The sequence below is a fragment of the Mustelus asterias genome, chromosome 25, assembly GCF_964213995.1.
Source record: "Mustelus asterias chromosome 25, sMusAst1.hap1.1, whole genome shotgun sequence".
Lineage (NCBI taxonomy): Eukaryota > Metazoa > Chordata > Chondrichthyes > Carcharhiniformes > Triakidae > Mustelus > Mustelus asterias.
The window spans coordinates 14,654,232-14,720,517 of NC_135825.1; the positions used below are offsets into that span (position 1 = coordinate 14,654,232).

At 44.8% G+C, this 66,286-nt stretch overlaps 2 protein-coding genes across 2 annotated transcripts; both read left to right on the forward strand.

Annotated features, from left to right (window-relative positions):
- Positions 1–7,305: 7,305 nt before the first annotated feature.
- Positions 7,306–24,977, forward strand: LOC144511820 (pepsin A-like). The gene is made up of 9 exons (XM_078242173.1): positions 7,306–7,361; positions 9,024–9,186; positions 11,573–11,690; positions 14,409–14,527; positions 18,089–18,288; positions 20,496–20,615; positions 22,637–22,781; positions 23,017–23,108; positions 24,824–24,977. Exons 1-9 carry the CDS (start codon positions 7,306–7,308, stop codon positions 24,975–24,977), a joined length of 1,167 nt encoding a protein of 388 aa, XP_078098299.1.
- Positions 24,978–49,173: 24,196 nt separating this feature from the next.
- On the forward strand, positions 49,174–61,843 carry LOC144511715 (gastricsin-like). The gene is made up of 9 exons (XM_078241940.1): positions 49,174–49,229; positions 51,496–51,661; positions 53,474–53,591; positions 53,707–53,825; positions 55,229–55,428; positions 56,168–56,290; positions 57,903–58,047; positions 59,621–59,719; positions 61,679–61,843. Exons 1-9 carry the CDS (start codon positions 49,174–49,176, stop codon positions 61,841–61,843), a joined length of 1,191 nt encoding a protein of 396 aa, XP_078098066.1.
- The last annotated feature ends 4,443 nt before the right edge of the window (positions 61,844–66,286 follow it).

The following is a 66,286-nucleotide window of genomic DNA, read 5'->3' on the forward strand; positions in this document are numbered from 1 at the left end:
CATCTGGACTCGAAATGTCAGCTCTTTTTTCTCCTTACAGATGCTGCCAGACCTGCTGAGATTTTCCAGTATTTTCTCTCTTGGTTTCAGATTCCAACATCTGCAGTAATTTGCTTTTTTACGACATATTTTCCCGAGTTCCATAGCTTCCAAGGAACTTCAAGGCAATGGGTCACAGGACAGTCCGTGTAAAGATTGTAATGTTTCTTTCCATGTGGTCTTTGTTGTAAATATTTACAAATAAATAGTTTTTAAAAAACGTAATACAGCCTATGTCCTGGTTATTCACAGTGTAAGAGGGATCTGATTGAACCTGAAACCAAGACAGAACATAGGATCAAACCATAGGACCAAATAGGACCAAACTGTGTGGCCAAATTCCCCTCCAACTCGATTTCAAGGTTTGCTGATGACACCACCATAGGGGGTCAGATCTCAAACAATGATGAGATAGAGTACAGGAATGAGATAGAGAATCTGGTGAACTGGTGCGGCAACAATCATCTCTCCCTCAATGTCAACAAAATGAAGGAGATTGTAATCGACTTCAGGAGGCGTAGAGGAGAACATGCACCTGTCTACAGCAATGGGGATGAAGTAGAAAGGGTCGAGAACTTCAAGTTTTTAGATGTCCAGATCACCAACAACCTGTCCTGGTCCCCCCATGCCAACACTATAGTTAGGAAAGCCCACCAACGTCCCTACTTTCTCAGAAGACTAAGGAAATTTGGCATGTCAGCTACGACTCTCATCAACTTTTACAGATGCACCATAGAAAGTATTCTTTCTGGTTGTATCACAGCTTGGTGTGGCTCCTGCTCTGCCCAAGACCGCAAGAAACTACAAAAGGTCGTGAATGTAGCCCAATCCATCACGCAAACCAGCCTCCCATCCATTAACTCTGTCTACACTTCCCATTGTCTTGGCAAAGCAGCCAGCATAATGAAGGACCCCACACACTCTGGACATTCTCTCTTCCACCTTCTTCCGTCGGGAAAGAGATACAAAAGGCTGAGGTCACTTAACAACCGACTCAAGAACAGTTTCTTGCCTGCTGCCATCAGACTTCTGTCCTTATGCATGATTGGCTGTCCTTGTGCATGAATCACAAAAAATTGGTTTGCAGGTGTAGCAGGTAATTAAGAAGGCAAATGGAATTTTTTCCTCATTGCCAGAGGGATGGAGTTTAAAAATAGTGAGGTTATGTTGCAGCTGTATAAGGTGCTGGTGAGGCCACATTTGGAGTACCATGTACAGTTCTGACCTCCTTACTTGAGAAAGGGTATACTGGCACTGGAGGGGGTGCAGAGGAGATTCACGAGGTTGATTCTGGAGTTGAGAGGGTTGGCTTATGAGGAGAGACTAAGTAGACTGGGGCTATATTCATTGGAATTCAGAAGAATGAGGGGAGATCTTATAGAAACAAATAAGATTATGAAGGGAATAGATAAGATAGAAGCAGGGAAGTTGTTTCCACTGGCAGGTGAAACTAGAACTGGGGGCATGGCCTTAAAGTAGCGGGGAGCAGATTTAGGACTCAGTTGAGGAGGAACTTCTTCACACAAAGGGTTATGAATCTGTGGAATTCCCTGCTCAGTGAAGCAGTTGAGGCTACCTCATTGGATGTTTTTAAGGCAAGGATAGATAAATTTTTGAACAGTAAAGGAATTAAGGGTTATAATGAGTGGGCGGGTAAGTGGAGCTGAGTCCATAAAAGATCAGCCAAAATCTTATTGAATGGTGGAGCAGGCTCGAGGGGCCAGATGCTGCTCCTAGTTCTTATTTTCTTATGAATGGACCTACCTTGCATTAAGTTGATCTTTCTCTACACTCCAGCTGTAACTATAACAGTACATTCTGCACTCTCTCATTTCCTTCTCTACGAACAGTAAGTAGTCTCACAACACCAAGTTAAAGTCCAACAGGTTAATTTGGTAGCACAAGCTTTTGGACCACCGCTCCTTCATCAGGTGAGAGTGAATCTCACCTGATGAAGGAGCGGTGCTCCGAAAGCTCGTGCTACCAAATAAACTTGTTGGACTTTAACCTGGCGTTGTGAAACTACTTACTGTGCCTACCCCAGTCCAACACTGGCAACTCCACATCATTCTCTATGAATGGTATGCTTTGTCTGCATAGCACACAAGAAACAATACTTTTCACTGTATGCTACTACATGTGACAATAATAAATCAAATCAAGGACAATGATCCAAACCAACCAAGAGGATCTTTCCATTTGTGGGAGCAACTAGAACTGGGGACATGTTTTAAGAATAAGAGGTCTATCTTTTGAGACTGAGACAAGGAAAATCTTTCTCTCAGAGGGTTGTTTGTATGTGGATCTCTTCCCCAGAAAGCAGTAGAGGCTGAAACATTAGACACATTCAGGGCAGAGTTAGACAGATTTTTGATAGACAGGGGGTTCAAAGTTGATGGGACGCTGAAAGGAAAGTGAATTCAGACCATAGCAAGATCAGCCATGATCTTATTGAATGGGGATAAGGCATGAAGGGCTGAGTGGCCTACTCCTGCTTCTAACTCCTGTGCCCCTATGTTCCTATAGAATTGTGGATTTGTTTTGTAGACAGTGGTGAGGAGCTGTACCATGATACTAATGTTGCCCACTGTTAGATTCAACAATTCGCTGACACCCCATGGTAAATCGTAAGAGTTTATTAGGAATTCAATCAAGATGTACACCAGCTTTTCAGTATTGCTTGCCCTCTCTCTCTCTCTCTCTTCCACACATTGTCTCCAGTCACTCTTCCAGTCTTTCTCTGCCTTTCTATTGTTCTTGCACAATGTTATTAGTCATTACTCCAGTGAACACCCATTTACATTCCTTGGTTAATTAAACACGACTGCAAGGGGTGGCCGACACTAATTGGTTCTGACCTCTGATCATGCATTGTGTACGAGTTAAAGGTGTGCTAAGGTTAGCTGATTCACACACTGTGAGTAGTGACAAGCAACAACATTGTCACATGATCCAGCACAAGTGAAACTCTCAGCAGGATCTCTCCTATGTGACACCCAAAGCTTCAACAGGGTTTCTCCCATGTGAAAATGTCAACAACAATATACTGTAGAAAATGTTGTACAAATATTAGACCTAAAAAAAAGTAAAGTAAGGGTAAAATACAACAGTGGCTTCCCACACCACAAAGATCTAGTGAGCTCTGTGGGGTCGACCTCCTCCATTATGATGTCAGTTTCATTTGGACGCCAACTGGGGGCGGCACGGTAGCACAGTGGTTAGCACTGCTGCTTCACAGCTCCAGGGTCCCGGGTTCGATTCCCAGCTCGGGTCACTGTCTGTGTGGAGTTTGCACATTCTCCTCGTGTCTGCGTGGGTTTCCTCCGGGTGCTCCGGTTTCCTCCCACAGTCCAAAGATGTGCGGGTTAGGTTGATTGGCCAGGTTAAAAAAATTGCCCCTTAGAGTCTGGGATGCGTAGGTTAGAGGGATTAGCGGGTAAAATATGTGGGGGTAGGGCCTGGGTGGGATTGTGGTCGGTGCAGGCTCGATGGGCCGAATGGCCTCCTTCTGCACTGTAGGGTTTCTATGTTTCTATGATTTCTATGAACTCTAACAGACTTAGAAGCCAATCAGATTGAAGTATTGCCACTGGCAGAAAACCAGGAAGTAAAAAGCAATTATCCTTCACTCTTTAATCATTTTACAGTGAGTAAAACAAACACTGGGACATCACATGGGATTAATGTATTGGTGGAAACATCAGAAATAAATGCCTTTTAAACAATAATTATCTTGAAAATCTATGGAAGTTTTATCATGAAATGAAGGGGACAATCCAATTCTTGACTCACCTGCAATTCACTTGTTGAAGGCACTGTGAGCCAGAGAGATCCAAGATTTTGACATGGCGACAATGAAGGAAAAGCAATACATGTCCAATCCAATTTGGTTTTGACTTGGTGAGGAACTTGCAGGTGGTGGCGTTCCCATTTATCTCTTTCCCTTGTTCTTCTAGGTGGTAGAGGTTGGTAGATACCATCGAAAAAATCTTGATGAGTTGCTGCAGTGCATCTTGTTTTTGTGAAGGGGAGGTCGTGTCTCATGAACTTAATCGAATTTTTCGAGGAAGTGACGAAGATGATTGATGAGGGGAGGGCAGTGGATGTTGTCTACATGGACTTCAGTAAGGCCTTTGACAAGTTCCCTCATGACAGACTGGTGCAGAAGGTGAAGTCACATGGGATCAGAGGTGAACTGGCAAGGTGGATACAAAACTGGCTCAGTCAAAGAAGACAGAGGGTAGCAGTGGAAGGGTGCGTTTCTGAATGGAGGGCTGTGACAAGTGGCGTTCCTCAGGGATCAGTGCTGGGACATTTGCTGTTTGTAATATATATAAATGATTTGGAGGAAAATGTAACTGGTTTGATTAGTAAGTTTGCGGACAACACAAAGGTTGGCGGATTTGAGGATAGCGATGAGGACCATCAGAGGATACAGCAGGATATAGATCAGTTGGAGACTTGGGCCGAGAGATGGTGGATGGAGTTTAATCCAGACAAATGTGAGGTAATGCATTTTGGAAGGTCTAATACAGATAGGAAATATACAGTAAATGGCAGAACCCTGAAGAGAATTGATGGGCAAAGGGATCTGGGTGTACAGGTACACAGGTCACTGAAAGTGGCAACACAGGTGAAGAAGGCAGTCAAGAAGGCATACGGCATGCTTGCCTTCATCAGCCAGGGCATTGAGTTTAAAAATTGGCAAGTCATGTTGCAGCTTTATAGAACCTTAGTTAGGCTGCACTTGGAATATAGTGTTCAATTCTGGTCGCCACACTACCAGAAGGATATGGAGGCTTTGGAGAGAGTACAGAAAAGATTTACCAGGATGTTGCCTGGTATGGAGGGCATGAGCTATGAGGAGAGGTTGGAGAAACTTAATTTTCTCACTGGAACGATGGAGGTTGAGGGGCAACCTGATAGAAGTCTTCAAGATTATGAGAGGCATGGACAGAGTGGATAGTCAGAAGCTTTTTCCCAGGGTGGAAGAGTCAATTACTAGGGAGCACAGGTTTAAGGTGTGAGGGGCAAGGTTTAAAGGAGATGTACGAGGCAGATTTTTTACACAGAGGGTAGTGGGTGCCTGGAACCCATTGCCGGGGGAGGTAGTGGAAGCAGATACAGTATTGACTTTTAAGGGGCGTCTTGTCAAGTACATGAATAGGATGGGAATAGAGGGATATGGTGCCCGGAAGGGTAGGGGGTTTTAGTTAAGTCGGGCAGCATGTTCGGTGCAGGCTTGGAGGGCCGAAGGGCCTGTTCCTGTGCTGTAATTTTCTTTGTTCATTGTAGATAGTACATAACATAGGCATAGTTCACAGGTGGTGGAGACTGTGTCTACCATGGTGTTTGGCATTTCTGTTCATCACATCAGTGGCTTTGCATAATGCGTATCAACTCAATACAATCCTTCAAACAGAACTGCGGTGATAAAAGACAACAAACTAATTTCAGTGTTGCAGCAATCTTCGCAGCTACCCTTTGTCTTTCTGACCCTGACATAACGGATAATGGGTATCTGAAACTTTGGGACCAATCTTACCATCACGCCCCATTGGCCAATGGTGGGCTGAGCCAGTGAGATCGCGAGAGAGCCGATAAATCAGGTTCGTGCCGAGTGTGGGGAGGAGGAGGGGGGCTCAATCTGGGGGAACGGGAGTAACGAGGGGGGTGGATATTTCCGGGCAGAGTGGGCTGCGGACTCCTACGGTAAAAGTTTATTTATTTATTCGTCACAAGTAGGCTGACATTAACACTACAATGTAGCGAAAGTCCCCTAGTCGCCACACTCCGGTGCCTGTTCGGGTACACTGAGGGAGAAGTTAGCATGGCCAGTGTACCTAACCAGAACGCCTTTCGGACTGTGCGAAGAAACCGGAGCACCTGGAGGAAACTCACACCGACATGGGGAGAGCGCGCGGAGTCCGCACAGACAGTAACCCAAGTCAGGAGTCGAATCCGAGTCCCTGGCGCTGTGAGGCAGCAGTGCTAACCATGGCGCCACCATGACAGAGTGTCTCTGTGCTGCTTAGAGGAGTGAGACCTGCACATGCACAATTGTGCTATCCACTGCTATCAGCCGGTTTTCAGGCAATTTAAGCCCTGTGTCCCGTCCCCCCCACCCCCCGAGTGGCGAGAAACAGATGTTGAGGTTTATTTTCTGCTCTAAGTGCATAAGATACCAAATCTGGACTTGCCAAAAAAAACAGATCGGAAACGCTCTCGTTTTCACGCTCATTCGGGACTTAGAATTTATTTCATAAGATCACCACACTCCTCCCCCTCCAACCCATGTGTGATCCAAGCCAATACATGACTCACAAATTTTAAGCAACTATTGGTTACAGATTGTGAACTTTTTTATGTCATTCTGGTGTCATCTACATTCTATGCATTTTGGACAGCTGCCAATTCAATGGGCAATTTACAGAGCAGCCATAAGAACATAAGACGTAGGAGCAGAATTAGGCCACTCATCCCATCGAATCAGCTCTGCCATTTAATCATGGTTGATATTTTTCTCATTCACATTCTCCTGCCTTTTCCCCATAACCCCTGACCCCATTATTAATCAGGAACCTATCTATCTCTGTCTTAAAGACACTCAATGACCTGGCCTCCACAGCCTTCTGCGGCAAAGAGTTCCACAGATTCACCACTCTCTGGCTGAAGAAATTCCTCCTCATCTCTGTTTTAAAGGATCGCCCTTTTAGTCTGAGGTTGTGCCCTCTGGTTCTAGTTTTTCCTACTAATGGAAACATCCTCTCCACATCCACTCTATCCAGGCCTCGCAGTATCCTGTAAGTTTCAATAAGAGCCCCTCCCCCACCCCCCGCCCCCGCATCCTTCTAAACAACCAACCCACAATATACAAATAAGCTCACAAAGTCATCAAGATATTAATTCATTGCTTATCAGTCTCTGAGGCTATTCTCAAATTGCAGCACCCCAAGTAATTAAACAAATCATGTTTAATGGCACTGTAAATAAGGTTCTAATTTCTTTATCAGTTGCCATTGCATTAATAAGTGTTGCTGACATTTAATCATGTGACAAATTGCAATAGTTTGGCATTACATAAATTGGAAACAATATCTATTTTTATCGGCAAGGACATTGGAAAAGCTTTTAATTGTCTGATCTGTTATCCAAATCGGAATGGTTTGATCCTGATCACTATAAAAGCAGCAACAACGAGAACCCATTTGCAGGAGCATCTGACATTTCCTTTCAGGTGTCATTCTACGAAAGCAAGGGACAAAGATGAAGTGGTTGCTCATTGCATTCGCTTGCATCCAGCTCTCTGAGTGTTTAGTCAGGTAAGAACATTCGATCGTAGTCTTGGTTTTAAAGTTGCGATATGCTTTGACTGTTTCCTCACAGAAGACGATAATGTCATCAAGATCTTTTGAGTTTTCTTCGAACATTTCAATTCTGAAGGGGGAATATTCCGGTTTTGGGGCGAGCGTGGCCAGAGGATACCGCCCTGAAACTCTCCTCTGCCAATAGGAACAAAGGAACAAGGGTGGGCCCCTCGAGTTTGTTCTTCCAATCAATGAGAATGTGGATGATCTCCATACACCTGACTTATATCCCTTAATATCTTTGGAAAATAAAAATCTATCAATCTCAGCTTTAAAGTTTACAATTGATCGAGCACCAATTGCCATTTGTGGAAAAGAGTTCCAAATTTTTACCATCCTTTGTGTGTACAAGTGTTACCCAAGTTCACTCCTGAATGGTTTGGTTCTAATCTTTAAACTAGTCCCCCCTAGTCCTTGACTCCTCAAACAACAGAAATAGTTTCTTTCTATTTACTCTATCTTTTCTCCTCAAAATCCTGAAAACTTTGATCAATTTGTCTCTTAATCTTTTAAATTTGAGGGAATATAACCTTGGTTTGTGCACTGTCCTCTCAATAGCATCTACCAAACTGGCAACCTCAGTGTGCACTTTAACCTTTGGAATGGAGGTACCATTCTGGTGAATCTATGAAGGACACCATCCAAGACTAATATATCTCTCACAGAATCCCTACAGTGCAGCAGGAGGCCATTCGGCCCATCGACTCTCCACCGACCACAATCCCACCCCAGGCCCTATCCCCGTAACCCCACATATTTACCCCCCCGAGTCCCCTGACACTCGGGTCAATTTAGCATAGCCAATCAACCTAACCTGCACATCTTTGGGCTGTGGGAGGAAACCGGAGCACCCGGAGGAAACCCACGCAGGCACGGGGAGAGTGTGCAAACTCCACACAGACAGTGACCCGAGGCCAGAATTGAACCCGGGTCCCTGGCGCTGTGAGGCAGCAGTGCTAACCACTGTGCTACCGTGCCCCCCTTCTAAAGGTGTGGTGCGTATAGTGCTGAGCGATTGGTATAGTTGAAGCATGACTTCTACATCTGTGTTGTAATTCAGCTTTTAATTTAAACACCTTCCAAGCATTCCAGTTTAATGAGACAAACAAGGGCAGGAGTCGACTCTTAGTTAATCCAACATCACTCTCTTTGTTTTACACTTTAGATACCAAGTATCTAAAGTGTTAAACAGTGGCAACTCTCTAACTCTCCAACTGAAATTTAACTCTTAACTGAACATTAATTTTAATTATTTAACTGAAAATAGGTGAATGCATCAAGAACCTATCCATCTCTGGTTTAAGTACACGCAATGACCGGGCCTCCAGAGCCTTCTTTGGCAATGAATCTCACAGATTCATCGCCCTCTGGCTAAAGAAATTTGTTCTCATCTCGAATCTAAAGGGTCGTCCCTTTACTCTGAGGCTGTGCCCTCCGATCCTAGTCTCTCCCACTAATGGAAGCATCTTCCCCACATCCACTGTATCCAGGCCTTTAAGCATTCTGTGAGTTTCAATGAGATACGTGATACTGAAAGGTGCATAAAAAGATATTTGACTTAATTCGGAAGGACGTATCAGCCTGACTGTTGACCCATTCTCACTCCTATCCTTTCAGAGTGAGACTATTTAAGGGTAAATCTGTCCGCCAAGTCTTGGACGAACGTGGTTTACTTGAGGATTTTCTGAGCAAATACCATGACAAACTATATTCAAAATACCTTCGAGCAGCCCAGGAGGATGCACAGGTTTCATCAGAGCCACTGATAAACTACCTGGATGTAAGTAATCTGTTATGTTTCTAAGGAAGAACAGCAAACGGAATACAATTGAAGCAGTCACAGCGCGGTTAACTTGATTACATCCTGCCCTTTATTAACAAAGAACAAAGAACAATACAGCACAGGAACAGGCCCTTCGGCCCGCCAAGCCCGCACCCTGGTCCAAACTAGACCATTCTTTTGTATCCCTCCATTCCCACTCCATTCATGTGGCTATCTAGATAAGTCTTAAATGTTCCCAGTGTGTCTGCCTCCACCACCTTGCCCGGCAACGCATTCCTGACCCCCACCACCCTCTGCGTAAAATACGTCCTTCTGATATCCGTGTTAAACCTCCCCCCCTCACCTTGAACCTATGACCCCTCGTGAACGTCACCACCGACCTGGGAAAAAGCTTCCCACCGTTCACCCTATCTATGCCTTTCATAATTTTATACACCTCTATTAGGTCACCCCTCATCCTCCGTCTTTCCAGCGAGAACAACCCCAGTTTACCCAATCTCTCCTCATAACTAAGCCCTTCCATACCAGGCAACATCCTGGTAAACCTCCTCTGTACTCCCTCTAAAGCCTCCGCGTCCTTCTGGTAGTGTGGCGACCAGAACTGGGCGCAGTATTCCAAATGTGGCCAAACCAACGTTCTATACAACTGCAACATCAGACCCTAACTTTCATACTCTATGCCCCGTCCTATAAAGGCAAGCATGCCATATGCCTTATTCACTACCTTCTCCACCTGTGACGTCACCTTCAAGGATCTGTGGGCTTGCACACCCAGGTCCATCTGCGTATCTACACCCTTTATGGTTCTGCCATTTATCATATAGCTCCCCCCTACGTTAGTTCTACCAAAATGCATCACTTCGCATTTATCAGGATTGAACTCCATCTGCCATTTCTTTGCCCAAATTTCCAGCCTATCTCTACCCTTCTGTAGCCTCTGACAATGCTCCTCACTATCTGCAAGTTCAGCCATTTTCGTGTCGTCCGCAAACTTACTGATCACCCCAGTTACACCTTCTTCCAGATCGTTTATATAAATCACAAACAGCAGAGGTCTCAATACACCTGCCACGTGTATCTGGAACCCAAAAATGCAACAAGTATCGCAGTCAGTTATTTTGCAATGGATATGCTTTAGCAGAGCACTAAGGAAGTGTTGCATTGTCAGGGATGCGCTCTGCTGGATGAGATGGCAAACCAAGATCATGGGGGCAAACTTACCAGAATTTGGCAAAGTGTCAGGTTCGGAGTGAAAATCGGTGTGTTTCTCTCCAGAGAAAAAGATCAGGTTTCTCTCCAGGTCTTCTGACACTTTGTCAAAAAGATGCATTTCACGCCGTCACCTCGAGGGCTGAGGCCTGGACACGCTGGTAAAGCCATTTTTAAAGGGCGCCCCGGTCAGAGGAAAAACATAACCTCCCCCAGCCCCCACAGCATCACAGAGACCCTCCTCCCCCCACCGCTCCCACCACTCTCCTGCATGATCAGCGATGGTATTCATCCCTCCCCCCAGTCAATGCCGGCACTCCCCTCCACCCCCCCCAAACATCACGGGCAAGGACCCCTTCCCCCCAGCATCCCAGCCAAACAGCCATAGTCGGCATCCGCAGATCCCAAGCCCGTTCCCCCACACCACCACAAATAAATGAAAGCCTTGAGGCTCCCACGAGGGTCTGCCTCTGGCACTGCTCCCCTGCCACTGCCTCCGGCACAGGTTGGCACTGCCAGATTGACATTGTGCCAACCTGGCTGTGCCAACATGTGCCAGGGCCATTACCATGGGCACTGCCTGGCCAAGTCCCCCTCTCCCGGGGAATCTACTCACCTTTGCACCTCCAGGTAGGGGGGAATCCCTACATCTGTGTGAACCTGTTGTAAACCTCACTGAGATTACGCCACATTGGCATGGTATGAATATATGCATGGGGGGGAATATATCGCTTAGTTATATTCAAATACATGTTAATGTGTTAAAACTGATTACATCACTGCTGAGGTGTGGCGAAAATCGGGAATTGCAAATCTCGCCGTCGATCCCATGCACAGAGAGAGTGGGCTCAAGATCCCACCCAGACGGATGTAAAAGAGTCCAAACCAGCTTTTGATGCAGAACCAGTGATGTGGTAAACTACTGTTAGCTTATTGCCTGTGTGTGTGCCCTTTATAAATGTGAATTTTGAGAAATGAAGGAATTGGTTTGAATTGAACTCTGGGGACAGTAAAATGCAGCTGGCTGGAAAAACGGGGAAGAACATTGTTCCCATTGTGATTGGGTTCAATGCACTTCCTAAATTATTCCAAAGGCTTAAACACATCTGACCTGTAACACATCTCCACTGTACTTTGCTATAATTGGACATATCACCTTTTAATTTCCTGACAGCTGTCATACTATGGAACAATCAGCGTTGGCACTCCACCTCAGAGTTTCGTTGTCGTCTTTGACACTGGCTCTGCAAACCTTTGGGTCCCATCAGATTACTGCAACAGCCCAGCATGCGGTAAGTAATGGAAAAAATTCTCATAATGGCACATTTTGGTTTTCTTGAACAGATCAAGATATACGGAAGATTGAAAGTGATAGTCATTCTTCTTTTAACTCAAATTGTTAAGCACTAAATCCCTATTTGGCTCCGCATGCAATTTCAGTGATTGGCTAATTCAATTCTTTAGCCTTTGAATTATCTGGAATAGATTGTATCCAAAAGAAGCTGACCGACCACTGAATTGATTAGGATCCAACTCCGTATACCTTAAATCTCCAGGTCATTAAAGTTAATGTTTATTTATTAGTCACAAGTAAGGCTTATATTAACACTGTAATTAAGTTACTGTGAAATTCCCCTAGTCGCCGCACTCCAGCGCCTGTTCGGGTCAATGCACCAAACCAGCATGCCTTTCAGACTATGGGAGGAAACTGGAACACCTGGAGGGAACCCACGCAGACACAGGGAGAACGTGCAAACTCCATACAGATTCCCAAGCCGGGAATCGAACCAGGGTCCCTGATGCTGTGCCCCCATGCCATCATTAAGCTAAAGCAAAATAGTGGTGGGCAACCTGCTTCCTGGCAGGTGACACATGCAACTGACCCACTTGGGTTCTGAGTGCAGCCCATGAGACGTCGGGCGAAATTTTCCAGCCGCGCTCGCCCCAAGGCTGGAAAATCCCGGCGGAGATCAAAGGACCTTTGCATGCTCCATGTCCAGCATGGTACAATTACCGTGGTGGGTGGGATGGGAAAATTCCACCCATTGTGTTGAACGTTGCCAATTTCCACTGATTTCCATCCAGGTAGATGTTTCCCTGCCGGTGTGACTGAAGTGACTTACACATAAAGCAAGGGAAAGTGAAGTGAGGTACATGCTGATTGCTCACAACATTGACTGTGAGAGCCGTACGCTCCCTTTGCGTCCAAAGTGGAAATATTTTTCTTTTTACCATATGAAGTTGATGATAGTTCCATTTAATATATGAATGATTAAGCACTTTCTATACCTCGTTATGAAATATTGGGTGTGTATTAAATGTATTGAATCATATTCATGGGTTTGCGGTTTGGGAACAAGCCTGATTTTAACCTTGCGGCCTAATGAGATGAAGGAGGACCAGTCGTGCGGTCCACTCACTAGCCCAGATTGTCCGTCACTGGTCTAACAGGGAGCCCTCAGTCTCTTACTTCCCAGGCAATTCATAGAACAATAGAATACTTACAGTGCAGAATGAAGCCATTCAGCCAATCGAGTCTCTGACAGAGTGTCTTTCCCAGGTTCTTTCCCCCACCCTATCTCCGTAACCCTATACATTTTACCGTGGCTAATCCATCTAACCTGCACAACTTGGGACACCTAAGGGGCAAGTTAGCACCTAACCTGCATATCTTTGGTTTGTGGGAGGAAGCCGGAGCACCCGGAGGAAACCCACGCAGACATGGAGAGAACATGGAAACTCCATGCAGACACAGTCACCCAAGGCCGGAATTGATCCGGGGTTCCTGGTGCTATGAGGCAGCAGTGCTAACCACTGTGCCACCCCAATTGTATTCATCAGCTACTGGATCAGTTAGCAATGCCATGCCCAATGAAAGAGATACAGTGAGATATTAGCAGAATGTAAATAAATTCCACAGATCATTAGATTTTCAAATCAATGAAATTTGACAAGTAAAAAGGTCGCACTATGAGAACCGCCTCTTGAAATGACCTGGAAGTGGCAGACCAAATTTATACACCAGAATTCTACCACCTCGCCTGCCAGTAAAGTAAGGTAAAGTTTATTTATTAGTCACAAATAGGCCGACATTCAAACTGCAATGAAGTTACTGTGAAAATCCCCTAGTCACCATACTCAGGCGGCTGTTTGGGTACACTGAGGGAGAATTTAGCATGGCCAATCCACCTAACCTGCACATCTTTGGATTGTGGGAGGAAACCCACGCAGACACTGGGAGAACGTGTAAATCGAGCCCAGGTCCCTGGCGCTGAAAGGCAGCAGTGCTAACCACTGTGCCACCGTGCTGTCCCACAGAATTGGAGTGGGCGAGGGGCGGACAATGGAAATGTCCGTTGACCTGGGGCGAGAATTTCCGGTCTTGCTCGAGCGAAGCTGTAAAATCCCGCCCATATTGTCTGCTGGAGTATTAATGTTGAAACAGGGAGGGGAAAATGGGTTCTCCTGACAATCCAGTAGTTTTATAGTCATAGAGTCATTGAGGTTTACAGCCTGGAAACAGGCCCTTCGGCCCAAGTTGTCCATGCCGCCCTTTTTTTTCAAACCCCGAAGCTAGTCCCAATTGCTCGCATTTGGTCTATATCCCTCTATAGCCATCTTACCCATGTAACTGTCTAAACACTTTTTAAAAGACAAAATTGTACCCACCTCTACTACTACCTCTGGCAGCTTGTTCCAGACACTCACTACCCTCTGTGAAAAAATTGCCCTTCTGCTCCCTTTTGTATCTCTCCCCTCTCACCTTAAACCTATGCCCTCTAGTTTTAGACTTCCCTACCTTTGGGAAAATATATTAACTATCTAGTCACCACTATCAATGCTAGCTTTTTATTCCATATTTATTTTTAATTAATTGAATTTAAATTCCCCAGATGCTCTGGTGGGATTTGACCATTTCCCCACACCAAGTCCTGGTCAACTTGTTGTTATATTGAAATTAATTATATAATCTGATGAAACTGGCTGTATAAAATATGCTTTTCCTGCAGATGATCATCGCAAGTTTAATCCACAAACCTCCTCAACATTTAAGATGGGCAACAGATATGTAGACATCCAATACGGAACAGGCAGAATGACTGGCGTACTGGGATATGATACTGTCAGAGTAAGTCAAACTAGCTGATCATCCATATTTGAGATGCTCCAAGTGAAGCCAGTGTCACAGGGATCTTAGAGCCTCCTCTGACCCGGGACCAGAAAATCCCACCCAAGGTCAACGGACCTTCCCATTGTCCGCGCCTTGCCCACTCCTGGTGGGGTGGTAGAATTCTGGCGGGTATGTTTTCTAATTCTGTCACAGGACGTGGATGTCACGGGCTAGGCCCGTTCTTCTGTCCAAAGTGGATGACCTCACGCATATCCACAATGAGCCTTGTGCATTCACTCATTCTGTTAATGTTCCTTTGCAACAAGGACCTGCACTCTGCGCTACTAAGTATCCCTTAGTATCGGAGCAACTGAGATAAACCCATGTAGACAAGGGGAGAACGTATAAACTCCACCTGAGGTCGGAATTGAACCCGGGTCCCTGGCGCTGTGAGGCAGGAATGTTCACCACTGTGCCACTGTGCTGCCCAACTTATCCAATAACTTTTGATGTCCTGATGAACAATGTCCATAGACCACCCCTTATCTACCTTATGGGTGACCTCCTCAAAAGGTTTGTCTGGCTTAGACAGACATACCTTGTCTTTAATAAAATTGCATTGGTTCTGTTTGGTCAGTTCATATCTGTTTAAGTTCTGGGTCACTCTCCCCTTAGTGACAGGTCCAAATAATATCTGGGTTCGTGAAATAAGTAGAAGTTTCCTCTTCGTTCTTTAGTTTACAAACACTGTCAGGTCCACAATTGTTGGGGAAGTGGTGTAGTGGTATTGTCACTGCACTAATGGTCCAGAGACCCAGGGTAATGCTCTGGGGACCCAGGTTCAAATCCCACCACGGCAGATGTTGAAATTTGAATTCAGTAAAAATTTGGAATTGAAAGCCTAATGGTGAGCACAAAAGCATTGTTGTAAAAGCCCATTTGGTTCACTAATGTCCTTTAGGGAATCTGCCATCCTTACCTGGCCTGCTCTGCGTGTGACTCCAGATCCACCATCTGCAGGCGCCCCTTTAGGCCACTCACCATCCTGACTTGGAAATGCATTACCGTTCCTTCACAGTCGCTGGGTCAAAATTCTGGTATTCCATCCCTAACGGCATTGTGGGTCAGCCCACCGCACGCGGACTGCAGCGATTCAAGAAGGCAGCTCACCACCACCTTCTCAAGGGCAACTAGGAATGGGCAATAAATGCTGGCCAGCCAGCGACACCCATGTTCCATGAATGATTTTTCTTTAAATTCTCACAGTCAAGCAAGCTAATGGAAAAGTAGGGAATGTTATAAAAAACAAAAACAGCTCAGGCCGATCGGCGACTGTAAGTGCGTCGCTAACAAAACACATCTTGAATAACAGGCTAGGTGTGTGAGCTAAAGGTAATGGAAAAATTCAGCAAAAGAAACAGCTTTCAGAAATATAACTCGCTTCAGAACTCAAAATAATTGTACTAACTCTTTATTTCCCACATTACACATCTTCCTCAGCTCCCGGAAGAAGATGTGGTGTTCTGGAATATGATTTGTTTCCTCAGTGGCTTGGACCACTGGCGTCCACATCTGTCCATTCAGAGACTGCAGTGCCTCAACTCACTATACATAAAGTTTATTTATTAGTCACAAGCAGACGTACATTCACACTGCAATGAAGTTACTGTGAAAATCCCCCAGCCGCCACATTCCGGCACCTGTTCGGGTGCACTGAAGGAGAATTTAGCATGGCCTATTCACCTAACTTGCACGTCTTTTGGACTGTGGGAGGAAACCAGAGCGGGCCCCACGGCCGGAAACCCACGCAGACACAGGGAGAATGTGCAAACTCCACACAGACAATCACCTGAGGTCGGAATTGAACTCGGGTCCCTGGCGCTGTGAGGCAGGAGTGCTCACCACTGTGCCGCCCAACTTATCCAATAACTTTTGATGTCCTGATGAACAATGTCCATAGACCACCCCTTATCTATGACCCAAGCCGGGAATCAAACCCGGGTCCCTGACATTGTGAGGCAGTAGTGTTAACCACTGTGCTACCATACCGCCCCATATTGGTGTCCATTGGCTGAGATATTGGAGTAGGGACTTCTAATGCAGGGAGTCTGTGGGCCCGATTTTACAATTTCGAGTCTAAGTGCCGAATCTGGGCGTCAAATAGATCCGAGCCCGGAATCCTCTTTCCAGCGCTCCCATACGCTTTTTGCCGGCTCCGATCCGATTCGCGCTGTGGGCGGGGCTTAGCGCTGCCGGACCGATCGGAGCTCTGGACTGCGCATGCGCAGTTCAAAAAAAAATCCGAAGCAGCGCGCCTGGGCGGGGAGAAAAAAGCAGAGAGAGCGGCTCTCTGACCCAGATCATCTGGGGTAGGGGTGGGAGGAGGAGAGGGGGCAGGACCCAGATCACCCTCTTGGGGGGGTGGGGGGGGAGATGGGAGGAGGAGGGGGGGGCGAGACCCTGATCGCCCTCTGGTGGCGGTTGGGGGGGGGGGGAGGTTGGGAGGAGGAGAGGGGGTGTGACGGGTCCATCTGGCTCACCAAGTCAGTGACAATACTACGTTCAGCATCTACTGAACCATCTTGGGTACAAAGGAAAATGGCATTCGGGTTCTGCATGTAAGCCTTGCTTATGCTAAAAATTATATCCCTGGTGTCGGCAGCCACTCCTGATGTTTCAGTACTGATAACACCAGGAAGATCGACCAGTACCATTCATTATCCTTTGTATCCAAGATGCTTCAGTAGATGCTGAACGCAGTATTGTAACTGACTTGGGTGAGCCAGATGGACCCACAAGGCAGAAGGACCATCTTTGTGTTGAGCAAAGTGGATCTAGCTGAGGAACATACAGCTTATTTTGCTGACGGAAGGATGGTGGAGGGAGACCAGCGATCGAGGTAGGTTGGGGGTGTGCTCTGCCGAGGGGGGCCTGCCTCCCGGGGGGTCTGATCCCGGGAGAGGGGGGTCTGCCGGGGGTCCTGCCTCCCGGGGGGTCTGATCCCGGGAGGGGGGGGGGGTCTGCGAAGGATGGTCGAGGAGGATGGTGACTTCACAAGGGCAGAGAGGGCTTCGGAGGTTTCCCTGCAGAATAGAAATCCGCTTCAGATTTTTATTCAGCATGTCGCTAAAAGTGCGGATGTGGAACGGGCTAGAAGACGGTAAAGTGGGATTTGCCGGTAGAGTTGGGCGAGCGGTTCATTAAGTCGATTTAAATGCATGCTAATGCATTTAAATCGTCAGGCCGCCCGATTCGGGCATCGTCCGGACCCACACCCGAATCGGGTGTCGGTAAAGCCGCGATCTGCTCGAAATTGGGTGCAGATCGCGGTATAGGCCCAACGCCCAACTTTACCGCGGTTTTGCGCCAGTTTTGGTAAAATTGGGCCCTATATCTCTATCTTCACACTCCCAAAGACATTGACCTAGTAAGGAGCAGCAGGACGTTCTGTGTCTTTCAAAGGCAATTTGAAACATCAGAGACCAAGAAACTGGCAGAACCCCAATGTGTCCATGTGTTACTTGACTTTCTCAGAGGTTGACCTACTGTAAATATTTACACCGTCTTCTTTTCGATTAGGTGTCCGGCATTGATATCATCCAGCAAGAATTTGGTTTAAGTCTCAATGAGCCTAGCACTTTCCTTTACTATGCTACTTTCGATGGAATTCTGGGATTGGCCTATCCACTTGAGGCTGTTTCCCATGCCACAACTGTTTTCGATAACATGATGACCCAACATCTGGTGGAGCAGCCTCTCTTTGCTTTTTACATCACCAGGTGAAGTATCTTTGATATTCACTAATTAATCTCTTCGGACAAATGTGAGGTAATGCAATTTGGAAGGTCGAATAAAGATAGGAAGTATACAGTAAATGGCAGAACCCCGAAAAGTATTGATAGGCAGAGGGATCCGGGTGTACAGGTACACAGGTCACTGAAAGTGGCAATGCAGGTGGAGAAGGTAGTCAAGAGGGCATACGGCATGCTTGCCTTCATTGGCTGGGGCATTGAGTATAAAAATTGGCAAGTCATGTTGCAGCTTTATAGACCCTTACTTAGGCCACACTTGGAATATAGTGTTCAATTCTGGTCGCCACACCACCAGAAGGATATGGAGGCTTTGGGGAGGGTACAGAAAAGATTTACCAGGATGTTACCTGATATGGAGGGCATTAGCTATGAGGAGAGGTTGGAGAAACTTGATTCGTTCTCACTGGAACAACGGATGTTGAGGGGCGACCTGATAGAAGTCTACAAGATTATGAGAGGCATGGACAGAGTGGACAGTCAGTAGTTTTTTCCCAGGGTGGAAGAGTCAATTACTAGGGGGCATAGGTTTAATGTGCAAGGGGCAAGGTTTAAAGGAGATGTATGAGGCTAATTCTTTTACACAGAGAGTGGTGGGTGCCTGGAACTCGCTGCCAGGGGAAGTCATCATGTTATCGAAAACAGTTGTGGCATGGGAAACAGCCTCAAGTGGATAGGCCAATCCCAGAATTCCATCGAAAGTAGCATAGTAAAGGAAAGTGCTAGGCTCATTGAGACTTAAACCAAATTCTTGCTGGATGATATCAATGCCGGACACCTAATCGAAAAGAAGACGGTGTAAATAAAGAAGCTACGATAGTGAATTTTAAGGGGCATCTGGACAAATACATGAATAGAATGGGAATAGAGGGATACGGTCCCCGGAAGGGTAAGAGATTTTAGTTCAGTCAGGCAGCATGGTCGGTGCAGGCTTGGAGGGCCGATGGGCCAATTCCTGTGCTGTAATTTTCTTTGTTCTTTGTTCATGAAGAACATCCAACAAAATATACACAACCTACCCTTTCTTTCAACCTCTCTTTATCAACACCTGGATTCTTCTCTGGCATAATTCAATAGGTGATACAGCATTGGGAAATTAAGCAGAGAAAGGATGGGAGGCCTTTAGTCAGATCTCCATCTCCATCTGCACTGGAGCAAAATTTCTTCAAGCCTCCCACCCCATCAGGCAGGAATCTTGGCCACCTAGCTGTTGGCCACCATCTGTTCTGCTTCGACTAAGATATGGCCTCAGTACATCATGGGACAGAAGCAAGAAACATCTAAAAGCTCTATTGGGAGTGCAAGGGCTCGCGGTGGTCATCCCTACATCCCTTTGGGCTCATCATTTCTCCTGGAGAGCCCATAGCTCAAGGAAGACCTCACTTATGTCTTTGAATTGCTTATGCCCCTTCAAGAATCCTCTTCCATTCTGTTTCAATGTACCTACCTGGCTTGCTCTGACAAAGATTCTTGGAGTGGAGATGCCGGCGTTGGACTGGGGTGAACACGGTAAGAAGTCTCACAACACCGGGTTAAAGTCCAACAGGTTTATTTGGTAGCAAATACCATGAGCTTTCGGAGCTCTGCTCCTTCGTCAGATGGAATGACGAAGGAGCAGTGCTCCGAAAGCTTATGGTATTTGCTACCAAATAAACCTGTTGGACTTTAACCTGGTGTTGTGAGACTTCTTACCAAGATTCTTGGAGCCATTCCTTGATACCTTTAGACTCCAATGAATAGAATCATAGACTGCATAGAGAGAGGCCATTCGACCCATTGTGCTTGTGCCAACTCTTTGAAGGAACTATCTAGTTAGTCTGCCTCCTCTGCTCTTTCCCCATAACCCTTTTTCCAACGTATGTCCAATTCCCTTTGGCAAGTTACTCTTGAACCCACTTCTATCTTCTGTTCATGCTATTCACTTCCAATCGGAACAACAAATAAAATAAACCTGACTAGATCAGGATACAAACATTTAAAACTCTATAGATTTACACACTGCTATTGTAGGATTTAGTTGCATTCTCCTCTATGGTTGTTAAATTCTCTAGACTTTACAGCAAGCTTTCCAGCATGTTGACAACTACATTCTGACACATACTTGACAAAAGGCCAATATGATATAATCTTAGCTGCACACTTCCAGATCTAATTTCTTATTAACCTTTGCCTTACAGAAAGAATGGTGCAACTGGAAGTGAAGTTGTATTTGGTGGAACTGATCCAAACCACTACACCGGTAACATTAACTGGGTTCCCGTCTCTTGGAAAGCATACTGGCAAATCCGCATGGACAGGTAAGTGAATGTCCATTATCAAAGGTTATATTTTCTAGAACAGAATTCAACTGCAAAGAAGTGTGTTGTGCCGAAATATTTCATAATGATTAACGGGTTAAATTTTGCACAGCTTTTACTGGGCAGTTTAACATTACAGCTGTGTTAAAGAGAAATATCAGGAATCTGCTGGGAAATGCATTATCCAGAATTATTCAGATTCAAAGCAAGAAAGGCTCACTTGGCCTACACTCCCTGTTTCATCGTGCTCTCATTGACTTCTACCCCATACCCCCTAATAATTCTCTACATCTTCCCTATCCACCTGATTAGAAGATCACGCAGTACAATCAATACGTCTATAACCCCCCAACCCCCCCACTCAACCGGTATTGATCCCACTCCTTATAAAGACAACATCCCGGCATGGTGGCACAGTGGTTAGCACAGCTGCCTCACAGCGCCAGGGACCCGGGTTTGATTCCCGGCTTGGGTCACTGTCTGTGTGGAGTTTGCACGTTGTCTGCATGGGTTTCCTCCCACACTCCAAAAACGTGCAGGTTAGATGCATTGGCCATGCCAAATTCTCCTCAGGTACCCGAACAGGTGCCAGAGTGTGGCAACTTGGGGATTTTTACAGCAGCTTCAATGCAGTGTTAATGAAAGCCTAATTGTGACTAATAAATAAACTTTGACTTTATCCCCTCTTAATGTTGGAGCTGCTTAAATGCAAGCCAACCACAACCACATTCACAGAGCACTTCTCCCATACTGCTACATCATGAGGCATTCTGAAAGTTAGTGCACAGGTACAGCAGGCAGTAAAGAAGGCAAATGGTATGTTGGCCTTCATTGCAAGAGGAATTGAGTATCGGAATCGAAATGTTTTACTGCAGTTGTACAGGGCACACCTGGAATATTCTGTGCAGTTTTGGTGTCCTTATCTGAGGAAGGATGTCCTTGCTATAGAGGGAGTGCAGCGAAGGTTTACCAGGCTGATTCCCGGGATGGCAGGTCTGTCCTATGAGGAGACACTAGGTCAGTCAGGATTATATTCATTTGAGTTTAAAAGAGTGAGAGGGGATCTCATAGAAACTTATAAAATTCTGACAGGATAGATTCAGAAAGAATGATCCCGATGGTGGGGGAGTCCAGGACTAGGAGTCATAGTTTGAGGATAAGGGGTAAACCTCTTAGAACTGAAGTGAGGAGAAATTTCTTCACCCACAGAGTGGTGAATGTGTGGAATTTACTACCACAGAAAGTAGCTGAAGCCAAAACATTGCATGATTTCAAGAAGAAATTAGATTTAGCTCTTGGTGCCAAAGGAAGCAAGGCGGGATCAGGATATTGAATTTGATGATCAGCCATGATCAAACTGAATGGTGGAGCAGGCTCAATGGGCTGAATGGCCAAATCTTGCTTCTAGTTTCTATGTTTCTATGCAAAGGTTGAACAGTGGATGAGGCGGGGAGTGATTAGAGGAATATAACTGAAAGCATAGTTAAGGAATTGAGTTTTGAGGAGATCTTTGAGATTAAGGAAGGTTTTGAACCAGAATTTTCAGCAAAACAAAACCTCCAGAGACCGGCATCATAGAAGAGCAAGCCAAGGATGCACAATCAATGGGGGATGGAGCTGATGGCACGTGCTGTTATATAATGTTGATGAAGATCACATTGATGGAGGCAGGCAAGGCAGTGGAGGAAGATGAACATGAAGAGGGAGGTTTTGAAGCCAATACATTGGGTAACAGAGAGTCAAATGCAAACCAGAAAAGTGAGAATCAACAGACATGCACCTGGCAAAACATTGCAAGACCAAAATCATTAACAGCTGACAGAATGCTGAAAAGGGAGCAGCCATATTGAGAGATTCAAAAAGCATAATCTCAGTGTGTCATATATTTACTGAAGGTATGACGGCCAAATTAATTTTGGAAACCATCTTGATGCACAATGCATACATTAATCTCCATAAACAAGTGTCAATTAGATTTCCTCAACAGGTCACGTAACTATGAGTGTTCTTTTATTTCCTAGTGTGAAAATCAATGGCCAGGTGGTGGGTTGCAAAGGTGGTTGTCGGGCCATTGTCGATACTGGCACCTCTCTGATCGTTGGCCCTACCGCACCCATTCAGAATATTCAGCGTGCCATCGGTGCACATAAATCATCTTATCAATGGGTAACCTGCATTGTATTTTATCATGGCAAGGAGATGGTTTCATCTCAACTCTTAAAGTACACAAGTTTCTCATATTAAAAGAGGCTCAGATGCATTCATAACAATATTTTTCACTTATGCTAACGTTAAGGGAAGTCTCAGAGCTAACTCTTGGTCAATAATTCAGTTTAAACATTGATAAGCCCTATCCTCTCAGATTATGCCAATGTTAACCTCGTCTTTCTCTGTTCTACAGACTTATGTGGACTGTAATTCCCTGTCCAGCATGCCTGACGTGACATTTACCATCAATGGAGTTGAATACACGATTTCTTCCTCTGATTACGTGCTCCATGTATGTATTAACCCTTCGGCTACCAGAATCTCCTCAGCATTGTTCACCATCTCAGATTGACTGGTTTTTGCACAGATTACAGTGCAGCAGCTGTCCCTCAATTTTTATAGTGAGCCTGAACATCAGCCTACTCTGCTGGTAATGTTTCGGAACAGCGTGGTTGCACATTCAGCGTGGAATATGGGTGGCACAGTGGTTAGCGCTGCCGCCTCACAGCGCCACGCACTCGGGTTCGATCCCTAGCTTGGGTCGCTGTCTGTGCAGATTCTGCACGTTCTCCCCGTGTCTGCGTGGGTTTCCTCCGGGGTGCTCCGGTTTCGTCCCACAGTCCAAAAGCATGCTGGTTAGGTGCTTCAGCCATGCTAAATTCTCCCTCAGTGTGCCCGAACAGGCACCAGAGTGTGACGACTAGGGGATTTTCACAGTAACTTCTTTGCAGCGTTAATGTAAGCCTACTTGTGACACTAATAAATAAACTTTAAAACTTCAAACTTAAACAAATCTGAATCTGACTCCAGAGCCACAATAATGTGGTTGATTCTCAACTACCATCTGGCAACTAGGGATGGGCAATAAAATGCTGGCCAGCCAGCGATGCCCATGTCCCAAGAATGAATAAAAGAAAATGCTTAATCCATCCATAACCAAAAATTCTTTATTGACCCTCCAAGAAACTGAAGTTTTGTTTACATGGAATCTTTATTTATAATTTCTTCCACCTCACATTCTCTCAGAAACTCTTGTTGAAGTACAAGTGCATGACTGGTTGAATGGCTTTCCCCTGTGTTGTAAGACTGCTTTCTATAAATACAGTGATGTGGATACCTGCTGTCCCCAGTACATGTTCAAATGGCCTTCCTTAACATATAAGCCAGGCAGCAAGTTTAAGTGAGTTATTCAATAGTCTACCACAGTTAAGGCCAATTCTGCTTTAACCTGTGCATGCACATTACAGCATGCTAACCAGGAGTGGGAGCTCAGGGTGCTTGGTTCTCCCTTTATAACAAGGGGGAGTTCCGACTGAAACTTTTCCCCAAATCACTAACAATTGTGCCCTGAGAATGAAAGTCCCCTCCTGTTCTTGTTTAAATAGAGTCCTGGCCCATGGCACTGTCCGTGTGGAGTTCGCACGTTCTCCCCATGTCTGCGTGGGTTTCCTCTGGGTGCTCCTTCTGTTTCCTCCCACACTCCAAAGATGTGCGGGTTAGGCTGATTGGCTATGGTAAATTCCTCCTTAGTGTCAGGGGGACTAGCAGGGAAAATATGTGGGGTTACGGGGATAGGACCTGGGTGGGATTGTGGTCAGTGCAGGCTCGATGGGCCGAATGGCCTCCTCCTGCACTGTAGGGATTCTATGTCTCCTTCTATGAAACAGCATCACCAACAAAATGATGAACTGTTCATTCATCCACTTGCCAAACGTGCAATCTAATCTCTCAAACGATTTCTGCGTTATTTGCCCGTCTTCACCGCAGTGACTTTTGTTTCAAGGGAATTCATCGCGCAAAGTGCTTTGATTTCTTTACCCCCAGAAACATCAGGGTGTTCTGGTCAGCGTGAAGCTTGGGGCAGATACTACTTTCCGTGTCTGTCAGTGCAGTATATGTGTACGTAATACAGGATGATATAAAAGTGAGGGCATTCTTAGAAACAAAGGAATGTAGGATGATCTGCTGATTTGTTCTTTATTAATTTGCTTGCAGGGGAGTAGTAAAACAAAGCAAACTTGCATGAGCGGATTTGACACCATGCCTATCGCTAATTATGATGAGCTCTGGATTCTTGGAGATGTCTTCATTGGAGTCTACTATTCCATCTTTGACAGAGGAAACAACCGAGTGGGTTTTGCCAAGGCTGCCTAATTGATTCATTCACGACTTTGTTTCAATTGCTTCCTCTACCTCTCCCTAATTCACTTCTACAAACATCACCGGAATTCCTCACAATTTCCAAATGCAATGGCCAGCACGGTGGTGGCACAAACGATTAAAAATATTACTAGTAATAATTTGCACAGATGAAGAAGATATTTGTTTTTGCACCAAGCAACATTTATACTGCCTGTTTGGCTGTGAATCTATATCTAATTTATTTTCCTGTACTTTGCTAATGATTAATAGAAAGGATTAATGGAGAGTATTAAAAACTGAATATTAAAGCATTGCAAATGCATTCTTGGCTCTGATCTCTTCCTTTGATATTGGTATTAAAGATGACTGAAATGCAGTCTAGTTTATACTTAGATAAGACAAAGATATTATCAGTGTGACTGATTTATGATATTTCTTCCCAGATATAAGCTAGTGTCATCAGAAGGCTTACATTAACACTGCAGTGAAGTTACTGTGAAAATCCCCTAGTCACCACACTCCGGCACACTGAGGGAGAATTTAGCATGGTCAATGCATTTAACCAGCATGTCCTTCGGAATGTGGGGGGGGAACCGGAGCACCGGAGGAAATCCACGCAGACACAGGGAGAACGTGCCAATTCTATAGACAGTGACCCAAGTCCTTCGAGCCTGCTCCGCCATTCATCTTGATCATGGCTGATCATTGAAATTAATATCCTAATCCCACCTTCCTCCCATATCCCTTGATCCCTTTAGCCCCAAGACTTTATCTAATTTCACCTTGAAATCAGGCAACATTTTGGCCTCAACTACATCTGGTGGTAGTGAATTCCACACATTTATCACCCTCTTGTGAGAATGTAACCGGTGACAACTTTGTATTGGATGTAATGTGACCAATGGGAGCAAGATGTAAGGGTCAGCTGACCCAGTAAACCATGGAACCAATAGTCAGCTGACCAGCTGATCCACTATAAATAAGGAACTATGTAGAATTGTGGGTAGCTTGGAATGGCCCAGGGCGAGGCCCCAAATTTGGAGTAATTATGTTTCTTTATTAAACCCTTTCTTTGATTTATAAGTTGGAGTAAGTTTTGTTGTATTTTCATTAGCTGCATTTTGAAGAGTTCCTTCTGAAGAAACACCTCTGGGTGAAGAAATTTCTCCTCACCTCAATTCTAAAATGTTTATCCCTTATCCTCAAATTATGACCCCTAGTTCTGGACTCCCCCACCATTGGGAACATTCTTTCTGAATCTACCCTGTCTAACCCTGGTAGAATTTTATAAGTTTCTATGAGATCCCCTCTCACTCTTCTAAACTTCAGTGAATACAATCCTAACCTCCTTAGTCTCTCCTCATATGACAGCCATACCATCCCAGGAACCAACCTGGTAAACCTTCACTGTACCCCCTCTGTAACAAGGACATCCTTCCTCAGGTAAGGACACCAAAACAGCACACAATAATCCAAATGTGGCCTCATTAAAGCCCTATACAATTGCAGCAAAGCATCGTTATTCCTACACTCAAATCCTCTCGCTATGAAGGCCAACATACCCTTTGCCTTGTTTACTGCCTGCTGTACCCACGTACTCACTTTCAGCAACTGATGTACAAGGACTCCAAGGTCGCATTGAGTATCCACCTCTGTCAATTTACACCCATTCAAGTAATAATCTGTCTTCCTATTATTGCTACCAAAGTGCTACCTCACATTTATTGACATTATGCTGTCTCGGCCATGCAGATGCCCACACACTCAGCCTGTCCAAATCACGCTAAAGTATCTCTGCTTCCCCCTCACAGCTCTCCTGCCCACCTGACTTTGTGTCCTCTTCAAATTCAGAAATAATACATTCAGTTCCCTCTGTTTCCTCAGAAGGAGCTCTTCAAATGCAGACAATAAAAATATAACAAAACTTATTCCAACTTATAAATCAAAGAAAGGGTTTAATAAAGAAACTTCATTATTCCAAACTTGGAGCCTTACCCTGGGCCATTCCAAGCTCCCCTCAATTCCCAAAAGGTTCTTATTTATAGTGAGTCAGCTGATCATCACATCATTCTGTAATTGGTTCCATGGTTTACTGGGTCAGCTGACCCTTACAGCTTGTTACCATTGGTCACATTACATCCAATACAAAGTTGTCACCGGTTACATTCTAACAGATTCTCTTTATTTTAATTTTATTTTCAAAATAATTTAAGGCAACCATCCTCCAGTATTCTTAATACCTTTCCAGTACCTGCGCCCCTTTTTGTAAAACAGTCGGATAGTTGTAGATTTGCAACAACCCAGTTAAGTTTGGAAATTTCCTTATTTTCCAGCATTTGTTTAATGCTGGCCAAATCAATTCCTAGTCATTTTTCTGTTACACTTTTTGTTGAGTGAACATTGTCCCATAAAGACCAATTGTCCATATAACCCTCAATTGGTACTTTCTTACCTGAAGTGCCCATAAAAAGTAATTCTGTTAATGTGTCAGACAAATATATCCCCATATCCAACATCTCCACTAACGCTAGGGTTTCAGCCGCAAATGTACCTTTGACCACCCTTTTTATCTTCTTTGCTTCCCAGGCCAAGGGGCTACATTTTCCTTCCTTACCTACCAGGAATATTATGAATCCAGCACTGCTTGAATGTCCATCTGGTGGATTAGCATGTGAAGCATCACTAAACACAACCAATTTCATATCTTCCAGTTCTCCTAGTGTTGAGAATTTAATCACACATTCCTCTAATTTTAGCTCTTTTTAATGTTTTATTAGCCTGCAAGATCTCTCTGACTATGGCATGCCTCAACATATTACTGAGCTCTAGGACATTATAGCTCCCATCTGGTCATGTCTGTGTGCATAGCCAATTTAGTTGTCCTATCATACTCCTCAACAATTCTGTTTCTTTTTCGTTGGCCCGTTCCTCTTTTTCCATTGACCTTTCTCTGGTGATGGGAATGGGATCAATACTGTTTAGATATCCCCTGTTGGCTCATCATTACAGTACGAGTTTTAACAACACCAGGTTAAAATCCAACAGGTTTATTTGGTAGCAAATACCATCAGCTTTCAGAGCGCTGCTCCTTTGTCAGATGGAGCGGAAATGTGCTCGCAAACAGGGCACAGACACAAAATCAAGTTACAGAATACTGATTAGAATGCAAATCCCTACAGCCGCTGTTGGCAGAGCCAAATTAGTTTGGCAGTGGGGTGGGACCCAAAGCAATCGGGAGACAGAAGAGAAGGTTGAGGACAGAATAGAAGTTAAAGAGAGCACATTAAATAGTAAAGGCCGTGTCAGTAACCCTAGTACCAGACAGATCAAGCAAAAGCAAGACAGACAGCAAGGGAAGTCCAGATTAAACTGCATTTATTTCAATGCAAGAGGTCTGACAGGCAAGGCAGATGGACTGAGGGCATGGAGGGGTACATGGGACTGGGATATTATAGCAATTACTGAAACATGGCTAAGGGAGGACAGGATTGGCAGCTCAATGTTCCAGGTTACAGATGCTATAGGAAAGATAAAACAGAAAGTAAGAGAGGACGGGGAGTTGCACATTTGATTAGGGAAAACATCACAGCAGTACGAGAGGGGATATATCCGAGGGTTCAGCCACTGAGTCTATATGGATTGAACTGAGAAATAAGAAGGGGGAAATCACTTTGATAGGGTTGTAATATAGGCCCCCAAATAGTTGGCAGGAAATTGAGGAGCAAATATGTAAAAAAGGGTCATAATAATGGGGGATTTTAACTTTCCCAACATTGACTGGGACAGCCATAGTATTAGAGGGTTGGATGAAGAGAGATTTGTTGAGTGTATTCAGGAGGAATTTCTCATTCAGTATGTGGATGGCCCGACTAGAGAGGGGGCAAAGCATGACCGCCTCTTGAGAAATAAGGAAGGGCAGGTGACAGAAGTGTTAGTGATGGATCACTTTGAGACCGGTGACCATAATTCTATTAGTTTCAAGATAGCGATGGAGAATGATAGGTCTGGCGCAAAAGTTAAAATTCTAAATTGGGGCAAGGCCAATTTTGATGGTATCAGGCAGGAACTTTCAAAAGTTAATTGGGGGAGTCTGTGGGAGGGCAAAGGGATGTCTGGTAAGTGGGAGGCTTTCAAAAGTGTGTTAACCAAGGTTCAGGGTAAGCACATTCCCCTTAGAGCGAAGGGCAAGGCTGGTAGAAGAAGGGAACCCTGGATGACTCAGGATATTGAGGCCCTAGTCAAGAAGAAGAAGGAGGCACATGACTTGCATAGGCAGCTGGGATCAAGTGGATCCTTTGAAGAGTATAGAGGGTGTAGGAGTAGAGTTAAGAGAGAAATTAGGAGGGCAAAAAGGGATCACGAGGTTGTTTTGGCAGATAAGACAAAGGAAAATCCAAAGAGCTTTTACAAATACATTAAGGGCAAAAGAGTAACGAGGGAGAGAGTAGGGCCTCTTAAGGATCAACAAGGTCATCTATGTGCAGATCCAGAAGAGGATGAGATCCTAAATGAATATTTCTCATCAGTATTTACTGTTGAGAAAAGCATGGATGTTAGGGAATTTGGGGAAATAAATAGTGATGTCTTGAGGAGTGTACATATAACAGAGAAGGAGGTGCTGGAAGTCTTAAAGCGCACCAAGGTAGATAAATCCCTGGGACCTGATGAAGTGTATCCCAGGACATTTTGGGAGGCTAGGGAGGAAATTGTGGGTCCCCCAGCCAAGATATTTGAATCATCAATAGTCACGGGTGAGGTGCCTGAAGATTGGAGAGTGGCAAATGTTGTGCCTTTGTTTAAGAAGGGCTGCAGATAAAAGCCTGGGAAATACAGGCCGGTGAGCATCACATCTGTGGTGGGTATGTTGTTGGAAGGTATTTTGAGAGACAGGGTCTACAGGCATTTAGAGATGCAAGGACTGATTAGGGATAGTCAGTATGGCTTTGTGAGTGGAAAAATCATGTCTCACAAATTTGATTGAGCTTTTTGAAGGAGTAACCAAGAAGGTAGATGAGGGCAGTGCAGTTGATGTTGTCTACATGGACATTAGCAAAGCCTTTGACAAGGTACCGCATGTTGCACAAGGTTAAATCTCACGGGATCAAGGTTGAGGTAGCTAAATTGATACAAAATTGGCTTGATGACAGAAGTCAGTGGGTGGTTGTAGAGGATTATTTTTCAAACTGGAGGCCTGTGACCAGCGGTGTGCCTCAGGGATCGGTACTGCGTCCACTCTTATTTGTCATTTATATTAATGATTTGGATGAGAATATAGGAGGCATGGTTAGTAAGTTTGCAGATGACGCCAAGATTGGTGGCATAATGGACAGTGAAGAAGGTTATCTAGGATTGCAATGGGATTTTGATCAATTGGACCAGTGGGCTGACGAATGGCAGATGGAGTTTAATTTAGGTAAATGCGAGGTGATGCATTTTGGTAGATTGAACCAGGGCAGGACTTACTCAGTTAATGGTAGAGCGTTGGGGAGAGTTACAGAACAAAGAGATCTCGGGGTACATGTTCATAGCTCCTTGAAAGTGGAGTCATAGGTGTTCAGAGTGGTGAAGAAGGCATTTGGCATGCTTGGTTTCATTGGTCAGAACATTGAATACAGGAGTTGGGATGTTTTGTTGAAGATGTACAAGGCATTGGTAAGGCCACACTTGGAATACTGTGTACAGTTCTGATCACCCTATTATAGAAAGGATATTATTAAACTAGAAAGAGTGCAGAAAATGTTTACCAGGATGCTCCCGGGACTTGAAGGTTTGAGTTATAATGAGAGGCTGGATAGACTGGGACTTTTCAGCTTCCCACACTTCCTCAGGATCTCGCGCACCTCCAACCCCCCCCCCTTCCAGGTCAGTCCCGATCCTGCCAAGCTGTAACCCATCCAGTTTGTACTGGTCCCACCTCCTCCAGAACCAGTCCCAATGCCCTAGGAACCGGAAACCCTCCCCATCACACCACCTTTTCGGCCACGTATTCATCCTATGTATCCTGCTGTTTCTACTCTGACTAGCACGTGGCACAGGTAGTAATCCTGAGATCACTACCTTTGAGGTCCTACCTTTCAGTTTGCTTCGTAGCTCCCTATATTCTGCTTTTAGGACCTCATCCCATTTTTTAATCTATGTCGTTATTACCAATGTGTAATACGACCACTGATTGTTTGTCCTCCCCCTTCAGAATGTCCTGCAGCCGCTCCGAGACATCCTTGACCCTAGCATCAAGGAGGCAACATACCATCCTGGAGTCTCATTTGCAGCCACAGAAACACCTACTATTCCCCTTACAATTGCGTACCCTATAACTATTGCATTCCCACACTTTTTGCTCGTCCCCTCTGCAGCAGAACCAACCGTGATGCAATGGATTTGGCTGCTGCTGTTTTCCCCTGAAAGCCCATTCCCCTCAACTGTATCCAAAATGGGATATCTGTCTTGCAGGGGAATAGCCACAGGAGATTCCTGCACAGCCTGCCTACCTCTCTTGTTCTGCCTGGTGGTCACCCATTCCCTTCCTGCCTGCGGAGTCTGAGTCTGTGATGTGCCCACCTCACTATACATGCTATCCACAGTACTCTCTACCTCGTGGATGTTCCACAGCGTCCCCAGCTGCCACTCCAGCTCTGAAATGCGGGTTTCCAGGAGTTGCAGCTGGAGACACTTCCTGCATACATGTTGGTCCTGAGCACTGGAAACGGTCTTGGCCTCCCACGTGGAGCACGAAGAGCAGACCACGGCTTGGAGTCTCCTGCCATGTCTTACCCCTTTGAATTAAACTTTTGAAAGATGTTTTGTTTCAGATTATATTATGCTATATAGATGTCAACTGACAGGTGTCCTTCCTGCTCCTCATTACTATCGAATATAACCTTTACAAACTATAATTATCTTAGAGACCACGAGTGATAAAATTATTAAATACATATCCGACCTTTCTACTTACAAATCAGCTCTTTCTCTTGTGTCCTTTACTACTGCAGCAGGGCAAGGCAACACCTTGCTTTTACCTCCTCGCAGTGTCCTCTTTTTTTGGTTACAGTAGGAGGGAGGGGGGAAACACTAATTTAGTGTTTCAGGCTTAACCGCTCCTTGACACCAGGTCTTCTGCTTCCCACCTCTCAGTCGATGATGCTGACTTCTCCCAGAAGGCTCCAGTGAAGTCCCTCTGCCGCTTCTACTGGATGCTCTTCCTCCCATTCCTCTTCCCCCTACTCTGCATTCCTAAACCCAATAATAGAATAGAATAGAATAGAAACCCCTAAATTCTAATTCCTAAAATGAGTAATTATCCTGCTTTCCCAGCATCTGACCTGTTTTTCCAACGATACAAACTCGGAAATGTAGCGAACAATGAGGAGAATAAGAACAGACTTCAAGTGGACAGAGATAAGTGAAATGGGCAGAAGCATCGCAGGTGAGAGTTCATAAAGGAAAGTGTGAAGTGATACATTTGACAGGAAGATTGAGGAGAGACCGTATAAACTAAATGGCACAATTCTAAAGGGAGTGCAAGAACAAGATTAGGTGGATAAATCATGGGACATCTTGGTTTCTTTGCTGCTGAGGCTAAGACATTGTCGCCTGTACAAAGGAACCTTCAAGGCTAAGTAGTGGAATGCAGAGTGGGATGCGCAGAAATTATGGGGTGCATTTTGCAAATTGCCTTTCAAGAGATTCAGTGGGTAGAATCCATCGTAAGAGTTGACTGGAGTTGGTTACTCAACTGCTAAAATGCTGGGAATTTTTCCGAAATGATTTTTGAAAATAATGATGAAGCACAAGCTTATGTTAAAGTTTATTTTTTAGTCACAAGGAGGCTTACATTAACACTGCAATGAAGTTACTGTGAAAATCCCCTAGTAGCCACACTCCGGCGCCTGTTCGGGTACACTGAGGGAGAATTTAGCATGGCCAATTCACCTAACCAGCACGTCTTTGGACTGTGGGAGGAAACCGGAGAACCCGGGGAGACCCACACAGTAACGGGGAGAATGTGCAGACTCCACACAGACAGTGACCCAAGCCAGGAATCAAACCCAGGTCCCTGGTGCTGTGAGGCAGCAGTGCTGACCATTGTGCCACTGTGCTACCCTGTTAAGTCCACAGGAGTGACATTTGATTCTGAACAAGTCACTGTGTGTAAAGTCCAGAAAAGGAAAAGCAAGCTTAAGAGTGTAAGTGCTGGCTCAGTTGGGTAGACGGTTTCAGAATAGCACTACAGGTTCAATTCCGGCTGAGATAGAATTGGGGTCATCCTCCTGGCCCTGTCTTGTAGCATCGTTACAGTGTGAGCCATGCTTCAAGTGACTCGCAAATAATTGAGGCTGCTGTCAGAACAAGGAGAAGAATAGTGTGAGAAAGGATCTCATTTCCCCACTCCTGATTCTCACAGAGACCTGAACTGTCTTGAATTGTGTTGAATCTCGGAATGACAGTACGGTGCGCGATTCTCATTTGAAAAGAAAGCTTGCTCCAACTCCCGATTATTTGATCACTGTTGATGGGGTTTTTAACATTTCAGAGTGCAATTACACCGAAGCAAATCTGGTCCATGAGATCCTGAGGGAGCGTGAGGAGCTGAAAAAATTCTTAGAAACCCATAAGTGCGATGCCGCCTTGAAGTACCGCCATCTTTTCCCCGGATTCCAGTCAGAGGTTGCAGATGAGCCACTCCTGAATTACGTCGATGTAAGTTAAATAAAAAGGAAAAAGTAAAGTGGGGAGAGGATTGTCGTCAAGTGTGGCTGAGTCAAAAAGCTGTTGCTTTGGGTTTGCAATCCAGCAGAGGCTGACTATCCAGCTCACGTACCAGCAGGTACAGTCAACAGCGTGTCGCGGTGGCGCAGTGGTTAATACTGCAGCCTCACAGCGCCAGGGACCCAGGTTCGATTCCTGGCTTGGGTCACTGTCTGTGTGAAGATTGCACGTTCCCCCAATATCTGCGTGGCTTTCATAGAATCCCAACAGTGCAGAAGGAGGCCATTTGGCCCATCAAGACAGCACTGACTACAATCCCATCCAGGCCCTATTCCCGTAACCCCCACATATTTACCCTGCTAATCTTCCTGACACAAGGATCAATTTAGCTTGGCCAATCAACCTAACCCAGTGACTGGAGGATTTTCAGAGTAACTTCATTGCAGTGTTAATGTAACCCTACTTGTGACACTAATAAATAAACTTTTAAAAAAGTAAACTTAAACTTAACAAATGCAGAGAAATGAGGTTCTGATTGGATGCCCAGTGCACCAAACAGTGCAGGGTCTCCTTTTGATCGGGACTTTGTGTCTTGACAGAGTGGGTGGAATTTTACTGGTTCGCCCCACCTCTCTGTTCTACTGATTAATGGCAAAGCATGGTTCTGATCCAGAGTAACAGTCATCAATTCTATTTCATCCAGTTTCCTCCCACACTCCAAAGATATGTAGGTGAGGTGGATTAGCCATGGCAAATGAATGGGATTAACGTTTTTAAAGTTTATTTATTAGCGTCACAAGTAGGCTTACATTAACACTGCGATGAAGTTACTGCGAAAATCCCCTAGTCGCCACACTCCAGCGCCTGTTCGGGTACACTGAGGGAGAAATTGACATGGCCAGTGCACCTAACCAGCACGTCTTTCAGACTGTGGGAGGAAACTGGAGTATCCGGAGAAAGCCCACTCAGGGAGAACGTGCAAACTCCGCACAGACAGTGACCCAAGCCGGGGATCGATCCCAGGTCCCTGGTGCTGTGCAGTGCTAACCACTGTGTGCTCATTATGCGGGTGGGGTGGGTAAAACAGATTCACTTAACCAGTTTAGGTAAGCGTCATTCACTCAGGGGATTAAAGTATATGTTACTTTAATATCTGATGGTTATCCTATTTAAAATATTCTAACTGTAATAATTAAAATTTGAAACTGGATTCTCTGTCAGAAATAACAATGCACCATTTCTCGATTCCCTGGAACCTATCCAATGTTGTGATTTACTATTTGCATCAAGCCTATAGCTGACATGTTTGGTTCTTGAATAAACTTTTATACATTTTATCATTTATATTGGCTGGAATTTTCTGGTCATTCACATCGGTGGATTGCAGTGTTTCTGTTCGCCACTACCATCCAGGCAGTGCGTTCCAGATTCCCACAACCCTCTGGGTGAAAATGTTTTTTTCAAAAGCCCTGAATCTCCTTTCCCTTACTCTAAAACTACGCCCCCTTGTGATTGACCCCTCAACCAAGGGGAACAGCTGCTCCATACTCACCCTGTCCATACCCCCCCCATAATAGTGCAGTTCAAGTAGTATATAGCTCATTGAGATAGGTTATCTGAGGAATAACATCTTACCCAATGATTCCTTGCTGTACATTGTTTATTCAAGCTATGCATTGCAGATCCACTGAATGTTTTCTTCTTTATGTCCTAGTTCCTGGTCAACTGTAAGACTGTAGCAAACCTGCCATCATTGATCTTTATCATCAATGGAGCTCATCTCACTATTCCAGGCTCAGCCTACATCCAGCAGGTGTGTATAACTTTTTAAAAAAACAAATGTTTGATCTCATCTGAGCCTCACGTCTGTGGTGGGTAAATTGTTGTAAGGTATTTTGAGAGACAGGATCTACAGGCATTTAGAGATGCAAGGACTGATTAGGGACAGTCAACATGGCTTTGTGAGTGGAAAATCATATCTCACAAATTTGATTGAGTTTTTTGAAGGGGTGACCAAGAAGGTAGATGAGGGCAGTGCAGTTGATGTTGTCTACATGGACTTTAGCAAGACCTTTGACAAGGTACCGCATGGTAGGTTGTTGTATAAGGTTAAATCTCACGGGATCCAGCGTGAGGTATCTAAATGGATACAGAATTGGCTTCTTGACAGAAGCCAGAGGGCTGTTGTAGAGAATTGTTTTTCAAACTGGAGGCCTGTGACCAGCGGTGTGCCTCAGGTGCCCTTACTTAGTTCGTACAACTTCACATTCCCTCCTTTTGTCATATCATGACAACTAATTAAATAGGTATATCCATGACCCGATTAACGATGCATTTACACAAGCAACCAAGCAATCCTATCCCCAGTAGCAGTAGTAATAGTAGCATGAAGGCCTTAAAGATTCAACCAAATAATGCGTGATCCAGCCATCCTAACCAACCCGGTGGGTTATAATCATGAAATTCACGGCCAATCTTTTGAATTTGATCAGCCTGTCTCTTAATATGGTCTGCCAGGTTGGTGATATTTTCAGAGGCGTCTGAGATATAAGTACAGCATTCCTGACCTACAATGGCGCATGTTCCTCCCTGCGAGGCTAACAGATAATCCAAAGCCAGTCGAGTTTGTAATGCCACGGTCCGGACAGCCACCAGCTCAGCCGAGACCTCGGCCAGTGCCTGCCCAGTTGCCCTGGCTTCCGCCGTTGTTACATTTGCCAGTTGTTCCAATGCTGAGGCCATAAGAATCAGTTCGTTGGCTGCCCTGCTCGTTCCATATAGTGGAAAGGCCATCATAAAGAACCGTTCGGTTCCGCTAATGGACGGGGATGTGGGTACAAACCCAACACTTGCTTACATTCAATTTTTCAGCATAAATATATGACATATATAAATAGGTATTGGCATGCAGTCCCCGGGTAGTTCGCTTTTTTACTACCGAGTGGCCATTAAGGCCAAATAGTCCAGAAAGTCCAAAAAAGATAATGAGGATCTTCATCCTGTGTTCGTATCTGGGTTGGAGACTATCTTCTTGCAGTTGGATAGGTGCATCCAACTTGGACATCCTTCAAGCTTGACGGAAGTCGATGTGGTCAGTAGTACTTGAAAAGGTCCGCTCCAGCGTTATCCTAGCTTCTTTCTATCCCAGTTCTTCACCAATACGTAGTCTCCGGGTTCGATCACTGGATATCGAGGGGTGGCTGTCCCTGCTGTCACTGGGAGGTGGGCCTGTTTCACCTATGAGTGGAGAAACCTCAGAGAAAGTGTTAATTGCTTCAAATAATTTTGCACTTGTTCCCCCATCACATGGAGGTCTACTCCCTCCAGGGGTTTGTCATGGGCATCCCAGGGAGTCCTCATTGGCCGACCGTAGACTATCTCTGCAGCTGACAGTCCGGTCCGCGAATGTGGAGTCACCCGCATGTGAAACAGTGCCAAGGGCAATACCTTGAGCCAATTTAATCCAGTTTCTTCAGTCAATTTAGATAATTTTTCTTTTAAAGTCCCGTTGGTTCTTTCCACAATTCCTGCTGCCTGCGGGTGATACACGCAGTGCAGTTGTTGATTAATTACGAGTGCTTCGCACAATTCAGTATTGATCCGAGCCACAAAATGTGGTCCATTATCTGAGCTCACCATTTTGGGTACCGCAAAATGGGGAATAGCTTCTGTCAACAGTAACTTCACCACCGTATGTGCAGTACAATTCGTGGCGGGGAAGGCTTCAATCCATTTCCTAAACACATCGATTATTACTAAACAATATTTATAGCAATTTACTTTTGGTAATTCAATAAAATCAAGCTGTATACAGGCAAAAGGACCATCTGGCAAGGGAGTGGTTCCAGGACGGCAATTAATGCCTTTACCCTTATTATTTCTCATGCAAATGAGGCATCTATCCAGCCGTGTTTGCGCTGCTGTATTCAAATCTGGGTGCCGCCAAGTCTTTAGAAGTAGCTGTACCATTCCCTCCTTGCCGAGGTGGGTACAAGAATGCAAATAGTCAATAAGTACCGGCAATAAAGAATCCGGGATACAAACTTGACCAACTGGGGTAAGCCAGAGGTCCCATGACAAGGAGTGCGAACACCCCATTGACTTCCATAGCGTGCGCTCAGAATCAGAGGCGTCCCTCTGTAAATGTTGAACCTCAGTTATCTCTGGCATGCCCTTTGTTCCCAGTGCAGGTCCCCGATTTAGAGCCTGATTACCCCCAGTGGGAACAATCTCAGAGGCCAATACAGCTGCTGCCTTAGCAGCCGAATCAGCACGGGCATTCCCTAATTGCACAGGAGTGTCCCCCTTCGTGCGCGCAGCACATTTAATAACAGCCAATTGACGAGGAAGCTGAACAGCGTCGAGGAGATTTTTAACTCCTCCTCTTCCTCCGTATCGCCTGAATAGGGAAACAGCGGCATGCCAGAGCAACTGGGAGGATCCTCCTGTTGTTTAACCTGATGGGCTAGCCCAACCTGCCTATCACCCGATGATTTTGTACCCCCACCCTGTCATTCTGTCCCCTGATGCTGCCTATCCCAAAGTCCACATTCTAATTTTAAAGTTTCCCAATCCTTAGATTTCCCGTCCACACATTCATCAATCCCTTTTTTGCGGGTGTTATCCTAATTTACTATTTAGTGCGGCAGATAAGTAACGTAAATTACGTTCCTGAGTAGGGGACTCAGAACACATAAAAAGCAATGGAGAATTGCCCCCCGTTTTGTCTAAACTCTGTCCATAGCATCAGTATACTGTGCCCCTGGCAAAAATGTTAAAAAAAGAATACCTGGTACCAAATTCAAATCACAGGGTCCCTGACCCAAACTAAACCTGTGTAACCCTGATCTGGATGCAACACGAGATCAAGGGGTCCCTGACCTTAGGCTAGAGACAATCGTGTCCCTGACCCTAACACTCTATCGGGTCCCTGACCCTAAATACTCCACTCACGGTCACAATTGGGTCCCTGACCTAAAATACTCTGCTCACAGTCCAATTTAGGTTCGAATACCATCACCTGTTAGTGTCCTCTGCCAGGGATGAGGGGCCGTAGCACCGATCCGAGAGAGAGAGAGAGAGACCAAGGTGAATCTTACCTTGCGCTGGTGTCCGTCCTTCCCTCCGGGTCGTGGTTCGATCACTCCCTCAGTCCCCCACAGAATTCACTCAGGGTATTGGTTTCTGCTCGCAGCGCCAAATGTTGAAGTGGAAACTTTCCTGCTTCTTGACTATGATAGAAAGACTCAACAAAATTCATTTCAACTAAATAACTTAGTCTTTATTTATGAAAAACTGCATGCAGTACATGGCTGAAACTTGGGGTCAGAGAGCAGTTGGTACAACTGCTGATTCTTCCACAAGTCCACAATTACACAGAGAAACAGTTCAGTATTTATACATAATCATTATCAGTTTTCGTGACCAGAGCATATTCAGGAATTCGATTAGTAATAGAATCATAAGTAATATCATTAATCATGTTTTAACTTGCTGACCTCCTCGAACTCCTTGTCTCATTATTCATACCCTTATCTTGTCCTTTGATGGAACAGAAGAAGGTCGGTGACTCCTTCCTCCCTGACCTTATCTTGTTTTATTTACTCATACAGCCTTATTATTACTCCAATAACATAACCACTGTGCTACCTTACCCCCCATTATTACTTCACTAATAGCGAAAATTAGAAATACAGTATTGGGCAAAGATTTTCTTTGTGCCCCAGATGCGGTGAAGTCACAACCTGTATATAAGGAAGATGTTTATCATATTGCTTTCCTGTAGATATGTAGAAGGATAGTATGGACTCGGAAGGTTAATTCTGTTTCTCTCTCCACGGATGCTGCCAGATCTGCTGAGTTTATCCAACATTTTCTCCTTTTTATTGAAGGGGAAATCTAAGGGATGGCATTATACCAGTTCTCTAAGCTAACTTTAATTCAATTTCTCATTCCTATATCATCTTTCAGTGCGGTGTTGTGCTATACATTTCTTTATGACTGTATTTAATGAAGATAATGCTATTTTCCAGTTACTAATTTTTCTGGTAGAATAGATCTCCTGATAGATTTATTTTTTCCCCATCCCTTCCTCCTTGATGCCCTCTTTCCCCAGTGGAATCCATGCCGCCACACCACAGACAATTCTACTTGTGGTGGCAGAATCATAAAATTCCCATCTTCAAATCGCTGAAGAATTGAAGACCCAACTTGAATGGGAGTCAAAAACCTTACTGTCAGGGATGACTGAGCACCAAATAAAATAAATTGATTTGATTTGTTATTGTCACATGTATTGGGATACAGTGAAAAGTGTTGTTTCTTGCGCGCTATTCAGGCAAAGCATACCATTCATAGAGTACATAGGGGAGAAGGAAAGGATAGGGTACAGGATATAGTGTGGCATTTACAAAAGGTGCACATTAACATTAATCACTTTAAGCAATTTGTGCAATTATTATCATCAATTCTTAAAAAATAACCTTCCTCTAGCCAGTCCTGTGATAAGACAGGAAAAGTGCAAAATCTGCAAGATTTTAATCTAAAAGCTGAAATTAATAAACCTTTACTAAATATTTGCTTCTTTAATCTGTTGATTGGTCTAATGGATTAGCATTATCTCATGTCTTACAGAGTTATGGCTATTGTGTAGTTGCAATCCAGTCCACCTACCTGCGTGCCCCAACCCAAAACGGACTATTCTGGATCTTGGGTGATGTCTTCCTGCGGGAGTTCTACTCAATCTACAACACAGGCAGCAACAGAATGGGATTCGCTAAGGCTGTCCCATCTTTCTAACTTATGCCCGTAACCCTGCAAATAAAGCAGGAGTTTCTCCAAGTGACTCCCTACCTGACGTCAATGATCTTCCTTCAGAGGCTGATTGCAGTATATTCCCCTGAAACACTGTGGAGTGTCTATTCTTGCAAATGAGGATTTGTTCTAACACTACCTGAGCCTCACTCATTAGTCTCATTCTTTCCTAATTACCACCACAACCTTTTACTGAAATATTCCGCTCTCTATCTGAGAAACTATTTCCTCCTGAAGATTACCATTTCTTCTTGTACGTAAACGAGAATTACAATAAAGCTTTGCAAAATATTCATCCTGGTTTGTCTGCTTCTTGCCTTGTTGACGTTCATGAAAGTTCCAGCACCTGTAAACTTGCGGATTTCCTATTCCAGCGAATCTCTGATTGATGGATGCACCCTGATTCTTTTTAAACCTGCGATTCACAAATGATTTTCTTCTCACCTTCACTAATGAAGGTCGCGGTATCTCAAACTGAAAATATTTATACAAATAAAACAGCATCAAAACATTTAAATAATCTTCAACCTCAAAGAAAAGAAGGTCAAGCAATATAAGAAATAAGATAAACCGAGTAATAATAGAGCATTTGGTCTCATGTCCTTTATGAGTATGCCCTTAGAATCCATGCTGTTAGAATTCTGGGTTCAAATCATGGCTTGGGTCACTGTCTGTTCGGAGTCTGCACGTTCTCCCCGTGTCTGCGTGGGTTTCCTCTGGGGGTGCTCTAGTTTCCTCCCAACAATCATAATCTCTGATGTGAAAATGCAGGCTGTTTCTTATGTTATACTCAAGTGGTTTCCTTTCACTTGTGCCCTGATCTGGCAAAGCCTCAGTTTTAAAATACTCAGTTTTCTGAAATCCTCCCTCCATAGCCTCACTGCTTCAAGTCCCTGGAACCTCTTCCAGCCCTGCAACCCTCTGAGATCTCTAAATTCCTCCAGTTCTGCCCTCGTACACATCTCCTAGTTTCTATCCCCACCCTTGGTGTTTCAGCGTCCCATCCTCTGTGGTACTTTGCTGCTTAAACCTGAATTGGATAGAAAGGTACTGCCAAGGTGGAGCCAACTCCCACAATGCACCTGGAAGTCTGCTGCCCTCTCCCCAGAGACCTGCCAATGTTTCCATCTCAAGCATTGTTCCTTTCGAAATGTAGATAATAAAAATGAGCAGATTTATTTTTCCTGAACCCATACTGAGCCTGCAAACTACTGTTCGCCCAATAAATAAGGCAGTTAGATATGGGGGTATCTAACCCAGTTAGATATTGGGTTGAAAGGTGGGAGAGGTGATGTGAGTCATATTGACGGTTCAGCCAACATTGGTAATGGTTGAAATTACTCTTTACCGGGTGTCTATGTTGGAATGTTGGAATGGTTGATGGGGATGGGGTGATGGGGGGTTCAATTCTGGCCTCGGGTCACTGTCTGTGTGGAGTTTGTACATTCTCCCCATGTCTGCGGGGGTTTCCTTCGGGTGCTCCGATTTCCTCCCACACTCCAAAGATGTGTGGGTTCGGTGGATTGGCCATGCTAAATTGACCATTATTGTCAGGTAGATTAGCAGGGTAAATACGTGGGTTCAGCAGAGATAGGGCCTGGGTGGGATTGTTGTCGATGCAGTCTCAATGGGCTGAATGGCCTCCTTCTGCACTATAGGGATTCTATGATGTCAAACCAATTGGAGGTCATCAAAAGGTAAAATAAGGAACTGCCCTGAAATTAGTAAAATAAAGATATAGTTTTAGTGTTGAGCTGATCAGAGAGAGAGAGAGAGCCAGCATAGCTTTAAGGGTAAATCAGGTGTAAATAATCTAGTTAAAGTTTTGAGTTGGTCACCAATAACGCAGTTTGAATGATAATGATGTTATCAATAAGGATGTTCAGAAGGCACTCCAAACTGACGATATTCAGTTAAGTATATACAGGGATAGGAAGTTGTTAGAGGGATATTGACAGATGAAGTGAGCAGGCAGAGCTGGAGTTCATTGTGGGAAAGTATGAAGTCTTGCTCATTGGACCTCAGAAAGATCAGAATAACTTCTAACTGGTGAGGAAGTGGTAAGTGTGGGTGAACAGAGAGGCTTAGGTGTCCAAGTACAGAAATCACAAAAATGTTGTTCAAAAAAATAACTAAAATAGCTCATGGAATGTTGGCCTTTATCTCAAAAGGGCTAAATGATATTATATGGATGTTATACAGCACACCAGCCAGAATTCTCTGACCTCACCCGCGGCTGAGATTCTCCAGTCCTGCTGCAATGAATGGAGAATTAATTTACCAAATTCTCTCTTCTCACTGACAGTGGTGGTGGGACTTTTCAAGTTTATTTATTAGTGTCACAAGTAGACTTACATTAATACTGCAATGAAGTTAATGTGAAAATTCCCCAGTCGCCACACTCCGGCGCCTGTTCAGGTACACTGAGGGAGAATTTAACATGGCCAATGCACCTAACCAGCATGTCTTGCGGACTGTGGGAGGAAACCGGAGCACTCGGAGGAAACCCACGCAGACACGGGGAGAACGTGCAGACTCCACACAGAGGGCCCAATTTTACCATTGCGTCGCGCCCGGTTTTCGGGTGCGAAAACTTGATAAAGTCGGGCATGAGGCGATTAACGTGATCCACGCCCGTGCATATGCCCACTTTACCAAGGCCCAAAAATGGCCATGATCTGAACTGCACCCAAAACGGGCGCAATGGCGATTTAAATGTATTTGCATGCATTTAAATTGAATTAATGGGCTGCCCACCCAACTTTACCAGCATTTCCCCCTTTACCATCGCGTTCGCCCGTCCAGATTTGGCGAGAAACGGACATGCTCAGGAAAGGTCTGTTTCGGGCGCTCCAGCTTCTGAAGAGGTAAGTTCAGCGCTTCCAGCGGCTCTCTGACTCAGATCGGTGGTGGAGGGGGGAGGGGGGGAGCCAGATCATTCTCTGGTGAAGGGGAGGTGGGAGGGATGAGGAGGCGGGTCAGATATATCGCTGGTTGAGGGAGGTGGAGGAAGGAGGGTCGATCATTCTCTGGTGGGAGGGAGGAGGAGGGCCAAATCATTCTCTGGTGGAGGGGGAGGGGGAGGAGGGAGGCCAGATTGTTCTCTGGTGGGAATGGGGGGGGGAGAGAGGAGGGAGGCCAGATGGTGAGGGGGGGGTGGGGGAGGAGGGAGGCCAGATGGACCAGGGGGGTCCGCTGCCTCTCTGCGGGCGATCAGTGGGGGGGAAGGGGGGCAGAGGGTTGCGATCGGTCTGGGTAGCGGGGGAGTGGATAGATAAGGGGGACGGTTATGTTGTGGGGGTGGGGCGATGTCTATGGGGGTCTTGGCTCCCGGGTCGCTTTGTCCGCTTTTTGCGGCCCGGGAACGATGTGACAGGGGCACGTTTTTCAAATTTTTTTCTCACTGCGCATGCTCAGTTCAAAGCTCCGATTGGAGCTGCAGCGTCTCGGGCGCGATAAGGCCCGCCCACAGCGCGATTCAGAATCGCAATTTTCTTTTCAGGCTAAGGGCGTATGGGGGGCGCCTGAGGACAGGTTTCCAAGTCGGATCTGAATTGGGCCCAGATTCAGCACTTAGAATGAAAATGGTAAAATTGGGCCCAAAGAGTGACCCAAGCCGGGAATCAAACCCTGGTTCTGTGAGGCAGCAGTATGAACCACTATGCCACTGAGTATGACATTGGAGAATCCCAGCCCCCATCAGTTTGGGGCACTCCACCTCAGGGAGGGTATATTGGCTTTGCAGTGGGTGCATTGCAGATTCAGCAGAATGATACCTGGGATTAAACGGTTATGAACATAGTTTGCTTAGACCAGGCTTGTGTTCCACTGAGTATAGAGGATTGAGTGGTGATCCAATTCAGATATTGGATGACAATTGGATGATTTGGAAGGGTAGATAGAAACTCTTTCCTGTAGTTGGGAGTCCAGAACAAGGGTGTTCTCCTTCAGGTCCCATGCCCCAAGAAGGTTTTGGTGATCATGGACTTCCATTGGATTGGTCCATGATTATGGACGAACTGACTTCACAAGGTAAAGTACAATATTTCAGCAAACTGGCAGAGTGGATGCCAGGCAGGGATGAACAGAAGCAAAGTACTGTGGAAATCAGAAATTAAAACACAAAATGTGAGAAATATTCAAACAGGTCAGGCAGCATCTGTGGAGAGAGAAGTGGAGTTAATGATTCAGGTCAATGGGCTTTTAATAGAACTGGAATAAGTCGGAGATGCAGCAGCTTTTCAGCATGTACAGGGTGTTATAATTCAGGTCAGAAACACCAAAGTCTTTTATGAAGCCCGCCTGGATCATGAGTTTGGCTAGGATAAGCACGACATGTTTCACTTCAGGTATGATTCAAATGACCCACGAGGGAGCTTTAATCAAACAAAGTTTATTTAAGGATATACTTAACATGTGTGGAAAGAAAATTAGCAATAACTTTTATCAATTACAAACAAAAGCAAAACAACCATAATGATGTTGTTAACAAATTAACAAATATATCTAAAATGTTCCAATCAAACAAACACTTCCCATTGACAAAAACCCTTTCCGCAGGTTTAACGCAACAAAGACTAATGCTCACGTGATACTGGAATTATGTCCTTTGTTTGGAGAATTGAAATTCTGACCTCTCAGCTTGTAACTTCTAGCAGTCCTCTGGATGCACCCAGAACAGTTTGAAGTCAGAACACCTTCCCAGAACACCAGGGACAGACTCTGGTCAAGCCACCAACAGCAGATGTTCTACTCCAGGAAGGCAAGAAGCCTTGCTTTCAGCTCACCAGCAGAATTTCCAAAACCAGGGAGAGAGAGAAACACTTTTTTTCTGTTTGATGTCCCTTCTAAACCTCCAACTGCAGCCAAACAGAAAATTAAACCTTAAATTCACTAGGAAGGAGAAAACATCTGTCCAAAATACATACCCTCCCAACAAGTGTACCCCCCTAACAATGCAGGGTCATCTCAGATCCCAAAGTAAAAATAAACAAACCCCACTTAAGACAGAAGTAGCAATAAAAGGACTTCTCCAGTGGACTCAACAACAATGACATAAGCTGAGGCTGTGAGAGCTGCAGAGAACATGGCTTAAAAAAGGTACACTAATGTCACAAGGTGTGAGGAAAGAGAAAGGGAAGATTGAGAGAGAAAGGATTTGATAGTGTGACAATACTGTGCCTTTAATAAATGTATTTTAATGATGTTTCTCTGCAGGATGTTTTGAACCATCCTTAGCATTTTGTCGGAGCCATTTTGTCTGCAGCCGGTGTCATCTATTGTTACTGAAGCAGTATAATTCAAACCATTTTTGTTTTAATCTGAACTAATGCAGTGTTCTATTGTTTTAGTGTTCCCCTGGGATTGCAGAGTAGAGCTTGATTGGGATGACTGCCAGGTCATGTCATGTGACTGGGGACAGCTAGGCTTTCACAGAGGATTCTAGCTGAGTTGTTTTCAGATGCAGTTTGGAGTTGAAAGAGAGAGCAGTTTCTCTTTTTCTCCTCTCTGGAGTTGGAGATTATTCTGTCCGTGTGTTGCTGTTTTGTAAGCTGCACAGGGAGAGGTATCCTTTCCCGCGTCTGAAGACTGGAAGCTGCTAGAGATTAGGTTTATTTCTATTTTGCTGCCTGGAGGATGTATTCTTCTCTGAAAACTGCTGTTTGGATTTCACTGCATAGGTGCTACAAAGCTGAAAATCTAGTATCACGTGTTTTAGTGCTAACTAATTCTGAAGAAGGGTGTATGGCTATGGGGTGTTGCTTTACATTGGAACAACAGAGATAGCTAGCTGTTAGGAGTTATACTGTGTCATGTTTAAGTCTCGTAATTGGTAAGAGCTATGCTAATCCTTTTTTTATATTCTAACTGTATTGTCTTCTTTAATAGAAGTGTCTTTCTTCGATAAAAGTGGGTCACTTGAATCATACCTGGAGTGAAAATCCTTTTGCTCACCAAAGCCAAAATCCAATGTGATACTTAGGGTCTAGGCTAAATTCACAAAACTCGCTTGGAGTTTCCAGTCTGGACATTAACAACAGGGTGGAAGAAAGATTAAGTGACAAAGACATTAAGTCCAACACAAATCCTATTAATCTTGAATTAAAAGCTTTTAATCCATCTTTGAGAAAGCCTTTGGGGGAAACTTACAACTTGATATCTGGTTGTAAAACAGATGCTGCAGCTCTGCTGCTTATTATAGAAACTGCCTGATATTCATCCCTATTCAAATCAGTGTCAAAGAATAGAAACCTCGTGCAAGTGGTCTTATATCTCTTGCTTTATTTGCTGAAATATGGAACTAAAGTAGAAGACATGTCTCTTAGGCAAATGGAGCGAATCCGATTCTGTTATTCTCCTGGTCAAAAACAGAATAGAATGCTCCGAGGAAGACATTGCCCAGAATCCACAGTTGTCCAGATGAGGTTGGGATACCGATGTAGGTTGGTTGAAACCCAGGAATACAGTATTCTCTGATCTGTAAGATAACGAAGGTGCATGAACTGAGAGTCATGTATGAGTCAATCATCTTTTTAAAACGAGAAGGCAAAGGTTTAAGGTGAGAGGGGAAAGATTTAAAAGGGACCAGAGGGGCAACTTCTTCAAGCAGAGGGTGGCGTGTATCTGGAATGAGCTGCCAGAGAATGTGGATGAGGTAGGCACAATCGCAACACTTAAAAAGCAATTGGTTAAGTACATGGATTTTTTTTTAGTTTTTATTTATTAATGTCACAGTTAGGCTTACATTAACACTGCAATGAAGCTACTGTGAAAATCCCCGAGTCGCCACACTCCAGCGCCTGTTCGGGTACACGGAGGGAGAATTTAGCATGGCCAATGCACCTAACCAGCACGTCTTTCGGACTGTGGGAGGAAACCGGAGCACCTGGAGGAAACCCACGCAAACACGGGGAGAACATGCAGACTCCACACAGACACTAATCCGAGGCCGGAATTGAACCTGGGTCCCTGGCGCTGTGAAGTAGCAGTGCGAACCATTCTACCCTTGTGCCGCCCCAATGTTCTGCTAACAGATTGGAGATTGAATCTGATTTTAATTCAATTTAGACGAGTTGGAGATTTCTGGAGGTATTCTGTTTACCAAACCTGATTGCGTTTCTTTGATTTAGAAGTATGAGCTTCATTTTCCGATTTGTATCAAGAGTTTATTTTAGAATCCATATTTACAGTTCTACATTGTTTAAGGCCTTTCCATAATAACCTCCATTGTGATAGCAACGTTCTGACACCAGAGACCACCAATGTAACCACAGAGACAGTGAAAATCTAGTCCCTGACATGTTCGCGACCAAGAGAATGAAAGGCCGTGAGTTTGTAGTTTGACTTTGGCATGAGGAATTGATGAAACTTGCAATTCTACAGTGAAATAAATACTTGGGAGTTCAACTGCTAAATGTCACTGTTGAATTTCATTCTCGAGAGAAGCCAATCCGTTTTTACGTGGGGGTAGAGTGAAAATGTGCATTGGTAGCTGTTTAAGGCAGGAGATACTCAGTGCTTCATACAACTGGGATGAGTGCATATTCTAGTATGTCCACTGCTTGTGCGGAAGCTCCATGTTCCTCAGCTTGAGGAGCCGACAGCATAAAGATTCTCAGGAAGCATATTATTGCATGTGGTCAACCAATGGCAAAAGTTGTTGCTGAGGCTAAAGGCAGGAACTTGGAAAATAGCACCGAGGACTATGAAAGACCATGAGAAGATATCTTGCCCATGAGCTCCACCTCTTGCTCCCTTAACTCTATTCCCCCAAACCCCTGGCCTCCTACTTCCACATTAACTCATAATGTTCATTAATTTTTTATTCATTCATAGGATGTGGGCATCACTGCCTTGTACAGTGCTCATCCGTAATTGCCTTTGTTAACTGAGTGGCTTGTGAGGCCATTTCAGAGGGCAATTAAGAGTCAACCACATAGCTGTGGATCAGGATGGCAGATTTCCTTCCCTAAAGGCCATTAATGAACCAGATGGGTTTTGTCCTGAGTTGAATTGAATTCAAGTTTCACCTTCGGCCTTGGTGGGATTTGAACCCCAGTTCCCGGAGCATTACCCTGGGGCTCTGGTTCCTAGCCCTGTGACAATACCACGATGCCACTATGTTCTCAATATTCATGCTGCTCAATTTCTGATCCCTCCTCTTCCAAATCTGCCATTATCACCCTAAGCCTCAAAAGACCCCAATACTTGAACCCCTTTGTCCTTGCAAATTTCTGCCTCATCTCCCTCCTGCATTGTTAAATAAAGCAAGACATCTTTCTGAACAACATCAATGCAGGAATTGTTATCAACTGACTGGAATAGTTCACTTTCTCCACCTAATTGCAGTAAAACACTTTTACTGTAATAATCCAATTCTCATCAGAATGTTTGGTTGCTTGCTTGTCTTCAGATGTATGTCTTCCAACCACCAAATTCTTGTCAAGGTTAACAGAGGGTGAAGTATTTTAAGGTGGCTTTGATTGTATTAAAAACGAGAACAATGGAACTGCACATTTCATAGTTCGAGATAAAGATAATGACCTTCATTAGTAAAGTTGAAAAACAAATCACCTGTTTATTCGAGAGTATAAAGGCATCCAACCTACAGCAAGCTGTAGCACAATTCACGGGATTGTGTGGAACCCAACCGACTTCCCTGTTCTGCGACTCTACATTGAGAAGCAAAATGAAGTTGTTAATCTTTGCGTTGGTTTGTATTCAACTCTCTGAGTGCTTGCACACGTAAGTCATGAAGCAATTTAATAACTTGACACCACTTGAGATTTTCACCAGATTATCTGCTGGTTGATGGGCATTCTGTTAATAGAGATGTTCATTTAAAGGATTAGTTAATTCCATCAGGTTAGGTGGATTGGCCATGCTAAGTTGTCCCTTAGTGTCAGGGGGACTAGCTGTGGTAAATGCATGGGGTTATGGGGATAGGGCCTGGGTAGGATTATGATCGGAGCAGACTTGATGAGCCGAATGGCCTCCTTCTTCACTATCGGATTCTATGATTCTATGAAAGCTAAGCTTCATCTGTGGTCACATATGTTAGAAGCAGCCAAAAAGGTTGGTTATTGTCATACTTGTCACAATGAGTGACACTCTTTGAAACTCTCCACCCCAGAGAGATGTGGATGCTCCAACGTTGAGCATATTGAAGATAGGTGGCTATCCCCTTGGACACTGAGTGAATCCAGGGACCTTGGGATAGCGTAGGAAGGTGAAGTTAATAAACAAAATCAGTGATGACATTGAACGCTGTGATAGGTTCGAGGGGCCGAATGGCCTACAGCTAAGCCTATATCTTATTTTCTTACAATGTAGAACCAGAGGATGTCAGCAAAATGTTCAAGGCACGATGGGAATTATCTCCAACAGTTTGGATGAAGATATCACTTTGTCCCATTTGACCGTATCTGTCCAGAATACCAATCCTGTCACTGAGGACAGGGTGGTGTAGTGGTAGCATCACCGGACTGGCTCGGTCTAATGTTTTGGGTTCATGGCTTCAAATCCCACAATGGCAGTTGGTGAAATTAAAATTCAATTCATAAATCTGGAATATAAAGCTAGTCTCAGCAATGGCGGCCATGGCAACTATCATCGACCATCTGAAAAAACCCATTTGGTTCATTAATGGCCATCCTTACCCGGTCTGGCCTACATGTGCATCCAGACACCCACAGAAATGTGCTTGAATCTTAACTGCCTCCCCGAATTATTCAATTAAGGATGGACAACAAATGCTAGACTTGCCACAATGCCCACATCCCATGGAAGAATAAAAGGGGATAAAAAAACTGTCCATTAACATCCACCTAAACATACAGAGAGGACCTTAACATCTTGCACCAATAAAGGTACATCTGAGGAGTGTGGCACTGTGCGGTACTCTGACCAACACAGCAGAGTATTAACAACTAACTCAGATTGCATCACTTAAATAATTCAAGCAAAGGAGTTCGGCCATCATCATTTAGGGACAGCACGGTGGCACAGTGGTTGGCACTGCTGCCTCACAGTGCCAGGGACCCGGGTTCGGTTCCTGGCCTCGGGTCACTGTATGTGCAGAGTTTGCACATTCTCTCCGTGTCTGTGTGGGTTTCCTCCGGTTGCTCCGGTCCAAAGGTGTGCAGGTTTGGTAGATTGGCCATGCTAAACTGCCCCTTAGTGTCAGGGGGACTAGCTAGGATAAATGCATGGGACTACGGGGATAGGGCCTGGGTGGGATTGTGGTTGGTGCAGACTCAATGGGCCGAATGGCCTCCTTCTGCAATGTAGGATTCTGTGATTCATGAGATCAGGAGGGGGAGCTGAAGGTGTCAAATAACAGCTATCTTGGTTGCTTTGCTACTGAGGCTAAAGCAATGTCACCTGCGCAAATGAACATTCAAGGCTAAACAGAGGGATGCACAGAAATTATTGGACGTATTTTGCAAACTTCCTTTCAAGAGATTGAGTGGGTAGAATCGATGATAAGAGTTGACTGGAGTTGGTTACTTAACTGCTAAAATGCTGGGAATTTTTCCAAAATGATTTTTGAAAATAATGACTGAAGCACAAGCTTATATTGGGTCCGCAGGAGTGAGATTTGATTCTGAACAGGTCACTGTGCGCAAAATCCAGAAAAGGAAAAGCAAGCTGAAGAGTGTAAGTGCTGGCTCAGTTGGGTAGACGGTTTCAGAATAACACGACAGGTTCAATCTCCTTTCCAGCTGAAATAGAATTGGGGTCTGCCTCCTTGCCCTGTCTTGTAGCATCGTTACAGTGTGAGCCCTGCTTCAAGTGACTCGCAAATAATTGAGGGTGCTGTCAGAACAAGGAGAAGAATAGTGTGAGAAAGGATCTCACTTCCCCACTCCTGATTCTCATGGGGACCTGAACTGTCTTGAATTGTGTTGAATCTCGGAATGACAGTACAGTCCGCGATCCTCATTTGTAAAGGAAGTTGCTCCAACTCCCGATTATTTGATCACTGTTGACGGGGTTTTTAACATTTCAGAGTGCAATTACACCGAAGCAAATCTGTCCGCGAGATCCTGAGGGAGCGTGGGGAGCTGAAAGAATTCTTAGAGACCCACAAGTGGGACCCCATCTTGAAGTACCGCCATCTCTTCCCCGGATTCCAGTCAGAGGTTGCAGATGAGCCACTCATGAATTACGTCGATGTAAGTTAAATAAAAAGAAAAAAGAAGTAAAGTGGGGAGAGGACTGTCGTCAAGTGTGGTTGAGTCAAAAAGCTGTTGCTTTGGGTTTGCAATCCAGCAGAGGCTGACTATCCAGCTCACATCAGCAGTCAGGCTGGTGTCATGGTGGCACAGTGGTTAACACTGCAGCCTCACAGCGCCGGGGACACGGGTTCCATTTATGGCTTCGGTCACTGTCTGTGTGGAGTTTGCATGTTCTCCCTGTGTCTGCCTGGGTTTCCCCTGGGTGCTCTGGTTTCCTCCCACATTCTGGAGATATGCCGGTTAGGTAGATTGACCACACTAAATTGCCCCTAAGTGTGCAAAGATACACAGATTAGAGGGATTAGCGGGGTAAAGACTTGGGGTTATGTGGTATGTTTGGATAAGATTCGGTGCAGACTTGATGGGCTGAATGGCCACCTTCTGCACTGTAGAGATTCTATGATTATAATCTCTGCCAGCACTTTGATTTCTCAATGTTATACTTCCTGTTATGTCGTGGCATTCCAGTGTTGCCAAGAGATTTCAGACTGTGCTCGGAACGAAAGGTATTTATTGATAAGAGAAACTTAGGTACAAGAGATTTTCAGCTCCAGGCTGCCTTGATGCAGAGCTCCAATCCTGACTTGCTTACTTCATGGCCGCTGGAAGATTCTGCCTGAGAGAGGCTCTGTTGGATGCCCAGTGCACCGACCAGAGCAGGGTCCCCTTTTGACCGGGGCTCTGTGTCTAGACACAGTGGGCAGAATTTTACGGGCACGTCCGCACGAGGTTCGTACAATCCCGCCCAAAGCCAACGGAGAATGCCCTTCTCCGAGCCTCGCCGCCCTCCCAGGAATCAGGGTGGGCGTGCTGGTAAAATTCCGGCCGGTGTGTTTCATTGCAAATCCACCTCTGATTCCTTCTGTAGCTGCCACTTTACCAAGGAGTAAAGCACAGGAACATCCCAGGGCAAGGTTCTCCTACCTTGATAACGAGAAGTCATCAAAAACAAACACAGTCAAAAGTACAGTAACATAAGAGCCGCCATGCTGTCACTGAAAGGCCAGGAATAATCAAAAACCAGACAGAGGCATGTTTCAACATTTTAAAGATTTCAGGAAAATAAATTGTTGACTGAAAGAGAGACTAAACAAGATGGCGCCGGTGCGTGGCGACTTCTTGCGAGCTGTGCCCAGCGCACCCTCTAATTCTATCCTTTACTCTCGTTCTCTGCTTCTAAAACTGTATTCTAACTCTTTTAAACTCTCTAACAATGCATCATTACCAACCGACTGAAGAACAACCTCTTCCCTGTAGATTTTTGAATGGACCTACACCCGAGCTATGACTGTAATGCTACATTCTGCACTCTCTGCTTTTCTTCCCGATAAACGGTATGCTTTGTCTGTCTAGCGCGCAAGAAACAATACTTCTCACTGTACACTAATACATGTGACAATAATAAATCAAATCAGATCAAATCAAATGATACTTCATCGCAAGTACAAGATTAACAGAAGTTTCAGAAAAGAAACAAGCTATGATTACCATCAAATGAGTTTGATTGAACACGAGTCTGTACTTTGCAGACCCCCTACCCCAGTCGAAGGAGCCAAAACTCAAGCTTTCTTCAAGCTCCCATTTCGTGAGGTGTTCTCCTTTTTAAGCTTCTCTATTTTTTACTGACTCAGGCGTAAAATAATTTGAGATTATGATATTTTATCTGTTCTACTGATTGATGGCAAAGCATGATTCTGATCCAGGGTAGCAATCATCAATTCTAACTTCCCTTTTTCAAATTTACACCAGAACTCCTACTATGGACCCATGACAATTGGTACCCCACCCCAGAGTTTTGAGGTTCTGTTTGACACTGGTTCCTCTAACCTTTGGCTCCCATCCATCTACTGTAGCAGCCCAGCCTGCAGTGAGTATAATCAAACAACTGATTCTTTTCCCAGTTCTTCTTTGTCATTGGATGATCAACTAACTTGCCACAGCCTTTGTGAAAAATAAATTGTGATTCACTCTTCTCTTTTCAGAGAATCACCGCAAATTTAATCCAACTAAATCCTCAACATTCACCACAAACAGACAACCCTTCAGCATAGCTTATGGTTCTGGCAGTTTGACTGGATTCTTCGGATACGACACAGTGAATGTAAGTATTGGATGGTCTGGAGGGCTTTAGGTATCAGGAGATAAACTCCAGATTGTTTCCATTGGAAAGACGGAGGCTGAGGGGCGACCTGATAGAGGTCCACAAAATGATGAGTGGCATAGTCAGAGGATTTTTGTTTCCCCCAGGGTGGAAAGGTCAGCTCCAAGAGGGCATAGGTTTAAGGTGAGAGGGGGGGAAGTTTAGGGGAGACGAGCGGGGAAAGTTTTTCACACAGAAGGTAGTGGGTGCCCGGAACGCATTACCAGTGGAGATGGTGGAAAACAGGCACATTAACAACGTTCAAGGTGTACCTTGATACATGGTGAATGGGAGGCGAACAGAGGGATAGAAACCATGTATCGGTGCAGACTTGGTGGGCCAAACGGCCTGTTCCTGTGCTGTTTTGTTCTTTGTTCTTATTACATGGTACTAACCAAAAGACTACTGGTCATTTCAAGAAAGGTGACCCTTGATTTTTATGTCTCCTTTTGTGACCGTAAGATGTCCCAAAGTGCTTTACAATCAGTTAAATTTTTTTAAAATGTATTCACTGCTTTAGTGCAAGAAATGTGGCAGCCATTTTGGGCATAACCAGATCCACAAACAACAGTGGGATAGTTAACGGGCTATCTGCTTTTAATGATTTTGGCTGAGGAGTATGGATGACCCCTGCTGTTTAAAATAATGATGTGGGATCTTTTATATCCACCCGAGAGGGTTGATGGAGCCCCAGTATTAATGTCTCATCCAAAAGAAATGACACCGCTGGTGGTGTGGTAACCCCTCAGTACTCTAATACAATGTCTGTATAAAATTTGGGCTCAAGCCTCTGGAGTGGGTCTTCAACCTGGAACTCTCTGGCTCCAAGGTGAGAGTGCTATTTACTAAGCCAATGCTGATTTAGCCCAAGCTATCCTCGGTGATGGATGGAATGGGGCCTTCACCCTCCTCCAATTCCAGCTTATATTTTCAATACAAGGATCGTTTACCTGCAGGAGGTGGAGTTATTCCCGACACACAAGGTTTGCCAGGGAGTTATACCATGATAAGAGAGGAAATATATTGGGCAGCGCAAGTCTGTGGTATTCGAGCAAAGTTATGCAAAGGAATAGAAGCATTCTGCTGATTTTGAAACACTTTGTGTTGGGAGCATTCTGAAGAAGACTTGAAACATTAACTCTGTTTCTCTGTCCACAGATGCATCCAGACCCGCTGAGTTTTTCGCGCATTTTCTGTTTTTTATTTCAGATTTTTACATCCGCAGAATTGACCTTTTATGCATTGGGTCAGTTTGGACAAATGCATTAATGGCAAAGGTTTTGGAATAGTCAGTCAGTTGGATTTTATCTTCTTTCCAATTTTAGTCTAATATTTTCCGATTCTCTTTTTGTTCCCCACTCAAGGTTGCTGGCATTACCATTCCAAAACAGGAGTTAGGCCTCAGTCAGAACGAACCCGGGACTTCTTTTTACTATTCCAGATATGATGGAATCCTTGGCCTTGCCTACCCAGCACTTTCAGCTGGATGGGCCACAACAGTGTTTGATAACATGATGAGTGATAATCTGGTGGCATCACCTTTGTTTTCTATATACCTGGGCAGGTAAGTGGATCTGGGACGATGCTGAAATAATGAAATCAATGAAAGGACTGCCTGCAATTAACTCATAGGTTTTGGTCAAAGTGGAGAGAGGTTTTTTTTAAGAAATCATGGGAATCCCATAGTCTGAAACCCAAAAAGGTGATTAAAGCAAGATTTATCCCCAACTAATGACCCAGAAAGGACAGTCACTGTTATAATGTTAGAAAGGTAGCATCCAGTCTGTGCACAATAAGAACTCATAAATGACTGGGTAATCTGTTTCTTAATTATGGAGGTCGAGGGATAAGTATTGGCTGAGGTCCCGAGTAGAACTACTAGAATGCGGTCTAGTCATCATTTCCCACATTGGGCTGTTTTCCTAGTTTATAAAAGGAAAATATGTTTGAGTGCATCTTTCGTGTGTGTGTCCCTCCTTTCTGGGATCCATCTTTCCAAATTTGAAGTTGAGAGGAACCATGTGAGAGGGACACCTGATTTGGGATTGTTCCAAAAAAAGGTGAGGGTTATGACACTGTACACCACAAACTGCTGCTCACAGGTTGTTTGACGCTAATTGTGATGCAGAATCTAAGGCAACATATTTAGCTCAAGCCAGATATGGGACTATGCCAGTGAATGGAGTAGGCAGTGAGACTGGAGTTTCAGTCAGTAACTTGAATCTCGATGAGGGCAACTAATGTCTCGATATTGAAGTACTAACGGAAGCATTCATAAAGCTGAACATATTTCTTCTTTCCAGGCACCCAGGTAGTAAATACGATGGAGAAGTGACATTTGGAGGGATTAACGATAAATTGTACACTGGTGAAATTGTCTGGGCCCCTGTCCTTCAACAAATGTACTGGCTTATTGCCATGGACGGGTGAGTAAGAAATGTGTGACTGCTTACTGGTGGCTTGTACTCGCCACAGATCAGTTTAAAAACACATTATATAACTTTAATAATGCAGTGAGTTAGAGCAAGTAAGAGTCAGGGTGGGATTTTCCAGCCACGCTCGCCCCCGAGACTGGAAAATCCCACCCGAGGTCAACAGACCTTGGCCTGGTCCCTATTCCGCCCGCTGCAATTCCCATGGCGGGCAGGACGGGAAAATTCCAATTTCCACAGAATAATAAACCCAAGCTCTCACAATTCCTGCTGACACAGTTTTAACCCCAAGCTCTGTACAAATACTTGTAAACTTGCTTAAAATGAGAGGTGCGAGTGCACAGGGCCATTTAATCTATCCAGCTCGCTGAAACTTTTCATCACAGTGTTAAATCCTTTCCAATCTCTCTGGAGTTCTGGCCATCATTTGTTCACAGGATGTAAGCGTCACCGGCAAGCTCAGAATTCATTGCCCATCTCTAACTGCCACCAGCAAGGTATTGGTGAGCTGCCGCCTTAAATTGCTGCCATCCATGTGGCACAGACACAACACACACGCACACACACAAACATACACACACACACACACACACACAAACATACACACACACTCTCACACACACACACACAAACATACACACACACACAAACATACACACACACTCACACACACACAAACATACACACACACTCTCACACACACAAACATACACTCACACACACACACAAACATATACACACACTCACACACAAACATACACACACACTCACACACACACACAAACATACACACACACTCACACAAACATATACACACACTCACACACACGCACACACACACTCTCACACACACGCACACAAATACACACACACACATGCACACACACACTCACACACATAGACACACTCTCACACTCGCACACACACACACACACACTCACACACACACACGGATGAGGCCATAAAATCCCACCTCCTTCTGCACTGTAGGGTTTCTATGCTTCTATGATTTAAATATGCATGTCCCATTTGAAATTACAGGGCATGGAATCTCCCGGCATTTGGGGGCAGCGCCATAACAGCGAGAATCGTTGCTGGCCTCCACTACCGCAGACCTGGTGCGATGCTCACGCCAGGGGACTTGGAGGCCATTGAAGCACCCGGGTGTTCAGGGGCAGTGTCCACCGGACACTCTGGTGCTTCCCACCCATGCACCCCAACTGTGGCCCCCAGGCTCCCCAGTGGCGCCAGCTGGACACCGCCAGTGCGTCAGGAGCAGTGCAGGGGCGGATGGTGGAGGAGGCCATGATTGGGGTCATGTTGAGGGTCTGGCAGGGGGACCCATTGGGATGGCTCTGATGCCGTCATGTGGGTGACCCGTGTCGGGGGGGGGGGGGGGGGGGGGGGGGGTGGGGGAGGAGAAGCACGCCACCAATGAGGAGGGTGGGACCCGATGTCTGGAGGGATGGGAAGGTGTCTCAGTGGGATCAGATCCTTGGTGAAGTGGAGCCAGCTGACTCACCGGTTGTTTAAGCCCTCTACTACATGGTTCCCGATTAAAACTTAACATAAATTAATACATAAATAATGGAATTCTGTTTTTCAGTGTGCTCCTCAATGGCGAGTCTGCCTTCTGTACCCAAGGATGCCAAGCTATGGTTGACACTGGGACTTCCTACCTGACTGTACCAAGTCAGCATTTAGAACAACTGTTACAATACATTGGAGCCTATGAGGATGAGTACGGAGGAGTAAGTTTTTGTAACATGTGCTACTGGAGACAGATTCTGGGATAGTATTAGCACTAGGCCTTCAGTCACACATCCTGGCTACTCCAGTGGAGTGTATGTTGATAAGATCACCCTTACTGATCCGGGACCTGGGTTTGATGTGGTGGAAAGCCTTCTCATGTATTGAAGTGCTGTAAAAGTCCTGCGTAAAATTAATTTCTGTTGGTTTCCTTTGAATCCATCGGTCGATTCAAGTCTCGGCCAGTTTGTACAAAATTTTCACTTTGATTGGGATGTATCGCAAGATCAGCTGGTGTGGGAAATGAAACTGTCCTAGCAATACCATGTAGATACTGCACTTTAGAGACTGTGGGTGAGGGGATACTGGCGCTGTGTAGAGGCAGGATTTCCCAGGGTCTTTGACAATGCTGCTCCAAAGACAGACACTGATATTTTGATTCTGTGTTGTCTGATAATTGAAAAAAAATGGGTCAACACATTTAAAACAATTGGATTAAAATCTTCCTTAAAAACGAAGGGATTTCATCAGAAAAAGCTCTTAATCTTGCACAGTGTGATTTCAAGTGGCATTTAAAAAGTATCTGGATGAGTACTTGGCACGCCATAACATTCAAGGCTTTGGGCCAAGTGATGGCAAGTGGGATTCAGTGGGCCGGTCAGGGCCTTTCATGCATTGGTACAGACTCGATGGGCTGAAGGGCCTCTTCTGCACCGTGGGATTCTCGGATTCTGTGATTTTGGGAAAATACAATGAACAACAGTGGGTATTAGTGAGCCATTTTAGTCTTCATGGGACCCGGTGAGAATGGCACATTTCAGAAATGATTACCTGATCCATGCAGTAGAACAAAATAGAGTGAGACCCTCTCCTCTGTAGTAAAGCACTCCACACTGCAACAACTCCCTGTGGGAAGAAATTTCTCCTTAATCACTCTCCTGACTCTCTGAGTACAGATTTTAAATTGATAAAGCACTGACTGGGACTCCCTATCTGATGGAAATTGCATTTTCCAATGCGCTGTACCAAAGACCTTCAGTATAAAAACCTGTATTAAATACCTTCGACACAGAGTCGCAGAGTCATACAGCACAGAAAAGACCCTTTGGCCCATCGTCTCTGCACTGACAGTAACTACCACTAAAGATGTGCTAATCAAATTTCCCTGCACTTGTCCCATATCCTAGAATGTTATGATGCTTCAGTTGCTCATCCAAATATTTTTTAAAGGTTGTACGGTTTGCAGCCTCCACTACCTTCCCAGGCAGTGTGTTCCAGATTCCCACAACCCTCTGAGTGAAAATGTTTTTTTAAAATCCCCTGAATCTCCCTTACTCTAAAATTACACCACCTTGTGATTGACCCCTTAACCAAGGGGAACAGCTGCTCCACACTCACCCTGTCCATATCCGCCCCCCCCCCGCCCCCCCCCATTATCATGCAGTTCAAGTAGTATAAAGCTAGTTGAGTTAGGTTATCTGTGGAATAATACCTTACCCAATGACTCCTTGCTGTACACTGTTTATTCAAGCTACACATTGCAGATTCACTGAATGTTTTCTTCTTTGTGTCCAGTACCTGGTCAACTGTGATACTGTAGCAAAACTGCCATCATTGACCTTTATCATCAATGGAGTTCATCTCACTATTCCAGGCTCAGCCTACATCCAGCAGGTATGTACAATTTATTTTTAAAAACTAAGATTTGATCTGACTCAGTTCAGTCAAAATAGCTGGGAAATCGATCTATTTCATGAATTTAGGGGATGTGGGTGTCTCGGGCAAGGTCAGAATTTGTTGAGCATCCCTAATTGCCCTTGAGAAAGTGCTGTCAAGCTGCCTTCTTGGATACAACTGAGTGGCTTGCAAGGCCATTACCAAGGACAACCACATTGCTGTGAGCCTGGAGTCACACTGTTAGAATGTTGTTCCAAATACTCAGCTAATTTTCTGGGGACCCAGCTTTGAATCCCGCCACAGCAGATGTTGGAATTTGAATTTAATAAAAAATATAGCTGGAATTAAGAATCTACTGATGGCCATGAAACCATTGTCGATTGTCGGAAAAACCCATCTGGTGCACCAATGTCCTTTAGGGAAGGAAATCTGCCATCCTTACCTGATCTGGCTGACATGTGACTCCAGAGCCACAGCAATGTGGTTGACGCTCAACTGACCCTCTGAAATGGCCTAGCAAGCCACTCAGTTCGTGGGCGACTAGGGATGGGCAATAAATGCTGGCCAGCCAGAGGTGCTCATGTCCCAAGAATGAATAAAAAACATATAGGCCAGACAGGGTAAGGATGATAGGTTACAATCACGAAATGACATGAGTGAACTAGATAGGTTTTGTAACAATTTGGTAGTTTCATGGTCATCAGTGCTAATGCTAGCATTTAAATCCAGATTTTATTTAACAAAGTGAAATTATATTTCCAAGGTGGCAGTGGTGGGATTTGAACTAATGGCCAGAATCGCCCACCCTTTAATCGGGTCGGGTGAGGCTGGCAGAACGGAATTCTCCATTGGTCTCGGACGGGATTTTGCGAGCCTCACCTGAACGAGGTCGCAAAATCCCGCCCAATGTGTCTGGATCATTTGTCCAGGCCTCTGGATTACTACTCCAATTACATAACCACTGTGCTACCTTACCCCCACTATTACTTCACTAATAGTAAAAATTAGAAATACAGCATTGAGCAAAGATTTTCTTTGTGCTCCGGTTGCAGTAAAGTCACAACCAGTATATGAGGAAGATGTTTATGATTTTGTAGATATGTAGAAGGATTTTATGGACTCGGAAGGTTAATTCTGTTTCTCTCTCCACGGATGCTGCCAGATCTGCTGAGTTTATCCAACATTTTCTGTTTTTTATTGAAGGGGAAATCTGAGGGATGGCATTATACCAGTTCTCCAAACTAACTTTAATTTCTCATTCCTATATCATCTATCAGTGAGGTGTTGTGCTATACATTTCTTTATGACTGGATTTAATGAAGATAATGCTATTTTCCAGTCACTAATTTTTCTGGTAGAATAGATCTCCTGATAGATTTATTTTTTCCCCATCCCTTCCTCCTTGATGCCCTCTATCTCCAGTGGAATCCATGCCATCACACCACAGACAATTCTACTTGTGGTGGCAGAATCATAAAATTCCATCTTCAAATGGCTGAAGAATTGAAGACCCAATTTAAGCTATTTGAGTGGGAGTTAGAAACATTACTGTCAGGGATAACTGAGTACCAAATAAAATATATTGATTTGATTTATTATTGTCACATGTATTGCGATACAGTGAAAAGTGTTGTGTCTTGCACTACACAGGCAAAACATACCATTCATAGAGTACCTAGGGGAGAAGGAAAGGACAGGGTACAGGATATAGTGTGGCAGTTACAAAAGGTGCACATTAACATTAATCACTTTAAGCAATTTGTGCAATTGTTATCATCAACTCTGAAAAAGTAACCTTCCTATGATAAGGTCCTATGATAAGGCAGGAAAAGTGTAAATTGGAAGGATTTCCGCAGGATTTTAATCTAAAGCTGAAATTAATAAACCTTTACCTAATATTTGCTTCTTTAATCTGTTGATTGGTCTAATGGATTATCATTATCTCATGTCTTACAGAGTTATGGCTATTGTGTAGTTGCAATCCAATCCACCTACCTGCGTGCCCCAACCCGAAACGGACTATTCTGGATCTTGGGTGATGTCTTCCTGCGGGAGTTCTACTCAATCTACGACAGAGGCAACAACAGAATGGGATTCGCTAAAGCTGTCCCATCTTTCTAACTTGTGCCTGTAGCCCGGCAAATAAAGCAGGAGTTTCTCCAGGTGACTCCCTACCTGACGTCAATGATCTTCCTTCAGAGACTGATTGCATTGTGGAGTGTCTATTTTTGCAAATGAGGATTTGTTCTGACACTACCTGGGCCTCACTCATTAGTCTCATTCTTTCCTAATTACCACCACAACCTTTTACTGAAATATTCCGCTCTCTATCTGAGAAACTATTTCCTCCTGAAGATTACCATTTCTTCTTGTACGTAAATGAGAATTACAATAAAGCTTTGCAAAATATTCATCCTAGTTTGTCTGCTTCTTGCCTTGTGGACGGTGAAGAAAGTTCCAACACCTGTAAACTAACGGATTTCCTATTCCAGCTAATCTCTGATGTGAAAATGCAGGCCGTTTCTCATGTTATACTCAAGTGGTTTCCTTTAACTTGTGCCCTGATCTGGCAAAGCCTCAGTTTTAAAATTCTTGGTCTTCTGTAATCCTCCCTCCCTTCTAACTGGTGAGAAAGTTGTAAGTGTGGGTGAACAGAGAGACTTAGAAGTCCAAGTACAGAAATTACAAAAACATTGTTAAAAAATCACTAAAATAACTCATGGAATGTTGGCCTTTATCTCAAAAGGGCTCAAATGATATTGTATGGATGTTTACAGCACACAGAACTCTAGTCAGCCCCAACCGAAATTCTCCAACCTCGCCCGCAGCTGGGATTCTCCAGTCCCGCTGCAGTGAATAGAGACTTGGCTGAGCGCCAAATTCTCCATTCTCACTGACAGCAGTGGCAAAAGTTTTCAAGTTTATTTATTCATGTCACATGTAGGCTTACATTAACACTGCAATGAAGTTACTGTGAAAATCCCTTGGTCGCCACACTCTGAAGCCTGTTCGGGTGCACTGAGGGAGAATTTAACATGGCCAATGCACCTAACCAGCACGTCTTTCGGACTGTGGGAGGAAACGTGCAGATTCCACACAGACAATGACCCAAGCTGGGAATTGAACCCAGGATCCTGGCCCTCTGAGGCAGCAGTGCTCAGCACTGTGCCACCGTGTATGACATTGGAGAATTCCAGCTGCCATCGGGAGCACTATACCCACCTCATGGAGGATATATTGGTTTTGCAGTGGGTGCAGTACAGATTCACCAGAATGATACCTGGGATTGAATGGTTATGAACTGATGCGCTATTCAGACACGAGGCTTGAAGCTCAGTAAATGAAAGGCTTTTATTTACTGTTAACGAAGCTACCACAACTTATATACACTATCCCAGACTGAAGGGGTCCCAGCCAGAGCAGGGACTCTTATACCTCTCCCAGGAGGCGGAGCCCGACTGGGATGTGCCACAACACTACAGTACAAAGGTGTAACAACCCCACCCTAACCCCAACAGCAACAATAGCACAACCCAACAGTAACATATGTACACCGTTGGTTCATGAGCGCCACTGCAGGCAGCTGAAATCGATGCGGAGGACCCCTGCTGGTCGTTCGTGGTCAGTGTCGACCAACATGGCTGCCCCCATGAATCGCACGTGGGTGAGGGCGCCAAACTCAGCGACCCCTGGTGGTCATACTCCTCCGACTCCGTCGACCGTAATGGCGTCGTCCTGGTCTCGCACGTGGACGAACTCCGCAACGACTTTGACGATGATGACCCAAGCTCTGAAGAATCGCAGGCCGCACTGCCGTTCCTGGGTTTAGATCGGCACACCTTTGCATAATGCCCTTTTTTACCGCATGCGGTGCACAATACAGCTTTAGCGTGACACTTTTGCCGGGTATGCTTCGCTCCTCCACAGAAGTAGCACCGCGGGCCGCACGGGGCTGCAGCCGTCATCTGGCCCGAATGGGAGCACGCCATTGCACAGCATTTCGAACCCGAGGGACGAGGAGGGATTTGCGACTGTTCCTGCCACGTTGTCTCCACGTGGTCCTCCGGGTATAAAACTAAGCTCTTTGAAGCCGACTCGAGCATCTCTGCTAACTCGATGGCCTGGGTAAGATTAAGGTTACCCTTCTCCAACAGTTTAAGTCGAATGTACGACGATCCGACCCCGGCCACAAACACATCTCGGGCGAGGTCGTACATGCTCTGCTCAGCCGACACAGCTTTGCAGTCACAGCCCCTGGCTAGCTGTAGGAGCTCATTTGCATATTCCTCCATCGTTTCGCCCGACTGCCGTCGTCGTGTGGCTAGGAGGTAACGAGCGTGTATCTCGTTAGGTGGTTTTGTATAGCGCTTCTTTAGAAGCTCGAGGGCCTTAGGGTAATTAGTGGTCGCACGGATCGCGAGGTAGACAGTGTCGCTTACCCTCGCATGGAGGACCCGGAGTCTGTCATCATCTGTGGTGACCGCTGCGGAGGCTGCCAGGTAGTCTTCGAAACACTTCAGCCAGTGGTCGAAGGTGTTAGAAGCGTCCACCGCACGTGGATCTAGCGTAAGGCGTTCCGGCTTGAGAATTTGCTCCATACTCTCTCTCTTTTTTTTTCCGACGAGAGTTTAACGACAGTAAATAAAATTGATGCACTATTCAGACACGAGGCTTGAAGCTCAGTAAATGAAAGGCTTTTATTTACTGTTAATAAAGCTACCAGAACTTATATACACTATCCCAGACTGAAGGGGTCCCGGCCAGAGCAGGGACTCTTATACCTCTCCCAGGAGGCGGAGCCCGACTGGGATGTGCCACAACACTACAATACAAAGGTGTAACAACCCCACCTTAACCCAACAGCAACAATAGCACAATCCAACAGTAACATATGTACATCCTTGTAGTCCTGGCCAGCCCCTGGCTCAGCATTATCCTGTGGGAACCAACGATGGTCCACCACATCCCTCGAGCCTGCTCCGCTATTCAATAAGATCATGGCTGATCTTTTTGTGGACTCAGCTCCACTTACCATAACCCTTAATTCCTTTATTGTTCAAAAATTTATCTATCTTTGCCTTAAAAACAGTCAACGAGGTAGCCTCAACTGTGTCACTGGGTAGGGAATTCCACAGATTCACAACCCTTTGTGTGAAGAAGTTCCTCCTCAACTCAGTCCTAAATCTGCTCCCCCTTATTTTGAGGCTATGCCCCTTAGTTCTAGTTTCACCCGACAGTGGAAACAACTTCCCTGCTTCTATCTTATCTATTCCCTTCATAATCTTATATGTTTCTATAAGATTCGCCTCATTCTTCTGAATTCCAATGAATATAGCCCCAGTCTACTCAGTCTCTCCTCATAAGCCAACCCTCTTAACTCCAGAATCAATCTAGTGAATCTCCTCTGCACCCCCTCCAGTGCCATTATATCATTTCTCAAGTAAGGAGACCAAAACTGTACACAGTATTCCAGTTGTGGACTCACCAGCACCTTATACAGCTGCAACATAACCTCGCTATTTTTAAACTCCATCCCTCTAGCAATGAAGGACAAAATTCCATTTGCCTTCTTAATTACCTGCTGCACCTGCAAACCAACTCCTTGAGATTCCTGCACAAGGACACCCAGGTCCCTCTGCACAGCAGCATGCTGCAATTTTTTACCATTTAAATAGTAGTCCATTTTGCTGTTATTCCTACCAAAATGGATGACCTCACATTTACCAACATTGTACTCCATCTGCTAGATCCCCGCCCACTCACTTAGACTATCTATATCCCTTTGCAGATTTTCAGCGTCCTCTGCATACTTTGCTCTGCCACCCATCTTAGTGTCATCTGCAAATTTTGACACACTACACTTGGTCCCCAACTCCAAATCATCTACGTAAATCGTAAACAATTGATCCCTGAGGCACACCACTAGTCACTGATCGCCAACCAGAAAAACACCCATTTACACCCACTCTTTGCTTTCTGTTAGTTAACCAATCCTTTATCCATGCTAATACATTACCCGTAACACCGTGCACCTAAGGATTAATATTGCCCTAATGGCATTTAAAATAGAAGGCGATGACACGGTGAATTAATCCACCACCCATTCAGTTCCACAACTCAAATTCAAATTCAATTCAAAGTGATGGAATTAATGTTTCTTCTCTCTCGCAATTGGAAGGATCTGAAGTAAAACGAGGTTGAACCTCAATTCCTCGAACATATACCTGAGTAACAATGGGCAGCTCCATGCAAAGAACTCTAAACACATGCATTGTAGGAAATGGGGCGAATAACATTGATATTGTAGTGAGTCAGCTTTGGTTGTGGTTAAGGCACAATTCAGGGCAGTATACTAGAAGCTTCATTGTGCATTTAACATGATGCCATACTTGCTGCTGGCGATCTTGACACTGATAATTGGTGTCAAAAAGAGAAATGTTTGATTACAAAGTGCTTGGTAATAGACCTCGAGGAATAAGAGTTTTCATTTAACCAACTAACGTAGCTCATTCACCAAGAATAAAACTTTGGCCATCATATCATCCTTACTTACCTTACCTTACT

Coding starts and splice junctions, on each gene's coding strand:
- LOC144511820 (XM_078242173.1), top strand. CDS start 7,306: ATGAAGTGGTTGCTCATTGCATTCGCTTGCATCCAGCTCTCTGAGTGT. Junction 11,691..14,408: donor CTGCAACAGCCCAGCATGCG/GTAAGTAATGGA, acceptor CTTTTCCTGCAG/ATGATCATCGCAAGTTTAAT. Junction 14,528..18,088: donor TGGGATATGATACTGTCAGA/GTAAGTCAAACT, acceptor CTTTTCGATTAG/GTGTCCGGCATTGATATCAT.
- LOC144511715 (XM_078241940.1), top strand. CDS start 49,174: ATGAAGTTGTTAATCTTTGCGTTGGTTTGTATTCAACTCTCTGAGTGC. Junction 53,826..55,228: donor TCGGATACGACACAGTGAAT/GTAAGTATTGGA, acceptor TCCCCACTCAAG/GTTGCTGGCATTACCATTCC. Junction 59,720..61,678: donor GCTCAGCCTACATCCAGCAG/GTATGTACAATT, acceptor CATGTCTTACAG/AGTTATGGCTATTGTGTAGT.